The 61502-nt window shown below is 40.1% G+C and overlaps 1 protein-coding gene and 1 long non-coding RNA gene across 3 annotated transcripts; both read left to right on the top strand.

Moving 5' to 3' along the window:
- Positions 1 to 3404: 3404 nt before the first annotated feature.
- On the top strand, positions 3405 to 6083 carry LOC139545981 (uncharacterized). The gene is made up of 3 exons (XR_011669171.1): positions 3405 to 3646; positions 4956 to 5245; positions 5720 to 6083. It is a non-coding gene; the product is annotated as an uncharacterized lncRNA (long non-coding RNA).
- A 1645-nt stretch (positions 6084 to 7728) lies between these two features.
- Positions 7729 to 30282, top strand: LOC139545824 (zinc finger protein 329-like). 2 transcript variants are annotated; one of them, XM_071354043.1, is made up of 5 exons: positions 7729 to 9774; positions 9915 to 10018; positions 14759 to 14861; positions 27665 to 27765; positions 28294 to 30282. In XM_071354043.1, exons 1-5 carry the CDS (start codon positions 9489 to 9491, stop codon positions 28606 to 28608), a joined length of 909 nt encoding a protein of 302 aa, XP_071210144.1. In that variant the 5' UTR covers positions 7729 to 9488; the 3' UTR covers positions 28609 to 30282. The 2 variants fall into 2 exon arrangements, with proteins under 2 accessions (XP_071210144.1, XP_071210143.1); XM_071354042.1 differs by having other exon boundaries at positions 27665 to 30282.
- The last annotated feature ends 31220 nt before the right edge of the window (positions 30283 to 61502 follow it).

Raw genomic sequence — 61502 nt, 5'->3', positions numbered from 1 at the left:
GAATGCAACTACTCACTCCAAACCAAACCGGAAGTGCGTATCGTAGAGGGAGAGGCAATAGAAGTGTTGTTTCTTGTATTATTGTCTTTTGTGTCTTTAGAGGACTGCTTCACCTTAATGTCCCCTTTCCCTTTTCTTCTGTCCTTATTTTGTCCCACTTTGTCCCTTCTTTGTCCCTTCTTCTCTTCTGCCAACTAGACACTCCTTGTTAGCTAGCTAGCTTCTTTCAGGAATGTCCCTAGCAACTGCCTAGCAACAGGTAAACAACTTAGCTAGCTAAGAAAACGGTATAATTTTATGAAAAATTGTTACTTTTTCAAAAGCCTTTCTTCTTTGTTTGCTGCTTGTTTGGTCTCCTATTCAGTTTGCAGTTTTCTTTTGATTTTTTTTTCGATGTACTTTACTCTAAAAAAACATTTAAATTTCAATATTTGTAGGAGCTCATCTTTTCAGCTGCTGCTGCTTAATTAGTAATTAATTACTTAGGATTGCCACATGCATTCATCCTTTTCTCTATGAGAGGGTCATGCTTTGCTATTTCTTCTAAGTTTGTCAAAAAATTACATTTGTTGTGAGAGTCATCAGACTCTTGATTACCTCTCTGCATTATATTTTGAGTGGCAGTTAATAGGAGCACATCTGCAATTGTTTTAATATATGTAAATTTTTCCGGTCTTCATTTATGACATCTAACATCGATGAGTTGCTGTCAATAGCCCTTTTATGCTGATTCCAAGCATGCATAGCATTGATATGATGCTCTGTCTTCAAATGGAGATTAAACCCCGAATCTTTAAACAGCGCCTTTTTTCCAGTTACAAAAACCTGACTGTGATGTGAAGGCAGAGAAAAATGCCTACAGGCGAAACAATAAGTTGAATCTTGAGTTACAGAATATTCAAGCCATGAATTGTCCTTATACCAGGAGCTGTTGAAAGCCCTTTTCCTAGTACCATACTGTTACGAGAATTATGTTCTCAATGTTCATAAACCCAATTTAATGAACTACTCAGTCTGAAACCCAGGATTTGTAAGAAACTGGTTGAATGAAACAGACGGAGGCCCAGCTACGATAGTCAGAAAGTTTATTTACGAGAGCGCTGGTTAGTTGTACAAAACCATTAATTTTATACTAGCTCCTTACGCACATACTCTTGCACACAAACAGAGTTCATACACACATACATTTTCACACAACAGTAGGTATCCTACGCACACACTGTCCTGCTACCCAGCCGACAAAGATTAGGGACCGTGAGAATCACTCCCTGTCCTTTCCCAAATCTCTCAGTGGCCCCTAGCCAAGGTCGGCACCGAATCTTGCTCAGACAGTCTGTGTTTAAGACACTTTAGAGACATATTGCACAGTTTATATTGTTTTACCCTAATTCTGACTAAAACTAAACACCTCATTAATTATACTTTTACTGACTAAACCTAAACAAACCCATCAGATAATAAATGTATGATTCTAATCAATTTCATACAGTTATAAGGTTTCAGTGGGAATTATTTAATCATTATCTTTCAACATTTAAATTAGTTTAACATACTGAGTTCTGGGAAATGTTTTCAAACACTGCTGTACAGGACCCTCTTCTCTGGATCTTGAAATGTCTGAAATACACATTAAATAATGTGTCATATCCCTATTGAAAAGTATAATTAAGGTATAACAAGTATAACAAGATTAGATACTAACAGCTGCTAACTAAAATGTGTAGATTAAAGTATAGGACTGGCCTACCAGTGGGTCCTTTTGGAACAGCATATCTGGTGCTTGATGCAGTTGGAAGGGGCTCGATGAAATCTCCTGGCAGCTCTGGCTCACTGTCTTGCTCAGAGCCAGAGGTCTCTGTGTCATCCCTTGATACATCTATTACATTAAAATAACACAAGAACAATTAGGGTATAATCACAATAAAATTCCACAGCCATCAAAACAAGAACACACTTGAATCAACAACCAACATTTTAAAATCAAATTAAATCAAACGTATTTATATAGCCCTTCTTAGATCAGCTGATATCTCAAAGTGCTGTACAGAAACCCAGCCTAAAACCCCAAAACAGCGGCTAGGAAATACTCCCTAGAAAGGCCAAAACCTAGGAAGAAACCTAGAGAGGAACCAGGCTATGAGGGGTGGCCAGTCCTCTTCTGGCTGTGCCGGATGGAGATTATAACAGAACATGGCCAAGATGTTCAAATGTTCATAATTGACCAGTATGGTCAAATAATAATAATCACAGTAGTTGTCGAGGGTGCAACAAGTCAGCACCTCAGGAGTAAATGTCAGTTGGCTTTTCATAGCCGATCATTGAGAGTATCTCTACAGCTCCTGCTGTCTCTAGAGAGTTGAAAACAGCAGGTCTGGGAAAGGTAGCACGTCCGCTGAACAGGACAGGGTTCCATGGCCGCAGGCAGAACAGTTGAAACTGGAGCAGCAGCACGGCCAGGTGGACTGGGGACAGCAAGGAGTCATCATGCCAGGTAGTCCTGAGGCATGGTCCTAAGGGCTCAGGTCCTCCGAGAGAGAGAAAGACAGAAAGAGAGAAAGCATACTTAAATTCACACAGGACACTGGATAAGACAGGAGAGATACTCCAGATATAACAGACTGACCCTAGCCCCCCGACACAAACTACTGCAGCATAAATACTGGAGGCTGAGACATGAGGCTTAATCTGACAAAATCATCTATTACAAACTGAAGCTAAACTAAAATTCTGAACTGGGCATGTGACTGACTGCCTGGTAGAAGCTCTGACCTGCTGGTGGTAGACTGGGTCCTTCTTTAAAAATAAGTCTATCTTTCCCTTTCTTTTCATGTTTAGTTGGCCCTATGCAAAAATAAGACAGTCTATGGTTATATTTAACCATCCAATTACCCATATTCTAATCCAATCTCAATCTTAATTACAAATCCCCATTATCATAACTGTACCTTACAAATCAACTACCAGCCTTATTACTAGCACAGATGTAAACATAATGTTAGGCTAAATTGGGAACCGATCTCTCTTATCTGATTAACTGTCTGGTAATTGAGCCAAGTTAACTTCGCGCAGTCGATAGCGCGCTGGACTTCGGGCTAGAAGATCGAGGGTTCAAGACCTGCTACCTGCCTGTTTCATTACATTGGTGTCAGAAGTGATCGAACCTTGCATCCACGACAGTGCGTGTACTTGGCCGGTGAGCGCGTTCCTATGAGACGTTGAGTCTAAAGCTAGCGCGAGGACGCGCTCTTTGAATGGAAGGAGTAGTGTAACGACCCTGGGTTTATAATCGCGGATATCGACACTGCCGCTCAAGCATGCTTTTGCGGCACAGTCGATAGCGCGCTGGACTTCGAGCTAGAACAGAAGGTCGAGGGCTCGACCTGCTCCCTGCCTGTTTCATTACACTGTTTCTGTATTACGAGTAGGCTGTATCATCTGTAAGAACTGTGTACAAGCCACCAAGCTCATAAAATATTGGAGCTAACAGTCATTAGTTAAATTACATGTTAACCATATCGATAGCCTAATTGAGGCGCAGTAGAGTTCACCGGCGAATGCAGACACACTGGAAATAATAACTAAAACAACGAAAGAGAAATGGTGGAGGCTCCCAGAATGAAGACAGACATTTTTCGGAATAAACGTGGTGAGTGAAAAACTTAATTACATAGCCCACTCCCTACTCGGTATCTTATTCCGCCGCTATACAATTTTGTATGAGTTGTTTGTTGGGGACCTTATTTAAGTTTTTGGAACAGATTCCTCTTGGAACGTTCCACAAATTATACCCACCCTCTATTGGCTAACGACCCTGGGTTTATAATCGCGGATATCGACACTGCCGCTCAAGCATGCTTTTGCGGCACAGTCGATAGCGCGCTGGACCTGCTGCCCCGCTGTTTCCCCTCTTTGAAATTCAGCGCGCTCAGAGCTACTCTCCTTTACTGTATGGCATGCAGTTGCGCCCCTTGTCTGAATAATCCAGTGCATTTCTATTCGTGGACTCCATGGCCTGGGCCAGTTTGAGTCCATTCTCAAACGTGAGATTAGGCTCTGATAACAAGCATATGTATCCTGTCATCATTAATCCCACACACCAGCCGATCGCGTAGCATTTGCGATAATGTATTCACATAGTTACAGTCCAGTGCTAGTTCTCAACTCAGCCACATATTCCCCCTCTGATTTGGTAGGTTTTCTCATGCGTGAATCAAACTTTAATCGTGGCACTATTTAACTGGGTTTGAGGTTGAAGAGATATTTTAATAGGTCGACTAGATCTATGAATGACTTTTCTCCTGGTTTATCTGGGCCCAACAGGTTTCTCATTAAGCTGTATGTTTGTGCACCGACAACGCGTACAGTATGGATTTCTGTATAACGGCAAGAGTTATTATCTTAGCAGCAAATAAATGTTTCATTATTTTACAGTACTCCTCCCATTCCTGATTTTCTTTGGATCAAATGGTGGTAGCGAGCCTATTGTTGCCAAAGCCATCTTTTCCGATTATCTCTCCCCTCACAGTCAATAATTTGTCCTACCCGTATCCAAGGAATCAATCCTTCAGAATCTTCCACCACTCACTTGAGTCGCACATCCAGCGTCGCACGCTAAACACTCAGTTGAGTTCGTGGAAAACAAATCCAACGCAGACATCCTCGTCGCCAAATATCTAGTATCTCAAGAGGCTTCTTAGATTGATGGTTTAGTGTTTAATAGAGTATTTAATGGTAACTTAGAATAACATACCCTAATGCACCTGGCATAAACTTGCTGAGGCTTTCTCGAGCATGGTTATATGGCAAAGAAAACGGCTACGGATAACGCAAAGCAAACCCCCGTCTTGAGTCAATACTGCCATCTATTGGTAAACATAAATATACCAGGTTACTACACTACAGATGCCTTGTAACTAGATATTTTTTCAAAACGATTGCCTACATTTACCGTGTAGGGCACTGCAAGGTTGGGTGACCAGAGCCATCTGGGACTGCCTCTTGGGGGAATTCAGGCGTGTGAAGTCTTCCTGTGTCCTGCATAACTTCATGAGGATGGACACAAGGTCCAGGAGGGGATATACAGCTCGCTGCCATGTGCCAGAGGAGAAGTCTGCTGCTCTGCAGGATGTTTCAAGGATGGGGTCCAACAACACAGCAAGAGAGGCAATCTGTGTGCAGGAGATCTTTACCTCCTACTTCTTTCTGTACTTGGGTTTCTGTACAGCACTTTGAGATATCAGCTGATGTAAGAAGGGCTATATAAATAAATTTGATTTGATACTACTTCGATGAGGGTGCTGTTCCCTGGCAACACCATAGACTACACTTTGCACAACCAAAGGCTATTTTTTTAAGAGCCACCCACATTGTAATAAGAGTATTCTTCCATTTACTTAGCTATGTCAACTGCATTTATTCAATTTTCAGTTTCTCTCCCTTTGACTTCTACATCTCAGGTGAGGGTTCTGTTTAGGTAAGGATGTGATATCTGTACAAAACAAAACAGGCTATTTTAAGTCCACCCAGGTGTTGACCTTGGTCAGGTCAACAGGAAGTATAGAGATGCTTTACATTGAAATACAGATATATGTAGTCCCAGAATTAATGATCCAAGGTCAGCTTTGCATTTCACCTCCTGATGATTGATGACAGGCAGAATATTTTTTTTAAAAACAAGGCTTAAACATGCTCTCTGTCTCCATCTGTCTCTCGTCTGCAGGTATGTCTTGATGTGAGAGGATGCCAACCCTGAGTCCAGTCATTGCCAACTCACCCGCTATTAAGATAACCTTTGGGCTGACTGGGAGCCCAAGGCTGGTTAGGAGACACCACTAGAGACACCATTATGTAATTATGATGAACAGAGAATATTAGGGTAGCACTGTGATTCATTAATCATATGCTGTCTTCCCTGATCCTCTGTTACCTCTTTCCCATTCTCTTTTACACCTCTCTCGCCACCTCTTTCTTCCTGTTTTTATAATGCACACCAGATGTGCATTGAAGTACAGATTGAACTTGTATTTATAAAATTACAATTATAATACATCTATTATGTATTCATAACACTTGGATAATTAACTTCTTTCAATAAAGCGTTTCACATTCTCTACTGGTTGAAATTAAGTGTCTCATTTGATTAAATGCTACACCTATCCTGTGTTTCTCAGATCGATGCAGATGAAGGAAATTAGATATTGAGACTAACCGGTTTTAGAGTATTTACATGATGCAAAGGAAGTGTAGTGTACTGTTTTTTAAATTATATTTCTGTATATATGAATTACAAATCAGCCTTTAACTAGTTAAATCATGTTTATAGTCTATTGCATAGTTACAATGTGTGCCCATTGATGTCCCAGGATTGGTAAACACTGTTTAAGTGTATATTTGTAATACATATGCACAGACACAGCATCATTCAAAGACTGGAATTTGATACTCCTGGTTTTGGATATGACTGAAAAATACTGCACCTTTATTTGCCAAGGTAGAGTACATGATCAGACAATATATTAAATGTACAGGCTACAATGTGGGGATCTCATGCATGGCAATAACTACATGTATATCCGACTTGTATCCTTGGCACAAAGTTATATTACACTCAATCCATAGGCTTCATTAATGTAATTCAGACCAATTTGAAGTTGATACAGCTGGCTATGATAGCTGAGGTTCATAGCTAGGTTCTGAACTAATATGTATACCAAACGTTTTAGGGTCCATACAAAGATTGGCTACATAGCTAGCTTCACATCCATAGGCATACAGGTATTTTTATCCTCTACTGCACAATAACTGCATTACATGGCAAATATCAGCAAGGCAAGCTTACAAAATTGTACATTCAATTTGTAGTAAACGCTTTAGCTAGCGAAATGTTTTACATCAACTGTTTCACAAGACGACAGCCTGGTATGCTGGTTGTTTCAGGAGTCCCTAAAACATTAAACAAACATAATTACAATTTCATACTCATGTCACAACACCCATAAAGCTAGCCAGCTAACGTTAGCTGGCTAGCTTAGAGCAGTAGAGCATAGAGCAGTAGAGTAGAGACATTTACAGAAGTTGCACACATGGGGAACCATTTCTGTAGCCTAGGATCCAGGAAAAAATGTCCCTTTTCAAAACGCACTTCATGCAATTCTGTAACGGTCTTGAGACGACAGACACTGGGAGACGGGAAGCATGTACATGGTGAGGATTTAATAATAAATAGACATAAACAAAGCAAGAACAGCGTCTGGCCAAGAGAAACAAAAAAAACCCATCAAAGTAGACACGTGAATGAAACTGAGGAAGCGACAGATATAGGGGAGGCAATCAATGACTTTGACACATTTATTTAAATTGATCAGGGGTGCTGCAGTTCCTTAAGAACCCCTTTCGCGGCTTTGATTCTATAAGGAAATAAATGATGAAGTGCAACGCTGGAGAGATTAGAGTTGCAGGCTCATGTCTATCAGAGCAGAGAAGGAGAGAGATCATAGAAAGTGAATCTCATTCTAGTTATGTAAGAGATACTGTCACGCTTATCACACAGCAACGGCTATGCGTTGGTCTCAAACATAGGCTACAATTGTTCCGCGAACCATGAAACGGGCCACCCCAACCCGAATCAACTCTTAGAATATTCACCCCATACAAAACCAATTAGTCGATATAATCGAAATCACGCGATATGAATCAGACAGTGGGGCGCCGCCTGACCCACTAGTTGGTCAGAAGGTTTAAATCAGCGTTTCATAGCGTAATTTTCGAGTAGGCAGTAATGGTCATTTTTATTGTGCTTTAACTGAAATTAGAAGAAGATCTTCTGATGTCCTTTCCCTTCGTCAAAGGTACATAATACATTTTTAAAAAGTGTTTTTACCCCGGGATAGCCCGCTAATATGACCCATAGTAGGGAATAACATTCATTGAGTGCAATTCGATCTACAGTGCATTTACACGACGATATGAAACGTTGATTTGAACCATCTGATCTACTAGTAGGTCAGGCGGCGCCCCACTGTCTGATTCATATTGTTTGATTTCTGATGATAGTTGTCGATTATATCGACGGATTGCAATTGTATCGGGTGGAATATTAGGCCCGGGCTGAAAATAAATTTTTTCACATTGTTTTTTTTTTGGTTGCAGGACAATTAACGAAGAGGCAACTCTAATTAACTTTGATCGTTTTATTCAAATTTTTACATTGCAAAAAGTGACTATTATTGTTCATGTCAGGAGAGGTACCGGATACGGCTAAATAAGTTGCGGAACAAAACAGTTCAAAATGGAGAGGTTCCGGTTCAAATTAAGCCCTGTTATTGAAACTTGTCTACTATTACGTGGGGGACTTTTATTTTTTAAATTCGCAATTTCGTGTCCCGGATGTACTTTTTTGTTTTGCTGACGAGTCGCTGATCGAGGTGTCTCGTTGGATATAGAGACCGTGTGGTTTTAGGGATAACATTCCAGGAATGATAGGAGCACGTAGTTTGAATCGAATAATAGACAGAAAGAAGGAGCAAAGCCTATCGATTTTACTGTCGTTTGATGAAGTGGTTCTCCAAACGTATGTAAAACCTGGATATGGGATATATGCAGTGAGACCGCACTCACAGAAGCCGCTACAGTGTTACAATTGTAAAAAGTTTGGATACTTGGCAAGTGTTTGTCGAAGGAATAAATATGTAGTAGTTGAAGAGTCAGATTAAACATGTTGTAATTGTGATGGGAATCATGTTCCAGAGTTCTCGGAGTGCCCTGTAATGATGAAGGAGGTCGCAGTAACTAGGATCAGGGTCATCCAGCAGATATTATATGTAGAGGCAGTGAAAATAGCTGGAGTGCGTAGAGAGTAGATGGTAGTGGATGTCCCACAGTCTGCAGTGAATGCCATGCAGGAGAAGGATCCCCAAACACTAATAGTGAAGATGAAATGTGTTGCGTTTGTAGCGCAAGTGATACATTTCAGAAGTCAAACTAACGAAATCTAAGAAGCTAGACATCATTGTGAAGGCGGCAAATAGATTTATGGATCTCCAGGACTTTACAGATAAAATGTTACAGGGAATACTGAATGAAGAGGTTCCCCCTCCCATGTTCCTGAGCCTGTGTAGGGATCTGAATATTTAAACCGACTGGAGTAGTTTTTTGTTTGAAATTCAGGGTAGTAGCGTGAATTTGGTTAGTGTTTTTGGTAATAAGTATGAATTTGTAAATCCAAAACATAATTTTCTTTGGGGGGTATTTTTTTTTACTACCCCGTACAGTAGGTGGCGCAATACACATGTGTGTAGTCGGCCAATAAACCTCGAAGAAGATGCTGATCAAGAAGCTAGTATGAATAAGCAAGACCTAGCAAGAATAATGCCGCCACTGTTTACATTTTAGTGATGCTACACTAAATGCACATGCTTCTATACTTATACATAAAAAAAATTGTACAGTTCATCCATTAACTTATTCGGAGGGAATTTTTGTTTCCGAAAATGGCAAATTCCTTTGCCCTTCACACTCAACTAGCCTCCATCATGGAGGTTTTGGCCAACGCGGCCGTGGTTGAAATCTGCGAGCTTGTTGACAATGGCTATGCGGTCCTGCATTCCGAGATATCTCGAGGGCAGAAGGAGAATGAAGCTTTGAGGAGGAAACTACGGCTGATGGACCTGAAAGTGTCTCGTGCAAGTACTCTGAGAGCGGGAATGGGAAGCTCCATCCTCGCGCACAGCTGCTCTCGAGCTCACCATGACATGGAATCGAAAAGAACATCAAGCTGTAAGATTTGGTCGTGCCATTAGAGCACGTACTAGCAACATTTATTAGTTACAACATCATTTTATAAACGAAACCACTTTATCAAGACAGCGTTAATACGTGTGTGGATGCAAACCATTTCTCATGTTTACTCATTTTAGGCGATATTCAATGTCTGAGAGCAGTTGATTCCCAGTTGGTCACCAGCCTTTTTAGGGAGGGAAAGTCTTCAGGTGACACTGGACAGACTACCACACAGAGAAAGGTAAGCTTTACTTGTGCATGTGTTCCCCATTTCCCACAATATTTCAGTGCTTATCAACACAGCCAGGTCTGGAAGCAAAAATAACCTAGTAAGCAGTGCAAACCCGTTTTGGTGATTTCTGGTATATCATCAAAATAAATAAATCACAGCACGTTGTTTTTGACTCATTCAGCAATTATTACCTGGTTAAATACAATACTATTGGAAATACATTTTGAAAGTTACATTTAAATGCCTAAAAATTAAGTTGAAAATTATGCTGTAGCTGCTTGCTGTTGACATTTTGAAAAATAGCCCAATGTCAAAACACAATTTGTGTCCAAGTCAATAAACCAATATGCAGAAACAGTTTGATATATACACATTGACTATTTTTAAGAAAGCACCTTGTAAAAACTGCATAAATACCTAAACCCCTGTTGTTTTGACAATTGGCAATAAATCAGTCATTCATTTATTGCCACTTGAAACTACCAAAACTAAAAACCACATGGAAACTGGATGACGTTTTAAATCACTGGTTAAATGATAACCTGCAGAACACAGTAAGCTACATTTTGGAATGTTACATTTGGATACAGGGGTGACGAAAACAGAAAGAGAAACACAACACTGCTTTGTCAATTCCTTTGAAATCAATTGTGCGAGAGGGAGAGATGAGGCTGCACTTCTTGTTAACTTAACACAGCTCAAAAACCATCTGGGAATAATGTGTACATCACTTTTTAGAGGATAATCACATTTTTATGTGTTTCATTTTGATTCAAGTAGGTCGCCAACGCGGTATCACACTTTTTTTGTTAATCATTTCCATTGATTTCATGCTGAAATCAATAGAACAGACGTTTGGGGTGTAGCGCTCTTTAACAGTGTTCAAAGGCCACACAGAAACTTGGAATAACCAATACATCAGGGATAAAAAAAAATGTTTACATTTCATCTATATTTAACCAGGTAGGCCAGTTGAGAACAAGTTCTCATTTACAACTGCGACCTGGCCAAGATAAAGCAAAGCAGTGTAACAAAAACAACAACACAGAGTTACACATGGAATAAACAAACGTACAGTCAATAACACAATAGAAAAATATGTATACAGAGTGTGCAAATTAAGGAGGTAAGGCAATAAATAGGCCATAGTTGCGAAGTAATTACAATTTAGCAATAAACTATGCTGAACTAAAATATAAACACAACATGCAACATTTCAAAGATTTTACTGAGTTACAGTTCATATGAGAATCAGTCAATTTAAATAAATTCCTTAGGCCCTAATTTGGGGATTTCACATGACTGAGAATACAGATATGCATCTGTTGGTCACAGATACCTTTAAAAAAATGGACCTCAGGATCTTGTTACGGTATTTCTGTGCATTCAAATTGCCATCGATAAAATGCAATTGTGTTCGTTGTCCGTAGCTTATGCCTTCCCATACCATAACCCCACCCCCACCATCCCGTTATCACTCTGTTCACAATGTTGACATCAGCAAACCCTTCTTACGCACAACGCCATACACGTGGTCTGCGGTTTTGAGGCTGCCAAATTCTCTAAAACTATGTTGGAGGCTGCTTATGGCAGAGAATTTAATGTTAAAGTATCTGGCAACAGCTCTGGGGGACATTCCTGCAGTCAGCATGCCAAGTGCATGCTCCCTCAACTTCAGACATTGTTGTGTGACAACTGCACATTTTAGAGTGGCTGTTTATAGTCCCCAGAACAAGGTGCACCTGTGTAATGATCATGCTGTTGAAATCAGCTTCTTGATATGCCACACCTGTCAGGTGGATGGATTTTCTTGGCAAAGGAGAAATGCTCACTAACAGGGATGTAAACTAATTTGTGTACAACATTTGAGAGAAATAAGCTTTTTGTGCGTATGGAACATTTCTGGAATCTTTTATTTCAGCTCATGAAACATGGGACCAACACTTTACATGTTGCGTTTATATTTTTGTATAGTGTAGAAACAACCACAGGCCGATTCTTTTATTGAGCCGATGGTCAGGGGCCCGGAACATAATTACAAATAATTTGTAGAATGCAAATTGACCGCAAGAAGCCCGAACGGATATCACATTTGACAAAAATATAATCAGTTCAAACCTTGCTTACATCCTAAGTATACGATCACATACACTGAGTGGACAAAACATTAGGAACAACTTCCTAGCAGGAACAAACCACTTCTTTAAGTTAACTTCAACGAATCACGACACGCCATAAGATATCAAGTGATAATGGTTGGCTGCTATTTAAGTGATAGTTGGACTGTCAAATCCGTGTATTGGCTAGTGACTTTAATAGCGAGACCTCCCAAAATGTTCCCTGCCATTTGAGTCCTAAAATTAACTCTGAATACTAAAGGCCTCAGTCTGCATGCTTACCATCCGAAACAGTTCAGACATTTTTATGTTTTGGTTTGTTTTGTTTTTTGGCAAGAGTTATTTCGGCTGTTCGTGCACACAACCTTTTTTTCGAGGCAAGACAAATTTCAGTAGCTGAAGTCTACGCCCCTTCCTCGGTCATTGGTCAACAGTAGGGAGTCTTCAATGAATTGTCAAGATGGACAGACTACTATTGCTGCTTTTTTTGTCATTTTTCAAGTGGTCTTTTTAAGGGAGTATGCGAACACACTCGCTTGTAGGTGCCAGCTGAACAGAAGGATGCAGAAGCCTTAACTCCTGCACTCCCCAGTATGTGTGACAAAATCAACGGTACAAAACCAAATATATTGATCTGTTGTAGCCCTTTAAACTCGTACGCAGGTTGAAAATGGCAGATTTGGGCATTGATGAACGCCTAAATTGGAACGCAGGGGTTGTACTGTAACATGCCATACATGACATCAGAGCTCTGGGTCTGCACTTCACAGCGCTGCATGGGTTTTGACTGACCGCTGCACCTCACGGGACGAGAAGTTGCCCCCGTCCCGCCCGCTAATTGGGCAACATTTTCACATGTTTTGTTGTCTGAGTGAAGGAAATTCTGTAAATTAAGAGGACTAAGTATTTTGAAAGATGAGATGTTGAGGATTATAATAAATACCGCTTGGATGACAAACAAGCCAAACACCCGTAATTTGAAATGTGCATTTCCATATCATGAAACGTATCATGTACATCAAACATAGTGATCATAAACATTGACAATGTACATGATACGTTTCATGATATGGAAATGCGAAATGCACAAGATGAAATGGCGTCATACCCTTAGTTGTTCTGAACAGAATGAGCCTATGTTTGACTGTTAGGAGAATTTGCTGCTGCACAGGCACCTGAATGCACTCATGACTCCTTTCTAGTCTCACAAATTATGATAGGCTTTCACAATGCAATTCAGCAAAAACTAAAACTGTGATCCATATTTTATAACTTAGCTAGTCATGTTTGCTAGTCATGTTTGCAATAGAACAGAATTTAAATGATGCCCACTTTACCCAGATTGTGATTTATAATGGACTGTTTTTGGATTGCGTAAACAACAGTAATTGTGTTGGCAGGGATGCAGGGTTATGTTCCAAAAAAAACAACTACAATTGTGCTAGCTCTAGTACCTCAACGGCACAGCTAGGAGTACTTCAAAAAGCTTATAGTTGAAGACTCTGAGTCATAAAAGTGCATTGAAATTACTTTGGAGCTGTGCACACTTTGGAGAGGTGTGTGGCCACTTGGAGACACCAGTTTAGTCCTCTCACTCAAACCCTTGTCATTTTTTTATCTTATGTTGCACCTACCCCACATTTTCCAGGAATATTCTTAGCATGTTACTGAATGTATCCAGAGTATTTTCAGAATTTCTCCACAAATGCACTGAAAAGTACAGTAAATGTAAAATTCACAAAATCAACAGTGTAATGTTTGGATTCAGTCTTGTCAGGTGAACTGTTATGTCCTCACCTTTGTGATCAAAACTGTTCCCTGTCAGTTGTTACCATGGTTATGCATATACTTTTCATATTTCTTCTGTAAGAAACATTTTAATTTAGCCCTATTAAGGGTTAAGCAACCGATCTTATGTCATCGTGTCAATTTTTATTCTAAAATTACCAATCTGAGGTAAAAGGATGTGTAATTCCACTAAGTTGTATTGGGTGAAAATGCAAGCTTGTGTAAGGTAGTAACTAACACGAACTGACCACATTAGGGAAATTAGCACAATGTAAAAAATATCATATGGCAAAATAATTCAACATGCCAATTTAAGATGAAACTACTATTGCAACAATGACACATTTCTTAATTATTTAGAGAGTAAAAACGCTCCGGGCGCTCCCAAGATTAGAGCATTCATTGTGTCTGTGCAGCAACCTGAACGTTTCACGTCCCTACCTATAGCCCACCCATGCTAGTGGTCATCTTGCATTCAAGCGGTGCTGTTTTACCTGTTTACTGTGTTGTTAGTGTTCTTAAGTTATATCTCTTTCAGTTTTCTTTGACTGACATGTGAATAGAGTACATTTTCTCAGTTAGGGGATTATTCCCAGTTACAGTGCATTCAGAAAGTAGTCATACCCCTTGACTTATTCCACAATAAATTAGCAAACATTTCTAAAAACATGTTTTCACTTTGTCGTTATTGGTGTGTAGATGGGTGAGAGAAATCTATTTAATCCATTTTGAATACAGGCTGTAACAAAACTAAATGTGGAATAAGTCAAGGGTTATGAATACTTTCTGAAGGCACTGGATATCTGGTATCCCAACTGATTTTACACTACATTGTGTCCAACAGCCTGCAGCATTCAATGATATAAAGCCCAAATCACCTACCATCAAAGAGGAGAGGCGGGAAGAAGCCTGGGAGAATCATGACCAACAAGAGCGACAGAGCACCGGTAAGTAAATGGGAGACCAACTAAATCAAGTCTTTTCCTTATGCCTTTTGGGAAAAAGTGTTGTATTACGCACATCTCATTAGGTTGTGGGCTGTACCATTTTGCCTTTTCCCATGAATATACCAAGCTTTTATATATGTAAAAAAAAATAAAAAAAATGCTGTCATGTAAAATGATTGTAATAATGTTGGACTGTGTACTGATACAATGATTACATTTGATTTCATTATAAATGCTTCAGATTTCATGCCAATATTTAGGCTTTCATATAGACTAGATTTACAGTGCATTCGGAAAGTTTTTTCCCTTTTCAATCTACACACTACCACATAATGACAAAGCAAAAACACGTTTTAAATGTTTTTAGCAAATGGATTAAAAATAAAAAACGGAAATATCATATTTACATAAGTATTCAGCCTAGAGGTCCACCGATTAATCGGAATGGCCGATTTTAATTCGGGCCAATTTCAAGTTTTCATAACAATCGGTAATCGGCATTTTTGGACACCGATCATGGCCTATTACATTGCACTCCACGAGCAGACTGCGTGGCAGGCTGACTACCTGTTATGCGAGTGCAGCAAGGAGCCATGGTAAGGTGCTAGCTAGCATTAAACGTGCATATTTAGTTAATATTGCCTGCTAACATGAATTTCTTTTAACTAGGGAAAATGTGTCACTTCTCTTGCGTTCTGTGCAACAGAGTCAGGGTATATGCAGCAGTTTGGGCCGCCTGGCTCATTCCGAACTATGTGAAGACTATTTCTTCCTAACAAAGACATCCAACTTCGCCAAACGGGGGATGATTTAACAAAGCGCATTTTCTCAAAAAGCACAATCATTGCACGAATGTACCTAAGCATAAACATCAATGCCTTTCTTAAATCAATACACAGAAGTATATTTTTTTAACCCTGCATATTTTGTGAAAAGAAATCCAGGTTAGCAGGCAATATTAAACTAGGGAAATTGTGTCACTTCTCTTGCGTTCATTGCACGCAGAGTCAGGGTATATGCAACAGTTTGGGCCGCCTGGCTCGTTGCAAACTAATTTGTCCGAATTTTACGTAATTATTACATAACATTAAAGGTTGTGCAATGTAACAGGAATATTTACACTTATGGATGCCACCCGTTAGATAAAATACGGAACGGTTCCGTATTTCACTGAAAGAATAAATGTTTTGTTATCGAGATGATAGTTTCTGGATTTGGCCATATTAATGACCTAAGGCTCGTATATATGTGTGTTATGTTAGACTTAATTATATGATTTGATAGAGCAGTCTGACTGAGCGGTGGTAGGCAGCAGCAGTCTCGTAAGCATTCATTCAAACAGCACTTTCGTGCGTTTGCCAGCAGCTCTTCGCTGTGCTTCAAGCATTGAGCTGTTTATGACTTCAAGCCTATCAACTCCCGAGATTAGGCTGGTGTTACCGATGTGAAATGGCTAGCTAGTTAGCGGGGTGTGCGCTAATAGCGTTTCAATCGGTGACGTCACTCGCTCTGAGACCTTGAAGTAGTTGTTCCCCTTGCTCTGCAAGGGCCGCGGCTTTTGTGGAGCGATGGGTAACGATGCTTCGAGGGTAGCTGTTGTCGATGTGTTCCTGGTTCGAGCCCAGGTAGGGGCGAGTAGAGGGACGGAAGCTATACTGTTACACTGGCAATATTAAAGTGCTAATAAGAACATCCAATAGTCAAAGGCATATGAAATATAAAATGGTATAGAGAGAAATAGTCCTATAATTCCTATAATAACTACAACCTATAACTTCTTACCTGGGAATATTGAAGACTCATGTTAAGGAACCACCAGCTTTCATATGTTTTAATGTTCTGAGCAAGGAACTTAAATCAAATCAAATTTATTTATATAGCCCTTCTTACATCAGCTGATATCTCAAAGTGCTGTACAGAAACCCAGCCTAAAACCCCAAACAGCAAGCAATGCAGGTGTAGAAGCACGGTGGCTAGGAAAAACTCCCTAGAAAGGCCAAAACCTAGGAAGAAACCTAGAGAGGAACCAGGCTATGAGGGGTGGCCAGTCCTCTTCTGGCTGTGCCGGATGGAGATTATAACAGAACATGGCCAAGATGTTCAAATGTTCATAAATAACCAGCATGGTCAAATAATAATAATCACAGTAGTTGTCGAGAGTGCAGCAAGTCAGCACCTCAGGAGTTAATGTCAGTTGGCTTTTCATAGCCGATCATTAAGAGTATCTCTACCACTCCTGCGGTCTCTAGAGAGTTGAAAACAGCAGGTCTGGGACAGGTAGCACGTCAGGTGAACAGGTCAGGGTTCCATAGCCGCAGGCAGAACAGTTGAAACTGGAGCAGCAGCACGGCCAGGTGGACTGGGGACAGCAAGGAGTCATCATGCCAGGTAGTCCTGAGGCATGGTCCTAGGGCTCAGGTCCTCCGAGAGAGAAAGAAAGAGAGAATTAGAGAGAGCATACTTAAATTCACACAGGACACCGGATAAGACAGGAGAAGTACTCCAGATATAACAAACTGACCCTAGCCCCCCAACACAAACTACTGCAGCATAAATACTGGAGGCTGAGACAGGAGGGGTCAGGAGACACTGTGGCCCCATCCAATGATACCCCGGACAGGGCCAAACAGGAAGGATATAACCCCACCCACTTTGCCAAAGCACAGCCCCCACACCACTGGAGGGATAACTTCAACCACCAACTTACCATCCTGAGACAAGGCCGAGTATAGCCCACAAGATCTCCGCCACGGCACAACCCAAGGGGGGGCGCCAACCCAGACAGGAAGATCACGTCAGTGACTCAACCCACTCAAGTGACGCACCCCTCCTAGGGACGGCATGAAAGAGCACCAGTAAGCCAGTGACTCAGCCCCTGTAATAGGGTTAGAGGCAGAGAATACCAGTGGAGAAAGGGGAACCGGCCAGGCAGAGACAGCAAGGGCGGTTCGTTGCTCCAGAGCCTTTCCGTTCACCTTCACACTCCTGGGCCAGACTACACTCAATCATATGACCCACTGAAGAGATGAGTCTTCAGTAAAGACTTAAAAGTTGAGACAGAGTCTGCGTCTCTCACATGGGTAGGCAGACCATTCCATAAAAATGGAGATCTATAGGAGAAATCCCTGCCTCCAGCTGTTTGCTTAGAAATTCTAGGGACAATTAGGAGGCCTGCGTCTTGTGACCGTAGCGTACGTGTAGGTATGTATGGCATTACCAAATAGGAAAGATGGGTAGGAGCAAGCCCATGTAATGATTTGTAGGTTAGCAGTAAAACCTTGAAATCAGCCCTTGCCTTAACAGGAAGCCAGTGTAGGGAGGCTAGCACTGGAGTAATATGATCACATTTTTTGGTTCTAGTCAGGATTCTAGCAGCCGTATTTAGCACTAACTGAAGTTTATTTAGTGCTTTATCCGGGTAGCCGGAAAGTAGAGCATTGCAGTAGTCTAACCTAGAAGTAACAAAAGCATGGATTAATTTTTCTGCTACATTTTTGGACAGAAAGTTTCTGATTTTTGCAATGTTACGTAGATGGAAAAAAGCTGTCCTTGAAACAGTCTTGATATGTTCGTCAAAAGAGAGATCAGGGTCCAGAGTAACGCCGAGGTCCTTCACAGTTTTATTTGAGACGACTTTACAACCATCAAGATTAATTGTCAGATTCAACAGAAGATCTCTTTGTTTCTTGGGACCTAGAACAAGCATCTCTGTTTTGTCCGAGTTTAAAAGTAGAACGTTTTCAGCCATCCACTTCCTTATGTCTGAAACACAGTCTCGGTCTGACGCCATTAAAAGGTTATTTACCACCTTCACAAGTGCACACTCAGTGCTATGATGGGGTCTAAAACCAGACTGAAGCATTTCGTATACATTGTTTGTCTTCAGGAAGGCAGTGAGTTTCTGCGCAACAGCTTTTTCAAATTTTTTTGAGAGGAATGGAAGATTCGATTATAGGCCGATTTTTAGTTTTTTAGATTTTCTGGGTCAAGGTTTGGCTTTTTCAAGAGAGGCTTTATTACTGCCACTTAGTGAGTTTGGTACACATCCGGTGGATAGAGAGACGTTTATTATGTTCAACATAGGAGGGCCAAGCACAGGAAGCAGCTCTTTCAGTAGTTTAGTTTGGAATAGGGTCCTGTATGCAGCTTGAAGGTTTAGAGGCCATGATTATTTTCATCATTGTTTCAAGAGATATAGTACTAAAACACTTGAGTGTCTCTCTTGATCCTAGGTCCTGGCAGAGTTGTGCAGACTCAGCACAGCTGAGCTTTGGAGGAATACGCAGATTTAAAGAGGAGTCCGTAATTTGCTTTCTAATGATCATGATCTTTTCCTCAAAGAAGTTCATGAATTTATTACTGCTGAAGTGAAAGCCATCCTCACTTGGGGAATGCTGCTTTTTAGTTAGCTTTGCGACAGTATCAAAAATAAATTTCGGAATGTTCTTATAGTCCATCCTATTTTTCCAACTTAATTGTGATCGAGCAGCAGTGAGGGCTCTTCGATACTGCACGCTACTGTCTTTCCAAGCTAGTCGGAAGACTTCCAGTTTGGTGTGGCGCCATTTCCGTTCCAATTTTCTGGAATCTTGCTTCAGAGCTCGGGTGTTTTCTGTATACCAGGGAGCTAGTTTCTTATGACAAATGTTTTTAGTTTTTAGGGGTGCAACTGCATCTAGGGTATTGCGCAAGGTTAAATTGAGTTCCTCAGTTAGGTGGTTAACTGATTTTTGTCCTCTGACGTCCTTGGGTAGGCAGAGGGAGTCTGGAAGTCTTAAACGGTAGCTTTTTTACATGGCACATTACATTGCACTTTTACTTTCTTCAACACTTTGTTTTTGCATTATTTAAACCAAATTGAACATGTTTCATTATTTATTTGAGGCTAAATTGATTTTGTTGATGTATTATATTAAGGTAAAATAAGTGTTCATTCAGTATTGTTGTAATTGTCATTATTACAAATAAACAAATAAAAATGATCGGCCGACTGAATCGGTATCGGCTTTTTTTGGTCCTCCAATAATCGGTATCGGTTTCAGCGTTGAAAAATCATAATCGGTCGACCTCTAATTCAGACCCTTTACTCAGTACTTTGTTGAAGCACCTTTGGCAGCGATTACAGCCTTGAGTGTTCTTGAGTATGACGTTTGGGGAGTTTCTCCCATTCTTCTCTTCAGATCCTCTCAAGCTCTGTCAGGTTGGATGGGGAGCATCGCTACACAGCTATTTTCCGGTCTCCAGATATGTTAGATCGGGATCAAGTCCAGGCTCTGGCTGGGCCACTCAAGTACAATCAGAGACTTGTCTCGAAACCACTCCTATGTTGTCTTGGCTGTGTGCTTAGGGTCGTTGTCCTGTTGGAAGGTGAACCTTCGCCCCAGTCTGAGATCCTGAGCGCTCTGTAATTTGTTCCGTTCATCTTTCCCTCGATCCTGACTAGTTTTTCGGTCCCTGCCTCCAAAAAACATCCCCACAGCATAATGCCGCCACCACCATGCTTCTGCGTAGGGATAGTGCCAGGTTTCCTCCAGATGTGACGCTTGGCATTCAGGCCAAAGAGTTCAGTCTTGGTTTAATCAGACCAGAGAATCTTGTTTCCTTTAGATGCCTTTTGGCGGCCAGCTCTAGGAAGAGTCTTGGTGGTTCCAAACTTCTTCCCTTGAAGAATGATGGAGGCCATTCTTAGGAACCTTCAATGCTGCAGACATTTTTTGGTACCCTTTCCCAGCTCTACAGAAAACCCTTTCCTAGATCTGTGTCTCGACACAATCCTGTCTAGGAGCTCTACAGACAATTCCTTCGACCTCATGGCTTGCTTTTTGCTTTGACATGCACTGTCAACTGTGGGACCTTATATAGACAGGTGTGTGCCTTTCCAAATCATGTCCAATCAATTGAATTTACCACAGGTCGACTCCAAGTTGTAGAAACATCTCAAGGATGGTCAATGGCGACAATGTACCTGAGCTCAATTTCGAGTCTCATAGCAAAGGGTATGAATACCTATGTACAGTGGGGCAAAAAAGTATTTAGTGAGCCACCAATTGTGCAAGTTCTCCCACTTAAAAAGATGAGAGAGGCCTGTAATTTTCATCATAGGTACACTTCAACTATGACAGACAAAATGAAGAAAAAAAAAATCCACAAAATCACATTGTAGGATTTTTAATACATTTATTTGCAAATTATGGTGGAAAATAAGTATTTGGTCAATAACAAAAGTTTATCTCAATACTTTGTTATATACCCTTTGTTGGCAATGACAGAGGTCAAACGTTTTCTGTAGTCTTCACAAGGTTTTCACACACTGTTGCTGGTATTTTGGCCCATTCCTCCATGCAGATCTCCTCTAGAGCAGTGATGTTTTGGGGCTTTTGCTGGGCAACACGGACTTTCAACTCCCTCCAAAGATTTTCTATGGGGTTGAGATCTGGAGACTGGCTAGGCCACTCCAGGACCTTGAAATGCTTCTTACAAAGCCACTCCTTCGTTGCCCGGGCGGTGTGTTTGGGATCATTGTCATGCTGAAAGACCCAGCCACGTTTCATCTTCAATGCCCTTGCTGATGGAAGGAGGTTTTCACTCAATCTCACGATACATGGCCCCATTCATTCTTTCCTTTACACGGATCAGTCGTCCTGGTCCCTTTGCAGAAAAACAGCCCCAAAGCATGATGTTTCCACCCCCATGCTTCACAGTAGGTATGGTGTTCTTAGGATGCAACTCAGCATTCTTTGTCCTCCAAACACGACAAGTTGAGTTTTTACCAAAAAGTTCTATTTTGGTTTCATCTGACCATATGACATTCTACCAATCTTTTTCTGGATCATCCAAATGCTCTCTAGCAAACTTCAGACGGGCCTGGACATGTACTGGCTTAAGCAGGGGGACACGTCTGGCACTGCAGGATTTGAGTCCCTGGCGGCGTAGTGTGTTACTGATAGGCTTTGTTACTTTGGTCCCAGCTCTCTGCAGGTCATTCACTAGGTCCCCCCGTGTGGTTCTGGGATTTTTGCTCACCGTTCTTGTGATCATTTTGACCCCACGGGGTGAGATCTTGCGTGGAGCCCCGGATCGAGGGAGATTATCAGTGGTCTTGTATGTCTTCCATTTCCTAATAATTGCTCCCACAGTTGATTTCTTCAAACCAAGCTGCTTACCTATTGCAGATTCAGTCTTCCCAGCCTGGTGCAGGTCTGCAATTTTGTTTCTGGTGTCCTTTGACAGCTCTTTGGTCTTGGCCATAGTGGAGTTTGGAGTGTGACTGTTTGAGGTTGTGGACAGGTGTCTTTTATACTGATAACAAGTTCAAACAGGTGCCATTAATACAGGTAACGAGTGGAGGACAGAGGAGCCTCTTAATAAATACGAAGTTACAGGTCTGTGAGAGCCAGAAATCTTGCTTGTTTGTAGGTGACCAAATACTAATTTTCCACCATAATTTGCAAATTAATTAATTAAAAATCCTACGATGTGATTTTCTGGATTTGTTTTTCTCATTTTGTCTGTCATAGTTGAAGTGTAACTATGATGAAAATGACCGGCCTCTCATCTTTTTAAGTGGGAGAACTTGCACAATTGGTGGCTGACTAAATACTTTTTTGCCCCACTGTAAATAAGCTACAGTTGAAGTCGGAAGTTTCCATACACCTTAGCCAAATACATTTAAACTCAGTTTTTCACAATTCCTGACATTTAATCAGAGTAAACATTCCCTTTCTTAGGTCAGTTTATATCACTTTATTTTAAGAATGTGAAATGTCAGAATGATAGTAGTGATTTATTTCAGCTTTTATTTCTTTTATCACATTCCCAGTGGTTCAGAAGTTTACATACACTCAATTAGTATTTGGTAGCATTGCCTTTAAATTGTTAACTTGGGTCAAACGTTTCGGGTTGCCTTCCACAAGCTTCCCATAATAAGTTGGGTGAATTTTGGCCCATTCCTCCTAACAGAGCTGGTGTAACTGAGTAACGCTTTTTCAGTACTGCCCACAAATTGTCTATAGGATTGAGGTCAGGGCTTTGTGATGGCCCCTCCAATACCTTGATTTTGTTGTCCTTAAGCCTTTCTGCCGCAACTTTGGAAGTATGCTTGGGGTCATTGTCCATTTGGAAGAACCATTTGCGAACAAGCTTAACTTCCTTACTGATGTCTTGAGGTGTTGCTTCAATATATCCACATTATTTTCCTTCCTCATGGTGCCATCTATTTTGTGAACTGCACCAGACCCTCCTGCAGCAAAGAACCCCTACAACATGATGCTGCCACCCCCGTGCTTCACGGTTGGGATGGTGTTCTTCGGCTTCAGGGCTCTACGGTGTGAGTATTTCACTCGCATTTGCCCCTAAAAATAGATATGTGCGAACCGGAAAAAGTATTTACGAGCACAGTGTGCGATTTAAAGATTACAACTTACCTTAATCTATTTTTCCCCCGCTGCTAATTGTTTAAAAACTGTAAGTCCCATATTCCACAAGCGGCATGCGCCAACCACAGTAGTTTCCTGTAATGTACAGTCAGAGAGAGAAAGGTGAACACTGGAAAATAGTATCGTATAGGCTGTAAGTTAATGTGCAGACATCGCTAAAAATGAAACCATTTAAATTTTATTTTATGCGAAAAAGAGACTAGGAGAAAGAGGAATCCGGCAATGAATATTCGCAAGTTTCAACTAAGGAAGCCTCTTCACAAGGTTTACCTGAGGCGTCTAATGTTGACATGGCGGCTAACGTTAGGGATGCTGAGAACAACGTTAGCAAAGCAACCGGGACCCCCGCTGTCACTTACACATCCACTGTAGCCGGTGGAGGGATAACATATAGATTCAATGCGAATTGGCCCCATGGCTAGAGTTCGAAAACAACGTCATGTTCTGCAAATATTGTAGAGGGCAGAAACAGGCGGGCAACACGTCCTTCGTGTCAGGAAACCCGCATCTGAAAAGAGAGAGCGTAGCGAAACATCTCGCGGCGGTATATCCAGTGCAAAGATCTGTACCTGTTGAGACAGGAGAAACCATCAGGCACAGTGTCAGCAGCCTTGAGGCAGCAAGTGCTGCTGCCTGAGGAGGAGAAGAGGAGGCAGCTGAAAATAAAGATAAACACCGCATACTTCACTGCGAAAGAACAAGAACCTTTCGTCAAATTTGGGCCGCTTATCAGACTCCACCACAAAAACGGAGTTGACATTAATTCCACATACGACAATGATGTAAGATGTGCGGAGATGATCGGTCAAATTGCTGACATAATGAGAGAGCCTGTCAGCGAAGCTGAAAGCCGCGATGTATCTTGCGGTTCTAATAGACGGAGACTGATATATCCAACACCGAATGCGAGATTGTCTGCGTACGCTTGTTGGAGGATGGGAAGCCAGTCAATCTCTTGGTCGGACAACAGACCCTTGAGCACTCTCATGCCATTGGTGAGTTGTTCCTCTTCATAGGCTTTGTTCTTGTGTAAAGTTTAATCATTATTCATAATGGAGATAATTTAGTTTGTCAGAAATACTTTTGTATGATTGTTTTTTTGTGTTGTCATTCGAGGTGTTTTGGATGCTACCAAGGCCACATTTTGTGCTGTTTGCCCAGAGGAAGATGGAGGGTCATGGATGAAGAAGTGCATCTCCTTCGGGGCAGATCGTGCCTCCGTGAACATGGGCCACCGTGGGGGAGTGATTGCCCACCTGCAGAGAGAGGTGGGGGGCATATAATCCCAATTCACTGTATGCCACATAGGTTTGTAACTAATAACTAATCATCTCTGTGCTGGAATGGTAAATACCACAGAATTATTGTTTTCTGTTTTCTGAATTGTTTGGAAGATTATTTTCTGACTTTTACAGACTACAGCTGGCAATACTGACCATTCAGAAGAAAGAGCCAAAGGTGTCTGTCGTACGATCTTCTGAATCTGATATGGAAGACGTATCACTTCAGCGGAAAATGCAAACGAGAGTTCTATGTTCTCGGGCAAGAGCTCGGTGTGGATATTTGCACACTGTCTAGCGTCAAGGGAACTTGCTGGATCCCCCATGTCCACAGAGCCCTCAAAATGTTCCTACGGCATGGACAAGACAAGGACCTTGCCACTGACGAAGGCCAGTGCACCGTTGTTCGGCAGCACATAGAGCATCTGGCCGTAGCATCAACAACAGCTGAAGTTCAAGGGTGGTCAAAGGTCAGTTTTACACAGGAAATGTAGTACCACACTAGTTGTAAAAAATTGTTTCAAGACTCAAATGAACTTTCAGAATCAAGTAAATGAGGGGTGACAGTTTATTTACTCACAGATAAAGCGGGAAATGGAGGATGCACTCTTTTGTGTATTCTGCTATTTTCTTTCAGACATGTTTGAGGAGCTATCCTCACTTAGCCCTGCAAAGGAATGACCTGATCCTCCCCCAAGCCTCATCAGAGTTGAGGAAGACAATGACCAGACTGGAAGCACTAAAGCTTAGGGCAAAGGCAGGAGGCATGCTGGAGAAGATCCAGACCATGCTTGCTCAGCAGCAGGGTGATGAGAGGAGATTCCAGGTGTGTTTGAATGAGAGCTTGTTAGGATGTAAGAGAAATCGATTTCATTGTGTGTTGGTGTGTGTTATTTCTGTTAAAGGGAATAACACTGAAGGGGAATCTGAAAGGCTTCACGGACCTCCAGCTGAATCCCCAGCTGAAGCAGCACATGGAGGTGGCCATCAACATCGGCGTGGATGATCTCAAAGCCAGGTTTGGTGGTTTGCTGAAGGATGAGGTTGTCCAGACCCCCAGTGGAGTCTTTCAGAGTGCTAAACCCTGACACATGGCCAGAAGACCAGGCCAGCCTCCTCACCTTTGGCGATGATGGTGTGGCATACCTGATGAGGCATTTCAAGGAGCCTCTAGAGAGGTAAGAATTTATTTGACACAGCATTGCCATATGAGACAATGTTATGTTTGCATATTTGCAAACTCACTTGCTCTGTTCAATCCTGTAGATCGGGGTGGAACATGGTTGGAATACAGGATGAGTGGCAGAGGCTGAAAATCCTGGTCAGCCACAATTTCAAGGACAAGTCCTACAGTGGCCTGTGGGAGACCATGTTGACAAAGGACCCCTACAGGCACTGTTATAAGGTAGAGTAACAGTGGTTATGTATGGTATCCTATGGTTGGTTTTGATAAGTTAATGGTAAGAGTTTAAATGAAATTGAAAGATATAATCTTTTCCCTAGAACATACTGGAGTTGGTGCAGCTTATGCTGGTGCTGCCCATTTCAGCTGCCCAGTGTGAGCTAGGCTTCTCTGCGCAGAAGCGGATTAAGAATTCGACAAGAAGCTGCCTTGGGGTCTCCACCACCGAAGACCTGATTAGGATCAGCCTGGAGGGGTCTTCTGTCAAGGAGTTTGATCCCACTCCTGCCGCGGACCGCTGGCTGACCTCTAAGCGTGCCAGACGGCCAACATACAAAAGCAGCTGGACAACTGATATCCTTTGCGTCAAGTAGGCATGGGTCAATGTGTGATTTTGGTGGTATGTGCTGTTCCACAGATGTGTGTCCCTTAGTACACGCTCACACACACAGTATAAATATGTATGTAATAAATTGTTTGTTAATAAACTCTGTTACATTTCTCACTGTGCTCCTACATTTTTTTCATTTAGGAGCGCATGTACTCCTTAGAAAAAAAGTTAGCGTAGAGCCCTGGGCTTGCAAGCCTCCCCCTTTTTCCTCCAAACATTATGGGTCATTATGGCCAAACAGTTTGTTTTTGTTTCGTCAGACCAGAGGACATTTCTCCAGTTGCAAACCGTAGTCTGGCTTTTTTATGGCGGTTTTGGAGCAGTGGCTTCTTCCTTGCTGAGCGGCCTTTCAGGTTATGTCAATATAGGACTCGTTTTACTGTGGATATAGATACTTTTGTATCTGTTTCCTCCAGCATCTTCACAAGGTCCTTTGCTGCTGTTCTGGGATTGATTTGCACTTTTCGCACCAAAGTACGTTCATCTCTAGGAGACAGAACGTGTCTCCTACCTGAGCAGTATGATGGCTGCGTGGTCCCATGGTGTTTATACTTGCATACTATTGTTTGTACAGATTAACAGATTTTTCTGAGGTCTTGGCTGATTTCTTTTGATTTTCCCATGATGTCAAGTAAAGAGGCACTGAGTTTGAAGGTAGGCCTTGAAATACATCCACAGGTACACCTCAATTGACTCAAATGATGTCAATTAGCTTATCAGAAGCTTCTAAAGCCAGGAAGTCATTTTCTGGAATGTTCCTAGCTGTTTAAAGGCACAGTCAACTTAGGGTATGTAAACTTCTGACCCTCTGGAATTGTGATAAAGTGAATTATAAGTGAAAAAATCTGTCTGTGAACAATTGTTGGAGAAATGACTTGTGTCATGCACAAAGTAGATGTCCTAAACGACTTGCCAAAACTATAGTTAGTTAACAAGAAATGTGTGGAGTGGTTGAAAAACGAGTTTTAATGACTCCAACCTAAGTGTATGTAAACTTCCGACTTCAACTGTATTTCTGTTAGAAATGTTTGCTATTTTATATATTTCTTTTAAACAAACTTGTTTTCGCTTTGTCGTTGTGGGTTATTCGGTGTAGACTGGTGAGGAAAACATTTATTTAATCAATTTTAGAATAAGGCTGTAACAATGTGGGAAAAGTTAAGGGGTCTGAATACTTTCTGAATGCACTGTATAGCAATACATTTATCTGAAATTGCTCATACCCTTTGACTGATTTGTGATACTTTCATGATGATTATCCATTTCATATTCACACACTGTTATTTATTTTGCAGAAGCTTTAGATCATGCTGATGGAGGGGAAATGCTTTCCAGCATCAACACAGAGGCTACTCAACCAATCAGTAAACAGGAGAACGACAGATCTTATATGTGGGTGAGTGGTGAAACCGACAACTGCATCCTCTTGCCAGAATCAATTAAAAACCTGAGTGTGAACAAAATATCTCAAAACCCACAATTGGGAAATGGTGATGGAATACCTGACAATGTTGGCTTTGATTGTATGCTGTTTGAGCCCCCCAGACAACTTGGGACCTTTAGCACACAGGGTCATGGGACTGATCTTCCTGACTGCTCTTACTCTCGTGTGGATGTGGTACCTATTCACTCTGGTTCAGAGAATGGTCTTCCCTATGTGATGAACAAGCTGAGTCGCTCCATAACTGAGCACAAACAACCTGTAGGTTACAGAGACAAAAGACGGATGGCGTCATTGCCCTCAGATGAGCCTCACATGACTATACGAAAAGGCATGGAGACTGGATCCAATGCTTTGTTGATGAAGGATGGTTGGGTCACCCATGACCGTCATAATAACAACGCTGCAAGTTACACCACTGATGGCACAGCAGGTAAGCTGTTCATTTGTAGTTTATGTGGTAAGACTTTGGCTTGTCTGCAGACCCTCAAGACACACCTGAGGGTTCACACCGGGGAGAAGCCATTCAGCTGCATGCAGTGTGGGAAGTGCTTCTCCGATTCCAGCAACTTCAAGCGACACCAGAGCGTTCACACGGGGGAGAGACGCTACGGCTGCAGCCACTGCGGCAAGCGCTTTGCCCAGTCAGGCTCACTCAAAGACCACCTGAAGGTACACACAGGATGCAAGCAGTTCAGATGCTCACAGTGTGGAAAGACTTTCATATCGGCCAATCACCTCAAGAGACACACTATTGTCCACAATGGAGAAAGACTTTTACCAACAACTTTTCAATGAATGAAAGCATGCCGAAACATGCTTTACCCCAGCTTGAACAAAAAAGGAATCTGGTGCTCGACTGAGGGACTAGATAATCCAAAAAGTATTCCATACACTTTTTAATTTGTTTTTTTGTAAGGGTTTTTCTTTATTTGTACTATTTTCTGCATTTATAGAATAAATTTCTATACAATAGTTCTATACAATAGTTTCCAGCTACAATAGTGATTTACAACATTAACAATGTTTACACTGTATTTCTGATCAATTTGATGTCATTTTAATGGACAAAAAAGTTGCTTTATTTTCAAAAACAAGGACATTTATAAGTGACCCCAAACTTTTGAACTTTGTGTGTGTGTGTATATAAGTGGTTTTTGGATGCGTTTGTGGTGTTGTCAAACAAATAACTATTTCATGGTGGGAATTTTGTAAAAATACTGTTTTTGTTGTTGATTTGACAGTAATATGAGTGGTGTGTAGTCATGATTTAACAGGGTTCCTAAAGAGCCAGTCATATTGAGTGAATGGATGATACACATGCTCAGTGATTCTCTACTCCTAGTACAGAAATACTGTTCAGTGGTTTGAAAACTGAATACAGATGACATGGGTCATTCATGTTGCTACACATTTTTTATTTAAAAGAAAATACCTTTCATGGTCACATACACTCACATTATAAATGACCGTCCATAGATCCTAAAAATGCACTGCAAATATTGAATCTTGAAAAGGTCACATATTTGGACCACTATAAAAAATACATTACATTTCCTATTCAAAGAATAATATAGTTGTACAAGCCAATTTGGTTTAATTAACTATTTTCAAATCTGTTAGGTATTATTTAAGATTTTATTTGACAATGCTTGCGATATAGCTCATTAAATGTTAAAGAATATAAAAACATACAGTACAACAGACATTGATTATTTTCAATTACATTTATTTTTTATAACGCATTAAAATCAAACCCTAAGGAGTGAGTGCAAAAGACAAACATGCATACAACAAGTACTGTACCACACATTTTCCACATTTAGAAACTAGTTGAGTGTATTGGTTGAGCAATTTTAATATTATGATTGAAATAATGTACACGTCAAACTGGTTTATGTAAAGGTACTGGAAGAGTGGTCTTATAAAGTACATTCAGTATATGGGTCATTCTACGAAAATGGTGGCTTTCCTGTATTATTCACCAGGAAAAAGTGAGATAATGACACAATGTTTTGTTTTAATTGAGTGTTTTATTATTAATAAAACATATGTAAGACAGTTATATTGCAAACAATTGTTGTTATGTATTGTAGAGCACAATCAGTGCAATGAAATTGGCTTGTCCCTCGGGTCAGGAGTCATGGTTTAGTGACATATTTTGAGTGTCACGCCCTGACCTTAGAGATCCTTTTTATGTCTCTATTTTGGTTTGGTCAGGGCGTGAGTTGGGGTGGGTATTCTATGTTGTGTATTTCTTTGTGTTTGGCCGGGTGTGGTTCTCAATCAGAGGCAGCTGTCTATCGTTGTCTCTGATTGAGAACCATAATTAGGTAGCCTTTTTTCCCACCTGTCTTTGTGGGAAGTTGACTTTGTTTAGGGCACATAGCCTTTGAGCTTCACGGTTTGTTTTTGTAGTGTTAATTCTTTTGTTCGGCGTCATTTTGATTTAATAAAGAAAATTCACGCTCACCACGCTGCACCTTGGTCCTCTCCTTTCAACAGCCGTGACATTAAAAAATATAAAAGTTTTTTATTTTTATTAAAAAAAATACCTCTTTAAATGTCATAATACAAAGGAAAGTATTATAGTTATTTAGTGGACTACTTAAACTAAAATATCAAATAAATATTACAAATAATTTACCAGTAATAGCTGTCTCTCAATTTCATGTCACTGGTGTTAAAATGTATAAAAACCACCACTTTGAAAAAAAAATGCAACATCCTTGCCAAATTCTTCCTGGGTCAAAGATTCATTGGAGACGGGACTATTTTGAAAACTCTCTTCAATTTGATGATTAACTTGGTAATTTCATGCGAGGACTTAAGATGTGTCACTGGTGTTACACGGAACCCAAACCGGCTGCGCGCGTGCGCCATCGTGCATACATTTATTTTGTCCCCCCATACCAAACGCGATCATGACACGCAGGTTAAAATATCAAAACAAACATGTATTGCAATTTAACTAGCTAGCTTGCACTTGCTAGCTAATTTGTCCTATTTAGCTAGCTTGCTGTTGCTAGCTAATTTGTCCTGGGAGATAAACATTGAGTTGTTATTTTACCTTAAATGCACAAGGTCCTCTACTCCGACAATTAATCCACACATAAAACAGTCAACCGAATCGTTTCTAGTCATCTCTCCTCCGTCCAGGCTTTTTGTTCTTTGAATTTATAAGGTGATTGGCCTCTAAACTTTCATAGTATTACCACGACGACCGACAACACTGTTAGTCTTTCAATCACCCACGTGGGTATAACCCACGTGCCATCTCCTCATTGGTATCTGCTTCTATAAACCAACGAGGAGATGGCAGGACTTGCACCGCGATCTGCGTCACAAATAGAACTGAATTATATTTTAGTCCTTGGCAACGCAGACGCTCGTGAGCAGTGTGTAATTGAATAATATAGATTTCTACATTTATTTTACAACGCTAGCGCATGTGACGCGAGCGGGGTAGTCAGAGTATTATACAGTTTATAGTAAGGGGAAAGGAAATTGGATTACATTTATTGATAAAATTGCATGATTGTGATTTATTTACAATTTAAGAAGTGTGGTTTGAGTTACAGTGGCTGCTATCTTAGATATGCCATCTTGTCTGCAGATTTGTCACTGGTGTTACGGTTTTTGCTGGTAACACCAGTGACATGACGATAACGCCAGTGACAATAACACCACAAACTTGTTTCTCAATGTAATGTTTTATAAAACCCTCAACAATCCATCTACACTTCAGTGAGAACTTCACTTACAAGTATGCTTCTGAGATGCAATCCGTTCACTTCGGGGGTCACACAAGTAAATGATGCTCCACACTGGTGTCCTCTATGTGAGAGAGGAGTCCCCCCCCCATCTCTTTCTGCACCATCTCACCAAGCAGAAGGCATGATCCAGCAGCCATATGGGCTCACCTGGACCCCATCCATGATAATGATAATGACATAAAACACCAGTACCCTGCCGTGCAACACCTTCATTTCTTCAGTGATGGCCCTGCCACACAATATAAACAGAAGGGCAACATGGTTTGCATGGTTTGCACAGAATCTTACAAGAAGGGCTTCCAGGGAACTACGTGAAACTTTTTTGATGCCATTCACGGAAAAGGTGCTCCGGATGGGGTGGGGGTGGGGGTTCATTAGAGGTCAGCCGACCTCTTGGTCCGCGACAGGTGAGACATAACGGATGCAATGTCTTTCTACCAGGAGTTGAAGGGACTCTGGCAGTCAAATACAGTTGCATTATGTCAGCGAGGAAGAGGTGGAAACAAAGGCACAGAAGATGTCTGAGGTATCTCTGGTTACCTTAAAGGGCACCAGGTTGTAAGTATCACACCTGGCATCCTGAAATATAGAGACATATGTTGTCTCTGCCAAGCAGCGGCAGGCGTGTGGAATTGCCCATGTTATGGTCTCCCAAGAAGTCACCCTTCCGACAATGACGGCTAATGGCCGTGATCTCTCACCTCTACATCAACCAGATGTCATTGATCTGGATACCTCAGCTCCATTTTCTCCAGATGTCATCGAGTCTCACCACAGTGGACAGTGGTGTATCGTGAACTAAGACAAACAACCAAACCCTGGCATTATACTGGAGGTTGAAGAACATAATGTTGAAGTAAAGTGCATGCACAGGAATGGTGTCAACAAGTTCTACTGGCCAAGCCCAAGAGATAATATCAACTGGTATGGGGATGACCAGATTGTTTGTTTGTCTGATGCCAGAGCCGCTGCCAGTGAACAAAAGATCCGTTCAAATTTGCCACAGTATCTGGAAGTACTTGGAGGAGCACCTGACTGTGAAATTGGCAGATGTGAACTGGCTACAGGTAAAGAAGCCGTTAGTAGCTAGAAAGCAATGGAGATTGGCTCAGAGATGATAAGAGATGGACGTGACACAGTAACATGGCAAAGACAAACATATCTGAAGTAAAAGTGAAGAACAATACAGGAAAGATTCCATGAACATGTTTTACTGCATACACAATGTTCGTATCAGTGTGGTTAGTAAAACCGTTTTAGTTTATGTTCAATGTTTCTAATGTTCTAGTGGACATGTTTTATATGTTGTATGACAATGTAATTATGAAAGACATTTTAGTCAATAGGCTTCATCTTTTGGTCTTAATCTTTGACCAATAACCCTAATTTTATTGTTCATATTAACCCATCTTATGAAATCTGAAATAGTTTGTAATTAAAAAATATTATACAATTTGTTTGAAATAATCTTATGTTGTCATTGGTTTCACATTGTGTCACTGGTATTACTGTATGGCATATTGGTGTTCTGGCATCAGAGCTGTCCAATTTAATAGAATATGGTTTTGGTATCTGCCTAACTGTTGCTACATTCATTAGTTAACATTGTAAGGATATTGTCATTAAATTTTGATGACTCAACCTCAATTATTTCTAATGTTACAACAACAAAAAACAACAGTATAAATGGAAAAATGTCAGACAACTTTACACATGCATGTTTAAAGTAAATTATTACTAATCCAAACAATTTCTTAGTATTATCATTAACCTTTTCTGTCTTTGATTATATATGCAAATTAAAGACTGAAATTACATTCTAGGAAGCCTGAATTGTCATTAAATATAGGCAAAAAGGCCTCACAAGCATTTTTTATGTAATGTAGTAAAAATATAAAACTATGTTAAGCTGTCATTTATGTTGTTTTATAATGTCAAGGGGTTAACTATTATCTGACTAAGTTTTGATTAAAAAAAAGAAATAGAATTTGTAAAAGTTGGCTGTTCAAAAAGCCACCAGTATGTCATACAATTGTAATACAAATCAAGAATATACAAAGAAATGATAACTGCCATGTTTTCTACATATAGTATGTACATTGTAAACAAAGCAATAAACTAGCAATAAATTATGTCTCCTGGCAACACTACCAATTTTTCATATTCATTTTTGCTCATTGATTGCGGATTTAACACATCTTATTTTATTCTGGTCAGAGAATTGTTTCATTTTAAGATAAACATTCAGATTTGGCATTTGCCGTGAATAAATACAGCAAAACTTCTCAAATCACTTTCTTCTGGACAAACAGTACATATAAGGAGACAATCAAATACACCTTTTCTACAGCACCAATAACATCAATTTATAGAAAATGACAGAGTTGAGTTGTACAGTATTTAACAACTAAAGCACAATTAACCTCTATTTTCTTTAGATTCTAAAAAGCTTGGTGTAGTTTGAGGCCCAAACATGACACTAATATTTCAACTTTATAAAGTAAGAACTTTATAAATCTATACAGTACATATTCAATTTATTCAGCTACCCGCTGTGCCTTGTTCCTTTTAATGGAAAACACATTTTCCTTCTGGGTTGATAAAAAAACATAAATATTCATAACCTTCAATGTCATTACATATTGTGCTGTTTTTTTTTTTGTCAAATAGGAGGGGGTGATTCACGTTTTATTATTTTCCTCTGTTATTTTGAGTATAATCTCAATTCACATATTCCATCATTTCTATCCACTTAAGTGTTTATGGTTAACCACAAGAGGCAGCTAATAGTTATGAAAATGTGTGCATTCGGAAAATATTCAGACTGCTTTCATTTCTCCACATTTTGTTACGTTACAACCTTATTCAAAAATAGATTAAATCAATACAAATCCTCATCAAGCTATATACAATACCCCATAATGACAAAGCGAAAACAGATTTTTTGAAATTTTTGCAAATGTATTATAAATAAAGATACCTTATTTATTGTAAATAGCCCACCCAACTTCCTCATCCCCATATTGTTATTTATTTTTTTGCTCCTTTGAACCCCAGTATCTCTACTTGCACATGCATCTTCTGCACATCTATCACTCCAGTGTTTAATTGCTAAATTGTAATTATTTCGCCACTATGGCCTATTTATTGCCTTACCTCCTTAATCTTACTACATTTGCACACACTGTATATAGACTTTTCTATTGTGTTATTGACTGTACGTTTGTTTATCCCATGTGTAACTCTGTGTTGTTTGTGTCGCACTGCTTTGCTCTATCTTGGACAGGTCGCAGTTGTAAATGAGAACTTGTTCTCAACTGGCCTACCTGGTTAAATAAAGGTGAAATAAAATACATTTACATGAGTATTTAGACTCGAAATTGAGCTCAGGTGCATCCTGTTCCCATTGATCATCCTTGATTCTATAACTTGATTGGAGTCCACCTGTGGTAAATTCAATTGATTGGACATGATTTGGAAAGGCACACACCTGTCTATATACGTTTTAATTTTATTTAACCTTTATTTAACTAGGCAAGTCAGTTAAGAACAAATTCTTATTTACAATGACAACCCACTGTTCCCCGGTAGGCCAACTGCCTTGTTCAGAGGCAGAACGACAGATTTTTACCTTGTCAGCTCGGGAACTCAATCCAGCAACCTTTCGGTTACTGGCCCAACGCTCTAACCACTAGTCTACTTGCCGCCCCCAAACCAAGTTCCCACAGTTAACAGTGCATGTCAGAGCAAAAACCAAGCCACGAGGTCGAAGGAATTGTCCGTAGAGCTCCGAGACAGGATTGTGTCGAGGTACAGATCTGGGGAAGGGTTCCAAAAATGTCTGCTGCTTTGAAGGTCCCCAAGAACACAGTGGCCTCAATCATTTTTCAATGGAAGAAGTTTGGAATCACCAATACTCTTCCTAGAGTTGGCTGCCCGGCCAAACTGAACAATCGGGGGAGAAGGTCATTGGTCAGGGAGGTGACCAAGAACCTGATGGTCACTCTGACAGAGCTCCAGAGTTCCTCTGTGGAGATGAGAGAACCTTCCAGAAGGACAACCATCTCTGCAGCACTCCACCAATCAGGACTTTATTGTAGAGTGGCCAGACTGAAGACACTTCTAAGTAAAAGGCACATGACAGCCCACTTGGAGTTTGAAAAAAAGCACCTAAAGGAGGAACAAGTTTCTCTGGTCTGATGAAACCAAGATTGAACACTTTGGCCTGAATGCCAGCATCACATCTGGAGAACCTTGCACCATCCCTCTGTTGAAGCATGGTTTTGGCAGCATCATACTGTGGGGATGTTTTTCAGCAGCAGACTAGTCGGGAAAGATGAACGGAGCAAAGTACAGAGAGATCCTTGATGAAAACCTTCCAACAGGACCACGACTTTAAGCACACAGCCAACACAACACAGGAGTGGCTTTGGGACAAGTCTCTGAATGTCCTTGCGTGGCCCAGCCTCAGGAGAGACCTGAAAAAAGCTGTGCAGCGACGCTCCCCATCCAACCTGACAGAGCTTGAGAGGATCTGCAGAGAAGAATGGGAGAAACTCCCCAAATACAGGTGTGCCAAGCTTGTAGCATCATACCCAAGAAGATTCAGCTTTAATCGCTGCCAAAGGTGTTTCAACTGAGTAATGGGTCTAAATTCTTATGTAAAAATTTCTGGGTTTTATTTTTACAAAATTTGCAAACATTTCTACAAACCATTTTTTTCATTCATCATTATGCGGTAGGTATTATGTATATATTGACAAAATGTGGAAAAAATCAAGGGGTCTGAATACTTCCCGAATGCACTGTACCTTCTTCCCATATCACTAGCTTTAAGCACCAGCTGTCACTGCAGCTCACAGATTACTGCACCTGTACATAGCCCATCTATAATTTAGCCCAAACAACTACCTCTTTCCCTACTGTATTTATTTATTTTGCTCCTTTGCAACCCATTATTTCTATCTCTACTTTGCACATTCTTCCACTGCAAATCAACCATTCCAGTGTTTTACTTGCTATATTGTATTTACTTCGCCACCATGGCCTTTTTTTGCCTTCAACTCCCTTATCTCACCTCACTTGCTCACATTGTATATAGACTTATTTTTCTACTGTATGTTTGTTTTACTCCATGTGTAACTCTGTGTTGTTGTATGTGTTGAACTGCTTTGCTTTATCTTGGCCAGGTCGCAATTGTAAATGAGAACTTGTTCTCAACTTGCCTACCTGGTTAAATAAAGGTGAAATAAAATATAAAATAAATAAAGAAAATATTCCTCCCAAGAAAAATGAACACTGAATACAATTCATTGTCCAGAGTGTTTTCATTTCAGTACTACCATGATCGTATAGATGTCCAAACACAGTGCTGACACTTCTATTTCAGCAGCATTTCGTCTGTCAAAGACACTTTCCTGTATTTTAACAATACCTTATTGTGCTTAAGGATTCAGCAGTCTTCCACTTCTACTGATATGTAGCCCTGTTTTGTTTAGTAGGCACAGCATGCTTTTAGCTAAGCTAAAGAAGGCACTTAGCATGTATTTCTTCAGGAAAAATGGCACTTTATCATTCTGTAGTTAAAATTAACTTCCAGTTAGTTCAGGTATAATAACAAATTAATGTTGTCCATTTGGTTATATACAGATTAAAGTTGCAGCTGTCATTTTGGTGAGAAAAAATAGCGGTGATCAGTGAGCAAAATAACAAACATTTTAATAGACTAGAAGGTATATGCTATACAATTTACAAAGACCTTGAGTGTATTGTAGTCAGTGGTGAAAAAAGTACTCAATTGTCATACTTAAGTAAAGATACCTTAATAGAAAATGACAAGTTAAAGTGAGTCACCCAGTAAAATACTACTTGAGTAAAAGTATTTGGTTTTAAATATACTTATGTATCAAAAGTAAATGGAATTGATACAATTTACTTAAGTATCAAAAGTAAAAGTATAAATAATTTCAAGGTCCTTATATTAAGCAAACCAAAAGGCACAATTTTATTTTATTTTTTATTGACAGATTGCCAAGGGCTGTCACGAACGTCGTAATCCTCCTCGTCTGAGGAGGAGCAAGGATCGGACCAAAGCGCAGCGTGGTTTGAATACATACAGTGGGGCAAAAAAGTATTTAGTCAGCCACCAATTGTGCAAGTTCTCCCACTTAAAAAGATGAGAGAGGCCTGTAATTTTCATCACAGGTACACTTCAACTATGACAGACAAAATGATGGAAAAAAATCCAGAAAATCACATTGTAGGAATTTTAATGAATTTATTTGCAAATTATGGTGGAAAATAAGTATTTGGTCACCTACAAACAAGCAAGATTTCTGGCTCTCACAGACCTGTAACTTCTTCTTTAAGAGGCTCCTCTGTCCTCCACTCGTTACCTGTATTAATGGCACCTGTTTGAACTTGTTATCAGTATAAAAGACACCTGTCCACAACCTCAAACAGTCACACTCCAAACTCCACTATGGCCAAGACCAAAGAGCTGTCAAAGGACACCAGAAACAAAATTGTAGACCTGCACCAGGCTGGGAAGACTGAATCTGCAATAGGTAAGCAGCTTGGTTTGAAGAAATCAACTGTGGGAGCAATTATTAGGAAATGGAAGACATACAAGACCACTGATAATCTCCCTCGATCTGGGGCTCCACGCAAGATCTCACCCCGTGGGGTCAAAATGATCACAAGAACGGTGAGCAAAAATCCCAGAACCACACGGGGGGACCTAGTGAATGACCTGCAGAGAGCTGGGACCAAAGTAACAAAGCCTACCATCAGTAACACACTACGCCGCCAGGGACTCAAATCCTGCAGTGCCAGACGTGTCCCCCTGCTTAAGCCAGTACATGTCCAGGCCCGTCTGAAGTTTGCTAGAGAGCATTTGGATGATCCAGAAGAAGATTGGGAGAATGTCATATGGTCAGATGAAACCAAAATATAACTTTTTGGTAAAAACTCAACTCGTCGTGTTTGGAGGACAAAGAATGCTGAGTTGCATCCAAAGAACACCATACCTACTGTGAAGCATGGGGTTGGAAACATCATGCTTTGGGGCTGTTTTTCTGCAAAGGGACCAGGATGACTGATCCGTGTAAAGGAAAGAATGAATGGGGCCATGTATTGTGAGATTTTGAGTGAAAACCTCCTTCCATCAGCAAGGGCATTGAAGATAAAACGTGGCTGGGTCTTTCAGCATGACAATGATCCCAAACACACCGCCCGGGCAACGAAGGAGTGGCTTTGTAAGAAGCATTTCAAGGTCCTGGAGTGGCCTAGCCAGTCTCCAGATCTCAACCCCATAGGAAATCTTTGGAGGGAGTTGAAAGTCCGTGTTGCCCAGCAACAGCCCCAAAACATCACTGCTCTAGAGGAGATCTGCATGGAGGAATGGGCCAAAATACCAGCAACAGTGTGTGAAAACCTTGTGAAGACTTACAGAAAACGTTTGACCTCTGTCATTGCCAACAAAGGGTATATAACAAAGTATTGAGATAAACTTTTGTTATTGACCAAATACTTATTTTCCACCATAATTTGCAAATAAATTCATTAAAAATCCTACAATGTGATTTTCTGGATTTTTTCCCTCATTTTGTTTGTCATAGTTGAAGTGTACCTATGCTGACAATTACAGGCCTCTCTCATCTTTTTAAGTGGGAGAACTTGCACAATTGGTGGCTGACTAAATACTTTTTTGCCCCACTGTACTTGAATTTATTTAACGAAGACGAAACGAAGAACACTTGACAAACTAACAAAACAACAAACGAACGAACGTGAAGCTATACTACGACAAGTGCAGACACAGGCAACTTACGTAATGACATAGACAATAACCCACAACCCAAAACAGACTACCTAAATATGGTTCCCAATCAGAGACAACACAAAACACCTGCCTCTGATTGAGAACCATGTCAGGCCAAACTAGAAAACCCCACATAGGAACAGACAACATAGAACTGCCCACCCCAACTCACGCCCTGACCATGCTAACTAAAGACAAAACAAAGGTCAGAACGTGACAAGGGCACACCAACACTCAGACATAATTTACAAGCGAAGCATTTGTGTTTAGTGAGTCCTCCAGATCAGAGGCAGTAGGGATGACCAGGGATGTTTTCTTGATAAGTGTGCGAATTGGACAATTTTCCTGTCAAAATGTAACAATTACTTTTGGGTGTCAGGGGAAAATGTATGGAGTAAAAAGTACAATATTTTCTTTAGGAATATAGTAAAGTGGAAGTTCCCCAAACTATAAATAGTAAAGTACAGTTCCAGTAGTACTTTTAAAGTATTTTTACTTAAGTACTTTACACCATGGATTGTACTAAACGACAGTTACATTTTCTCCTAACGCACATCTTTGAGGTTTCAAATGAAATTGTTCTTGATTTTACTCTATTTCTTCCATTGATCTTTGCTCTTTTGCATAACATATATCACCCTATACCTATGGACAGTAAGCTTCTTTACCAATCAGGACCTGAATATGATTCCACGTCACATAATAATTTAACACGTTCATTAATTTTGTAGGTAGTTATTACACATTGATTACACTCTCACTCGTATTTCATATGTCACAACGATTTTTTTTATTTCAGTATCCTAACAAGCACCTTTGGAGGGAAGGCAGTATCACATCACCAAGGAGCAGCTTGAGTTCCTCGTAGATTGTCACATGACCATCAGACAAATGGTAGATGTTCTCAATGTGTTGCACTCTGTGGTCAAGCGGCGCATGAGGTAAGTTATCGTAATTGAATAAAGCAATTGTAACACAAGGGAGATCTCTACATCCTCTCTACATTTGATCACATTCCTGATTGATGTATCTTTTTGTGTTATTTTTGTATTTCGTAATTTTCAGCTTTTCAGGTCCTACTCACTGTTGTCAGACGCTCAGCTGGATGAGAGGATCAAAGAGCTGATATCAATAAAAACAGAATGGCGTCACTATAAGAGAAAAAAAGTTTTTGTAAGACAAACGTAATCATGTTTTTTAGGTGGAGGATTGTTATCAATGGTGCTGTGGATGGTTACAGCAGACTTGTTGTGTTTCTGGCCTCTGGAGTGCGAGATCTTGATATGTTTGCCAGTCAGTGGAACCACCATGGGCTGAGGACTGAACAACGACAGTCACCTCTACAGTTGTTCGTCTCGGGTTCCCTGGCAATGCAGAGGGCCAATCTGACAGCAGTAAGGGATTTGTTCGCCCCAAATTTAACCACCATCAGCTCTCAAGCCACCACCTCAGCTCCTCCAACCACCACCTCAGCTCCTCCAACCACCACCTCAGCTCCTCCAACCAACACCTCAGCTCCCCCAACCACTGGCGCTGCAGCTCTTTATTGGTCGGAATGGGTGATTGTGCCACAAATCCAGTTCACCATCAGCAACACACAGATGGAACTGTTGCAGACAATAATTCCATTGGAAGGCCCCAGAGGCAGCCTGGGAGTTGACAATCTACAGAGGGTTATGGCAGTTATATCTTCAGCGCCACTCGTTCCTGCTCCAACCTGACTTACTACACCCCTGATACCCCCCTACTGGGATGAGGGATTGGACACTATATCTTCAGCGCCTCTCGTTCCTTTGAATCAGTTCATTTTTATAATACTATTATACATTTTATAATACTAACATACCCCTCTTTCACACACTGTATGATTTGGTCTCTAGAAAGGTACGATAGACATCTTCAACTCTAAACAGATGGGGACCAGAGTTTAGACACAGATGGCCTTAACAAAAGTTAAGTACTTCCCCATTCCAGTACAATTTTGTTTGGTCATATTTGGAGAGAGTCAGGTACTGTTAAGATATACGGCCTATGGTTATTGTATTTTTCTCTATGGCGCTTTAGCACAACATTCCATCTGCTGACACTATTAGTCTTCCACTCAGTACAACACGACCCAGGAGAGGCCTACTGCAAGCGCTGGATTGGAGCCTTCAGAGCGTGCCTGCTGTGGGAGGACAACTGGATATTATTCAAACAGAACTTACATTTTTGTATTGCCTAATCGGGACTTTTATAAATTGTTAAAATAAATAATTGTGTAAATAATTAAAATATAAAATAATAACTCCCTATAGATAATAACTCCCTATAGTTAAAAAAATAAACTATGAAGATAGTGGTTCGCCCCCGTTACATTTGATATAATTGTGATTAACACCAACCTATTACAGTTAGTAACATAACATTGTTGACACATTGTGACAGCTCAAATTATGTGGTTGAAGATGGACTAGTGCAGGCCTCTCAATCTTGTTCCTGGAGAGTTACTGTCTTGTAGGTTCACTCCGACCCTAATCTAGTGCACCTGATTTTAATAATTACCTGCTTAATAAGTTAAGGAGGTTAGTTACAACTGAGGTTGGATTGAAAACCTACAGGAGGGTAGCTCTCCAGGAACAGGGTTGGAGAGCCTAGGACTAATGGATCTAGTTCTTAAGTCAATGCATTTGAAATTCAATAAGTCACTACAAAGGTGCAGTTCCCAGAAGTGGAGCTGTCACTTAATGCAGTGGATGGGAAGCCTTATTTCATGTAGTTCTAATTAAATGATAATGGCTGAAGTCAATTTGTTCTTAATGTAGGACATCAAATTATTAGATTTGGATGAGTTGACTGCAATATGGCAGCAGTACTTCAGTCAATATCAGCAAAGGATATTGGTTATTAGTAAAGTGTTTCTAAATTAACTAAACCTTAACACCAAGACAAGCAATATGGATTGTATAATTGAATTTTAATGATCATTAAGTGAACAATAACAGCCAATATGGAAATACAGTGCATTTGGAAAGTATTCAGACCCCTTGACTTTTTCCACATTTTGTTACGTTAGAGCCTTATTCTAAAATGTATTAAATAAATAAAAATGTAGCGTCAAACCCAAGAAGACTATGGTGTAATTGCTGCCAACGATGCTTCAGCAAAGAACTGAGTAAAGGGTCATAAATGTAATATTTCCTTTTTTTTATACATTTGTCAACCCATGAGCCCACACTTTGTGAGGACTGGACACTAGACAATGTATTAAACTCATGTTCCGAATTTTGATATGCTTTGACATTTTCTTCAAAAGCCACACTGAAAACACTAGAGGTTTATATACATAGAGATGTCATTATCAATATAAATGTGGTGAATGCCATTGTCAGTCCCCTGAAAAATAATGAAATAGTTTACGTTAGCAGGTATTCTATACAGGAGAGCATATTTAAGGGTGCTTTTATCCCAGACTTAATTCATAATGAATGAGGTTTGCAAATGTTTATACTGTTTACTTTCCTAAATTGTACTGACATTTTTATGCTGGTTATTTTAAAGGGATAATGCAACGTTTGGCAATTAAGCCCTTTTTTTATTCTTACCCAGAGTCAGATGAACTCATGGACACCATTTTTATGTCTCTGCATTGTAACAATTTTGATTTGACTCTTGAGTTTAGTTTTAGTTAGACACAACCTATCTGTCACCCCCATCAGAGACATTTTTGATTTCTCCTTTTTGTTAGTCGGTCTCATCTGTCAGTCAAGTCTACACCAATACAAAGGACTCATGTAAAAGTCAGTATTGTGAAATACACTTTTCATAAAACCTTAAACATTGAAATAACTGCAACATTTGAATCTTTTGTGTTTGTATTATTATTATCACACAAAGGTCCCAACATAATAATAATAATATGTTCACTGAGGAAAGTCCTGTACCTCTGGCCTAAAAATAGTATGGCCCAGTAAATATTTCAAGTGAACCTGGGACCTCATAACACATTTGTCCATTCATAAATAGTGTCCCATTCACAAACTCGACACCATAAAGGTTCCCGTTCACACAACAATAAAAATAATTAGGATTACAATATACAGTGCATTCGGAAAGTATTCAGATCCCTTGACTTTTTTCACGTTACAGCCTTATTATAAAATTGATTGAATAGTTTTTTTCCTGTCATCAATCTACACACAATAACCTAAAATGACAAAGCAAAAAAATTTAAAGAAATGTTTTCAAATTTATTACAAATAAAAAATGCATATCACATGTACAGTTGAAGTCGGAAGTTTACATACACTTTGGTTGGAGTCATTAAAACTCGTTTTTCAACCACTCCACAAATTTCTTGTTAACAAACTATAGTTTTGGCAAGTCGGTTAGAACATCTAGTTCGGTTAGGACGTAATTTTTCCACCAATTGTTTGTAGACAGATTATTTCACTTATTATTCACTGTATCACAATTCCAGTGGGTCAGAAGTTTACATACACTAAGTTGACTGTGCCTTTAAACAGCTTGGAAAATTCCAGAAAATGATGTTATGGCTTTGAAAGCTTCTGATAGGCTAATTGACATCATTTGAGTCAATTGTAAGTGTACCTGTGGATGTATTTCAAGGCCTACCTTCAAACTCAGGTGCGAAAAGTGCAAATCAATCCCAGAACAACAGCAAAGGACCTTGTGAAGATGCTGGAGGAAACAGCTACAAAAGTATCTATATCCACAGTAAAATGAGTCCTATATCGACATAACCTGAAAGGAAGAAGCCAGTGCTACAAAACCACCATAAAAAAGCCAGACTACAGTTTGCAACTGCACATGGGGACAAAGATTGTACTTTTTGGAGAAATGTCCTCTGGTCTGATGAAACAAAAATAGAGAACTGTTTGGCCATAATGACCATTGTTATGTTTGGAGGAAAAGGGGGAGGTTTGCAAGCCAAAGAATACCATCCCAACCGTGAAGCATGGTGGTGGCAGCTTCATGTTGTTGGGGTGCTTTGCTGCAGGAGGGACTGGTGCACTTCACAAAATAGATGGCATCATGAGGCAGGAAATTTATGTGGATATATTGAAGCAACATCTCAAGACATCAGTCAGGAAGTTAAAGCTTGGCCGCAAATGGGTCTTCCAAATGGACAATGACCCAAAGCACACTTCCAAAGTTGTGTCAAAATGGCTTAAGGACAACAAAGTCAAGGTATTGGAGTGGCCATCACAAAGCCCTGACCTCAATCCTATAGAACATTTGTGGGCAGTACTGAAAAAACATGTGCAAGCAAGGAGACCTACAAACCTGACTCAGTTACACCAGCTCTGTCAGGAGGAATGGGCCAAAATTCCCCCAACTTATTGTGGGAAGCTTGCGGAAGGCTACCTGAAACGTTTGACCCTAGTTTAAAAATGTAAAGGCAATCCTACCAAATACTGAAATAAATTATTCTCTCTACTATTATTCTGACATTTCACATTCTTAAAATAAAGTGGTGATCCTAACTGACCTAAGACAGGACATTTTTACTCTGACTAAATGTCAGGAATTGTGAAAAACTGAGTTTAAATGTATTTGGCTAAGGTGTTTGTAAACTTCCGACTTCAACTGTACATAGGTATTCAGACCATTTACTCAGTACTTTGTTGAACATTTGGCAACGATTACAGCCTCGAATCCTCTTGGGTATGAGGCTACACGTTTGGCACACCTGTATTTGGGGAGTTTCTCCCATTCTTCTCTGCAGATCCTCAAGCTCTGTCAGGTTGGATGGGGACCGTCGCTGCACAGCTATTTTCAGGTCAAGTCCGGACTCTGGCTGGGCCACTCAAGGACATTCAGAGACTTGTCCCGAAGCCACTCCTGTGTTATCTTGGCTGTGTGCTTAGGGTTGTTGTCCTGTTGGAAGGTGAACCTTCGCCCCAGTCTGAGGTCCTGAGTGCTCTGAAACAGGTTTTCATCAAGGATCTCTCTGTACTGTGCTCCATTCATCTTTCCCTCGATCCTGACTAATCTCCCAGTACCTGCTGCTGAAAAACATCCCCCACAGCATGATGCTGCCACCACCATGCTTCACCGTAGGGCTGGTGCCAGGTTTCCTCCAGACGTGACGCTTGGCATTCAGGCTAAAGAGTTTAATCTTAGTTTCATCTGACCAGAGAATCTTGTTTCTCATGGTCTGAGAGTCCTTTAGGTGCCTTTTGGCAAACTCCAAGCGAGCTGTCATGACTTTTACTGAGGAGTGGCTTCCGTCTGGCCATTCTACCATAAAGGCCTAATTATTGGAGTGCTGCAGAGATGGTTGTCCTTCTGGAAGGTTCTCCCATCTCCATAGAGGAGCTCTGTCAGAGTGACCATTGAGTTGTTTGTCACCTCCCTGACCAAAGCCCTTCTCCTCCGATTGCTCAGTTTGGCCAGGCAGCCAGCTCTAGGAAGAGTCTTGGTGGTTACAAACTTCTTCCATTTGAGAATGATGGAGGCCACTTGGGGACCTTAAATGCTGCAGAAATGTTTTGGTACCCTTTTTTGTGTTTTTTTGAAATGTTTGTGTACCCTGTGCCTCGACACAATCCTGTCTCGGAGCTCTATGGACAATTCCTTCGACCCCATGGCTTGGGTTTTGCCCTGGCACTGTCAACTGTGGGACCTTATATAGACAGGTGTGGGCCTTTCCAAATCATGTCCAATCAATTGAATTTACCACAGGTGGATGATAGCTATTTAATGGGGAATTTAAGTGGAAGCGCAGCATTGGGAGGGGACTCACTGAGACGGTTCAGACATAATTTGGTGCCGTCACACAAAAGTAAACCATTGCCATGTAAGGCACATGTTGGTCTGGGAAACTGAGAAAAGTCTTCTCACTTTCATCTTCAAAGATATTGAGGACTTTGCGGATCTCACTCTCCTCAGCTGAGGGATAAAAGGCCTTAAAGCGTGAGGCTTCTGGTTCTGGGAATCCGAGAAAAGTCTCCTCATCACGTTTCTCTTCAAAGATTTTCAGGACCTGGTGGCGCTCAATCTCCTCCAATTCCTCAGCTGACAGGTAACAGGCCTTAAGGCGTGAGACATGGACAAGGCGCATATCTTCATCATCTTCTCCACAATCCTAAATGGTCCTTGCCATTTAGAAGAGAGCTTGGCCGAGAATAATTTTTCCGCTTTTGAGTACGGATGGGAGCTGACATGCAACTGCATGTTTATTCTTGTCGTAGTTCTTCTTCTGCTTGAGACAGGCCTTGATCAGATTCTTTGAGACGAGAGCTCTCAAGTTGTGCAGATGGACTATGTGGTCATAGCATGCAGAGTAACCATATCCAACGAACCTCGGAGGGGACAACTTAGGTTCATCTCTGCAGGGGTGACTCCAGTGGACTCTTGCACAGCAGAATTCAGGGCAAAACTAAACTCGCGAAGGTGCTTGTCCCCAGTGTTTTTTCTAGGTCCCTACATAGGAAGCAACCATAGTCTTTAAGGTTTAATTCACTCTCTTATTGAGGTTGGTCTGTGGGTGATGGCAGGTGGTTAACTTCTGTTTCAGGTTTCATCTTTGGCAGGTCCCCTCAAAGAGATCAGAAACAAATTGGGAACCTCGGTCAGACAGAATGTGATCAGGCACTCACCAGCGAGTCAGGATTTTTATTTTTATTTTTATTTTACCAGGTAAGTTGACTGAGAACACGTTCTCATTTGCAGCAACGACCTGGGGAATAGTTACAGGGGAGAGGAGGGGGATGAATGAGCCAATTATAAACTGGGGATTATTAGGTGACCAAGATGGTTTGAGGGCCAGATTGGGAATTTAGCCAGGACACCGGGGTTAACACCCCTACTCTTACGATAAGTGCCATGGGATCTTTAATGACCTCAGAGAGTCAGGACACCCGTTTAACGTCCCATCCGAAAGACAGCACCCTACACAGGGCAGTGTCCCCAATCACTGCCCTGGGGCATTGGGATATTTTTTTAGACCAGAGGAAAGAGTGCCTCCTACTGGCCCTCCAACACCACTTCCAGCAGCATCTGGTCTCCCATCCAGGGACTGACCAGGACCGACCCTGCTTAGCTTCAGAAGCAAGCCAACAGTGGTATGCAGGGTGGTATGCTGCTAGGATCTCTTTAGTGAGGATGTTAGAGACTGTCCTCGCTGTGGCCTGTTGAAGTGCTCCACCCACTTGGAATAGTAATCGACAAAAACAAGCAAGTACACATTCTCATTCGAGCTTCTAGGAAATGGACCCATCAAACCCACTCCTAACATTTCCCAAGTTTGGGTAACCACTGTTTGCTGCAATTTTTCAACAGTCTTCTGGCCTTCTGGTTTGTACATTTGACAAACCTGACCATTTCGGATGTGTGACTTTTAGGGTTGCAAAGGGGATGGAAACTTTCTGTGAAATTTTCCGGACTTCTTCCATGGTAATTTGGCTTAAATTCATCATAAAAGTTAGCTTATAACAGTGAACCTTTTTTTGTGGGATACACATAAGGCATTTCTAGGTCTTGTGGCATACTTTGGTTAACTTTTTAGGGATAAGGGGCAGCATTTTCACTTTGGATGAATAGCGTGCCCAGAGTGAACTGCCTCCTACTCTGTCCCAGATGCTAATATATGCATATTATTATTAGTATTATAGTATTATAGTATTAATAGTATTATTACTATTGGATATAAAACACTCTGAAGTTTCTAAAACTGTTTGAATGATGTCTGTGAGTATAACAGAACTCATATGACAGGCAAAAACCGGAGAAAAAATCCAAACAGGAAGTGAGAATTCTGAGGCTCGTCGATTTTCAGCTCATCACTTATTGAAATCCCAGTGGGATATGGATCTGTTTGCACTTCCTACTCCTTCCACTAGATGTCAACAGTCTGTAGAACGTTGAATGAAGCTTCTACTGTGATGTTGAGCCGGATGGGAGCTGTTTGAGTCAGTGGTCTGGCAGGTCCTGGTCACGCGCATTCCACATGATATCGATGTGCGTTCCATTACTTCTATGGACACAAAGGAATTCTCCGGTTGGAACGTTATTGAATATTTATGATAACAACATCCTAAAGATTGAATCTATAGTTAGTTTGACAAGGTTATTCGACCTGTAATATAACTTTTTGAAGTTTTCGTCCGAAGTTTGCCTGGACTTGCACGAGCGTTTTGGATATGCGTACTAACAAAAGTAGCTACCTGGACATAAATAATGGACATTATCGAACAAAACAACAATTTATTGTGGAACTAGGATTCCTGGGAGTGCATTCTGATGAAGATCATCAAAGGTAAGGGAATATTTATCATGTAATTTCGTATTTCTGTTGACTCCAACATGGCGGAGAAATGTTGTTTCTATCTGAGCGCCGTCTCAGATTATTGCAAGGTTTGCTTTTTCCGTAAAGTTTTTTTGAAATCTGACACAGCGGTTGCATTAACAAGTGTATCTTTAATTCCATATAAAACATGTATCTTTCATTAACGTTTATGATGAGTATTTCTGTTATTTGATGTGGCTCTCTGCAATTTCTCCGGATAATTGGAGGCAATTCTGAACATGGCGCCAATGTAAACTGAAATTTTGGGATATAAATATGCACGTTATCAAACAAAACAAACATGTATTGTGTAACATGATGTCCTATGAGTGTCATCTGATGAAGATCATCAAAGGTTAGTGATTAATTGTACTGGGTCTGAAGTTCAAATGTATGCAGATGATACAGTGATATATGTGCATGCAAAGAGCAAACAACAAGCTGCACAAGAACTCACTACTGTAATGGTCCAGGTTACAAAGTGGCTCAGTGACTCGTGTTTGCATCTCAATGTGAAAAAAACTGTTTGCATGTTCTTCACAAAGAGGGCAACAGATGCTACTGAGCCAGATGTCTAGGTGGTATCCAGGTGGTATCCAATTTTAAGTACCTTGGCATCATACTTGATTCCAACCTCTCTTTTAAAAAGCATGTGAAAAGGTAATTCAAATAACCAAATTCAACCTAGCTAATTTCCGATTTATTTTTGTTTGATTAATTGTTTGACTACAGAGGTAGCAAAACTGTACTTCAAATCTATGATACTCCCCCACTTAACATACTGCTTGACTAGTTGGGCCCAAGCTTGCTGTACAACATTAAAACCTATTCAGTCTGTCTACAAACAGGCTCTCAAAGTGCTTGATAGGAAGCCCAATAGCCATCATCACTGTTACATCCTCAGAAAGCATGAGCTCCTGAGTTGGGAAAATCTTGTGCAATACACCGACGCATGTCTTGTATTCAAGATCCTAAATGGCTTGGCTCCCCCTCCACTCAGTATTTTTGTTAAACAGAAAACCCAAACATATGGCAGCAGATCTACAAGGTCTGCCATGAGAGGTGACTGTATGGTTCCCCTAAGGAAAAGCACCTTTAGTAAATCTTCATTCTCTGTGAGAGCTTCCCATGTCTGGAATACACTGCCATCAGACACACATAACTGCACCACATATCACACTTTCACAAAATGCTTGAAGACATGGCTAAAGGTCAATCAGATTTGTGAACATGGTCCCGAGCTGTGTGTTGCCGCTTTCCATGTCTGTTGTCTGTAACTTGTGAGGTGTGGAAACACTTTGTTGCTTTTATGAATTTTGTCTTGCTGCTTTTTGTTCTATGTTGCTCTGTCTGTATGCTACGTCTTGCTTGTCCTATGTTGCTCTGTCTGTATGCTATGTCTTGCTTGTCCTATGTTGCTATGTCTTGCTTGTTCTATGTTGCTATTGTCTATATTGTAATTGTTTTTAATAACCTGCCCAGGGACTGCGGTTGAAAATTAGCCGGCTGGCTAAAACCGGCACTTTTACTGAAACGTTGATTAATGTGCACTGTCCCTGTAAAAATTAAAATAAACTCAAACTCAAACTCTAGGAGACAGAACACGTCTCCTTCCTGAGTGGTTTGACGGCTGCGTGGTCCCATGCTGTTTATACTTGCGTACTATTGTTTGTACAGATGAACGTGGTACCTTCAGGCGTTTGGAAATTGCTCCCATGGATGAACCAGACTTGTGGAGGTCTACAATTTTTTTCTGAGGTTTTGGCTGATTTCTTTTGATCTTCCCATGATGTCAAGCAAAGAGGCACTGAGTTTGAAGGTAGGCCTTGAAATACATCAACAGGTATACCTCCAATTGTCAATTAACCTACCAGAAGCTTCTAAAGCCATGACATAATTTTCTGGAATTTTCCATGCTGTTTAAATGCACAGTCAACTTATTGTATGTAATCTTCTGGAATTGTGATACTGTGAATTATAAGTGAAATAATCTGTCTGTAAACAATTGTTGGGAAAATGACTTGTGTCATGCACAAAGTAGATGTCCTAACCGACTTGCCAAAACTATAGCTTGTTAACAAGAAATTAGTGGAGTGGTTGAAAAACGAGTTTTAATGACTCCAACCTATAAGTGATTGTAAACTTCCGACTTCAACTGTAATTGACAGAGTGAAAAGAAGGAAGCCTGCCTGTACAGAAAAAAAATATTCAAAAACATGCATCCTGTTTGCAATAAGGCACTAAAGTAAAACTGCAGAAAAATTGTCAAAGAAATGTACTTTATGTCCTGAATACAAAGCATTATGTTTGGGGCATATCCAACACAACACATCACTGAGTAACACTTCATACTTTCAAGCATGGCGGTAGCTGCATTATGTTATCGGTATGCTTGTCATTGGCAGGGATTAGGGAGTTCTTTATGATAAATATAAACGGAATAGAGCTAAGCACAGAAAAATCCTAGAGGAAAACCTGGTTCAGTCTGCTTTCCAACAGACACTGAGAGACAAATTCATCTTTCAGCAGTACAATAACCTAAAACACAAAGCCAAATATACACTGGAGTTTCTTACCAAGACGACATTGAATGTTCCTGGTTACAGTTTTGACTTAAATTGGCTTGAAAATCTATGGCAAGCCTTGAAAATGGCTGTCTAGCAATGATCAACAACCAAATTGACAGAGCTTAAAGAATTGTTTTAAGAATAATGTGAACATTTTGTACTATCCAGGTGTGCAAAGCTCTTAGACCCAGAAAGCTGTAATTTCTGCCAAATGTGATTCTAAAATGTATTGACTCAGGGGAGTTTAGGTTCTAAGTTATGGTACAAATCCAGACTGCATAACTGGATTACACCCAGCAGCTGCATAACACAACATACATGTCACACAAGCACATATGTGACTTGTTTAGGAAAACTAGGCGTATGTTGCACTTTAGTACTTCACAGGAGAGGCATTTGAACATGAACTTTTTTCCAGAAATGCCTTCTGGAACATGTGAACTTTCATGTGCCTTGTGGGAATAACAGTAGCACCACCAGTGAGTAGGTAAGTGTGTGTGGCTAGTTGGTACTGGACTAACCTTTAAAGATGATGGTGCATGGGAAAGGATGGAAGCGGAATGCTAGAGGTCCAGTTCAAAAAAGGGTTACAAAGATAATAACGAATAAATGTAACATTTAGGATCCTGTGATATAAGAATGACAAAATAAACCGTAATTAGTTAGAAAAGAGAACGAATAAACTCATACAAGCCATCACCCCACCAACAGCCTGAGCTCAAATGACCAGCTATATAAATCCACGGAGCCCTACCCAGCTTGGAGCCCTACCCAGCTTAACCATTACTGCAGTTAAGTTGAGGGTAGGTTACACAACTGGATGTTCAGATAAAAAAATGTTTATTTTTTATTTATCCGTTATTTTACCAGGTAAGTTGACTGAGAACACGTTCTCATTTACAGCAATGACCTGGGGAATAGTTACAGGGGAGAGGATGGGGGATGAATGAGCCAATTGTAAGCTGGGGATGATTGGGTAGCCATGATGGTTTGAGGGCCAGATTGGGAATTTAGAATACTTTTAAAATATGATCACAATAGGTTTTATACTTTAGTTTTACACAACATCAAGGTCATAAAAATAGCGCTCAATCGATGATTCAATAGAGATGTCAGGCCCTGATCTGTTTCACCTGTCTTTGTGATTGTCTCCACCCACCTCCAGGTGTCACCCTTTTTCCCCATTAGTCCCTGGGTATTTATACTGCAGACTCGGTCATCTGAGCAATCTGATTAGCCAGCGGTGGCATAATGCACTTGATTTCCTCTCCTGGCCCACCGGGAAGGCAGATGTTGTACCTTCAGACACATGAAATGGCAACAGTTTGCCTACCCGGCGCCCAGGGCTGCTGATTTGGCTGCACCTACCACCAACAGCCTGAGACGAATAAAAAAAATTAGGAAGACAAGGCTTTATCGTTGGGTTTTTTACAGAAATGTTTGGTGATCGAATAGAAATGCTTTGGAGATCGACAAGTTGATTGCGATCGACCGGTTGGTGATCACTGCCTTACGTAGGTCTAGGGTACTAATACCAAGGAGTTCGTTGCGGTCATCTAACCTCAGGGGACAATGGGTACCAAAATGAGACTGGCAGTTAACTTTTCTGAAGTCCATACAGTATCTGATTGTACCATCCTTCTTGGGGACAAGAACTACAGGGTTGCTCCACTCGCTGTTTGAACTTTCAACGACCCCTAGAGACTTCATCACCCCCAGCTCTTTCTTGAGCACTGGGAGCAGCCGTTCTGAAACCCTGTACATTATCTGGTAAACTGGAGTGGGGTCTTTGAGTGGGATCTTGTCCACCTGTGTGTTGTAACCTGGCTTGTCAGAAAACAGGTCAGCAGGAAAGATTGCATCTAACTCCTGCTGCTGTGGAGACAAATGAGATGAGTCTAGATCTTCAACCGTTTGATTAGACTTTGTAGGGAAGAACTTTTCAGATTGGTCTTTGTCTTCCTTTACTGGTCTGACAAACAGTTGCAGACTGACAGGAACATCTCTTAACCTCCATTCTTTTGGGACTTGCAGAGTGTCACACGTCAAAAAGAGAACCAAGTTCTTATTTAGCGCCTGCCTACGCAGACGCTCGCAAGCAGTTTGGATGAAATGATTATTTTGCAACATGTGGTCAGCATGTTACATGAAACTAACTAAATGTCCCCTTTCATCTGTGGATTAATTGTTGGAGTAGAGAACACACGATTTTGTGTGTCTCAAAATGGATCAAAATTCTTCAAAGATCCAGAAAAAAAGGACCTTGTGCATTTCAGACAAAATAACAACCCAATGTTTATATCCCAGGACAAATTAACTAGTACCAGCAAGCTAGCTAAATGGCCATGAATGTATCATGTGTTTTGACCTGTCCCCAAATGAATATAGTTGGTTTAGAGTTCGACATTGATATTTCAACCTGCGTGTCCTAATCGCGTCTGGTGTGGATGGACAAAATCTACATGCGCACGATGGCGCACACGTGTGCCCGGTCTAGTCAGCATGTAACTCCTAACCTTAACCCCTAACCACCCTTTACAATGAAGATCTGTGAAGTTATTTGGATTTTTATGAAGTATCTTTGAAAGACAATGTCCTGAAAAAGGGATGTTTATTTTTTTGCTGAGTTTACTTGTAGATACTGACTGTATTGGACTAGCCACTACAACAAAACACATGACCATATACACAGACAAAACACAGGTGAAACAAAACAACAATCAAAATCACATGTACATTGCTATTAAAGTTAATGCAACATGAAGAACAGGCATTTACAATTACCCACAACCCTCTAGTGAAGACCCCGTTCAACTTATTAAAGAACGATTTAAGGTTTGTAAGAAACATTTCTCAATAATCATTTTCACTAACTGTTAGAAATTTTACCTCTACCACTTCTCTCTCCCGGATCCGGGATCCTCCTCATCAAAAAAGCTGACTAGCATAGCCTAGCCTAACGGGACAGGGATATCATATAATATAATTTTCATGAAATCACAAGTCCAATACAGCAAATGAAAGATAAACATCTTGTGAATCCAGCCATCATTTCCGATTTTTAAAATGTTTTACAGCGAAAACACAATATGTATTTATATTAACTAACCACAATAGCCAAAGACTCAACCGCATATTTTCACCATGTTTCTACCGCATAGGTAGCTATCACAAAACCGACCAAATAGAGATAAAATTAGTCACTAACCAAGAAACAACTTCATCAGATGACAGTCTTATAACATGTTATACAATACATTTATGTTTTGTTCGAAAATGTGCATATTTGAGGTATAAATCATAGTTTTACATTGCAGCTACCATCAAAAATATCACCAAAGCAGCCAGAATAATTACAGAGAGCAACGTGAAATACATAAATACTCATCATAAAACATTTATGAAAAATACATGGTGTACAGCAAATGAAAGATAAACATCTTGTGAATCCAGCCAATATTTCCGATTTTTTAAGTGTTTTACAGTGAAAACACAATATAGAATTATATTAGCTTACCACAATAGCCAAACACACAAACGCATTTATTCACCGCAAAAGATATAAAATTAATCACTAACCTTGAACAAATTCATCAGATGACAGTCTTATAACATCATGTTATAACAATACAATTATGTTTTGTTCGAAAATGTGCATATTTAGAGCTACAAATCCTGATTATACATTGTGAATACGTAGCATCGATTCCCCAGAATCTCCAGAGATATTTTGGACACTCACCTAATCTGACCAAAGAACTCATCATAAACTTTACATAAAAATACTTGTTGTATGGCAAATGAAAGATACACTGGTTCTTAATGCAACCGCTGTGTTAGATTTTTTAAAATAACTTTACCATAACATACAGCTTGCGTTATTGTGAGACAGCACTCACCAAAACGGCGGAGAATAGGACTCAACAATTTACACAGAAATACGAAATAACATCATAAATGTTTTCTTACTTTTGTTGAGCTTCCATCAGAATGTTGTACAAGGAGTCCTTGGTCCAGAATAAATTGTTGTTTGGTTTTAGAATGTCCATTTCTTCTGTCGAATTCGCGCCACAATGCTAGCTAAGGTTACTAACATTCCCACCCTCTTTTGACGCAAAGAACGGAAGACTCCAAAAGTCCCAATAAACGTTGAATAAACTGATGAAACTCGGTTGAAAAAACCTACTTTATGATGTTTTTCTAATATGTATCAAATAAAATCAGAGCCGGAGATATTCGCCGTGTAAACCGAACGCTTTTCAGAAGGCAATGTCGAGGTACTTCTCGCGCCTTGGAAAACTGACAAAATGGCTGACCTGCCACTCCAAAAGCATGCATATCGATAAATATAAGGCAATTGAATAGGCAGGCTCTGAAACAGAGCCCCATTTTCAGAATTTTCACTTCCTGTCTGGAAGTTTGCTGCCAAATGAGTTCTGTTTTACTCACAGATATAATTCAAACAGTTTTAGAAACTTGAGAGTGTTTTCTATCCAATAGTAATAATAATATGCATATTGTATGATCTAGAATAGAGTACGAGGCCGTTTAAATTGGGCACGATTTTTTCCAAAGTGAAAATAGCGCCCCCCTATTGACAAGACAGCTTGCTTGGTCACTCAGGCATGCTGGTGACACATTCCTTACTAAACCTATGATGAACACTGGCCCAATACCTGAAGCCTCAGGGCTCTATTCAAACCTTATCGTGGAAGTTCAGCGTTACAGCGTGATTTCAATTTAAAGTCTATGTCATTTCAGATTTAGATATGATCATTTATCACGAAGTAGCTTGGAAGTAGTGAGCTACTTTTTCAAAGTAACTTTAGTTAATTAAGTAAACTATATTTTTCTTAATGGTAGCTTTAGTGTAGCTTAACTTCTTCCAGTGTGAAGTAATTGGTGGCTTGGTAAACTATATTTTCAGAGTAGCTTCCCCAACACTGTGTATACACATGTATTATCGAACACTGCAAATTCGCCAGTGTTAAATTTAGCACAGTGTTAAATTAACACTGAAAATCTGGACCCATCTGTACACTGGAACACTATTAAATTAACACACTGCTTGGTGTAAAGCCTTGTTTCCCAGAGTGCCTTGCCTTACGAGTGAATTGTAGAGTTACCACCCATGAATGTATTTGTTAGTGACACAGACATTGTTGTTGCATTCATCGATTTTCAGTCATATGGACGTCCTCAGGGAATATGTAATCATAAAAATGTAATTATTTAACACAGTGCAATATGCATTTCATATGGCTTTATTTTGAGGCCCTACACTCTAAACATAACAATTAAGTCTATAAGTGTTGAATTAACTCTCATTGGTGTAAAATAAACCCAGTGTTGCTGTTAATAACCGGAGTTGAACAAAAACCACGCCCATCATTATCATATTTCCCAGCATGCTCTATTGCAGGTTGATTTTAAGAATAGTTTGTGTCATTATCTATGTTTTTGCATGTACATTGATCGATTAATTAATCTTCTGCTTCTCAAATATAAATGACATACATTTTCTAAACTAATCCAATTTGTTACTTGGACTTAATGCACTCATTACTGAAATAGCGTAGGCTACCTTATAACACATTTGGTCCGACATTTACGTGTACACATTTTAAATGGCTTTACAGATTTGATGGTTTTACAGAAAAAGTAATTTTATTCATGGTTGTTTCTATTGTTTTTAACAACATGTACTTTATAACAAATTTAAATGATAACATATTGACTTAGGATCTCAATTGGTGAAGTTCAAGAAATTTAAATTTAATGAATGCACAACCATGTTTCTGTCACTTACAAATTCAGTCATAGGTGGTAATTCTACAATTCACTTGAAAGGCAAGAAACTCTGGGAAATAGGTAAATAAAGCCTTTCACTAAGCAGTGTGTTAATTCAACACTGTTTAGTATCTATACGGGTCCACACTTTCAGTGTTAATTTAACACTGGGGAATTTGCTGTGAAGGTACATTTATTTCCATGTGTAGTTCTGAGTGTAGTATGAAATTCTAATTTAATTGAGTTGACGTTGAGTTTTGAGTGTTGTGTGTGTGTGAAGTGGGCAATTCTATAAAAAAATGAAAACAATAAATTATTTAAATTATGTTGATATCATTGTTTGATCTCTTATTATAGCCTTACATTTTTTACTTTTTAGAAAAAATTATTCATTATGTTTAACATATCCCAAATCTCATCCATACAGATTGGCACTCTGGACCTAGTGATCTACTGGCCTGCGAAAACAGCCACGCCATCGAGAAATGCCTGGAAATGTTGAAGCACAACATCACTCCATTAACCAACTACTACAAGGAGAGGGCACTTATTGTCAGGGTAGGTCCACCCTATTCCCCCCCATACCTTGTAGAGCAGCTTTTTCGTTTGTTCCTGTAACTGCCGGTGAAACTCTCCACGTAATTCTCCTTTGTTGTTACGGAGCGACAAGCAATCTGGTCTCAGAGAAAGACATTTAATATTATAAGTCCTCCAAGACGTATGATAAATTACAGCATCCAATTCATGTGCTATTGTATGACCGTGTAAGCAAATGATACTATACATCCTATTATTCATATGATATTGTTTGACCGTTAATCCATTCAAAATGTAAGCTTACGTAACTTAATATATAAGACTAAATGGAGTGTAAAATTTACACTCAGAATAATACAAATTGCCCTGAGATCACGTTGTGAGCACAGCCTCCATTCAGTGCCCTATTCAAGCTTGTTCAGCCGTTAGGTCGTTATTGGCTTTCAGTGAGCACATGTTTGTTTTGTAAGAGGATTCACTCCACAGGCACTCCTTTTTATGATATGTACTTTATAGGATTTCTTTCACATGAACATTTCACAGAGATTCTTGTGTCATTGGATTACAGCAGTAGTTGGACAGACATAACAATGACATAAACAAGTTGGTTCTGTATCCAACATGATAATAGTAGGGACTCCAATATCCAGCACAGTATCACACAGAAAACAAAACAAACAAAACCATAATGTTACACCAGAACCATTCCTATTAATTAATCGCTGATGTGTTTGACCGCCTCTCATTTTTTGGATCACCTGTTTTTCAGGTTTATGATACGTATATATATATATTTTGGTCCTCGTCAAAATACCTTTTTCTACCAGCCATGCTAATGAAAAGTTAGAGTTTAGCACACTAACTTTTTGTATTTGAATATTTCTAGATTGATGACAATCGCGAAGAAGAAGACACATTCACAGACATAAGTGCCATTGTGAAGGAAAGACTGTTTCCAAAATGGGTGGCAGAGGCAAAGTCATGTACCGACATGAGTTGTTGTGGCAGGGTGCCTGGTGAATCCAGCCATCATGCATGTTGATTGAGCACTCTTCCACTTGGATCAGACTATTGGCCTATGGGCCCTGGTCAAAAAGAGTACACTACACACTAAACAAATGAGGGTTCCTCAAGGGTTCTTTGGGAAGGGTGGTGGTTCTATGTGGAAACATACTGACCCCAAAAAACCTTTGAGCCCTTCAATGGTTCTTTGCAGTTCAAAAATGGTTTATTTCCTTTTTTAGTGATACGTAAAATTTAGGGATGGTGGCTCATTCAAATATTTTGGTTTCCGCAGAGCTCTTTTTGGGCAACCGTGATTGAGTTTCATTCCAGTTTATCTAATCTGTTGTGTTATGCTATTTGATGTTATACTGTATATAAATATGGCCAGTGATGGTGTTTTGTGTCAATTGAGAACAGTTGACTAAATCAGTCAGTGGTTGTCAATTCTCTCCTCAGGGACCCCCAGCCATTCCAGAGCTACAGTGGTTACTCCTTTAATAAAAGTTGCGAGCTTACACCGTGGGACTTAGGGGTATCCAACGTCACGGCTTCATTGCTCCAGACCACCACAAGGGGGAGTTAGTGCACTCATTATGCATCTGAGTCCCAAGGTTTTTATATGACCAATATTATCGAGTGGTTCTAATGACGAATTGGACGCGAGCCATCAGTCCCTGGTGACTTTCTTCAGCAAAGACGGCTGACAAAACATTATGGTAGAAGTCAATATAAGTAATTATAATGTCATAACGAGTCAAGCAAAACATTTACAATTGAGAGGAATATGTTAGTTAATATAGAGACAAATGATTATACATATTTTTTTGTCATAAAGTTAATTTACACTAGCTAGCTGCTAGTGTTATGACATGAGTATGAAATTGTGATTTTTGTTGTTTAATGTTTTAGGGACTCCTGAGAAAACCAGCAAACCAGGCTGTCGTCTTGTGAAACAATGGATGTAATGAATCTAGCTAAAGCATTTACTGCAAATTGAATGTACAGTTGTATAAGCTTGCCTTGCCTATATTTGCCATGCAATGCAGCTGAAGTAGCATAGCTAGCTAACTATTTATTTGCTTGTTGTGTAATGGAGGATAAAAATAACTGTATGCATATGGATGTGTAGCTAGTATGTAGCCAATCTGTGTATGGACCCTAAAACTTTTGGTATGAATATTAGTTCAGAACCTATCTATGAACCTCAGATATCATAGTTGTTGTATCGACTTCAAGTCTGAATGGCATTCATGAAGCCTATGGATTGAGTAGAATATAACAACTTTTTTGTGCCAAGGATGCAAGTCCTATACACATGCACTGTAGTTATTACCACACATGAGATCCCCACATTGTAGCCTGTACATTGAATATATTCACTGATCATGTACTCTTCATTGGCAAATAAAGGTGCAGTTCAGGTATGAATCTCTGGGAGACATTCTTTATCAGTCATATCTAATACCAGGTGTATCAAACTCCGTTCTTTGAATTATCCTGTGTCTGCATGTATGTATTACAACTATACACTTTAACAGTTATACACTTTTACACTCTTGCCCCTGGGACATCAATGATTACACATTGTAACTATGCAATAGATGAGAAACATCATTTAAGTAAAGGCTGATTTGTAATTCATATAAACAGAAAAATATTGTACAGTACACTTCCTATGCATATTTAACCCTTCATCTGCATTAATCTGAGGACACAGGATAGGTGTAGTATTCACATGAGATACTTAATTTCAACCAGTGGAGAATGTGAAACGCATTATTGAAAGTTCATTATCTAGGTATTATAAATATTATAATTGTAATATTATATTATAAATACAAGTTCAATCTGTACTTCAATGCACATATGACATATGATTAATGAATTACAGTGCTATCCTAATATTGTCTCAGTTCATCAGAATTACATAGTATCTCTAGCGAAGTCTCCTAACCAGCCTTGGGCTCCCAGTTGGCCCGAAGGTTATCTTAACTTCTCTAAGGTAGGGGGCAGCATTTTCAAGTTTGGATGAAAAGCATACCCAAATTAAACTGCCAGCTACTCATCCACAGAAGATAAGATATGCATGTCCATTTATTATTAGATTTGGAGAGAAAACACTCTGAAGTTTATAAAACTGTTTGAATCATGTCTGTGAGTATAACAGAACTTATTTAGCAGTCGAAACCCCGAGGGCCAACCATTCAGATTTTTTGTTGTTGAGGTCACTGTCTTTTCAACGAGATTTCATTGGGAAACCAGATTTCTAAGCGACCTGCTTGCAGTTCCCACGGCTTCCACTGGATGTCAACAGTCTAGAGAAATTGGTTGAGGTTATTCCTTTGTGTAATGAAGAAATACGGCAATCTTGAAGTCGAGTCACTCTAGGTATCCCGTTAGATTGAAGCGCATGACTAGAAGGCATGCTACAGTTGGTTTAATCCTGTATTGAACACAGATCATCCCGTCTTCAATTTGATCGATTATTAACGTTAAAAAATACCTAAAGTTGTATTACAAAAGTAGTTAGAATTTTTTTGGTAAAGTTTACAGGTAACCTTTGAGATATTTTGTCGTCACGTTTGAGCAAGTTGGAAGCTGTGTTTTTCTGGATCAAACACGCCAAATAAATGGACATTTTGGATATATATTGACGGAATTAATCGAACAAAAGGACCATTTGTGATGTTTATGGGACATATTGGAGTGCCAACAACAGAAGTTCGTCTAAGGTAAGGCATGAATTATATTTTTATTTCTGCGTTTTTGTGTCGTGCCTGCAATGTTGGAATATGCTTATCTCTCTTTGTTTACAATGGTGCTATCCTCAGAAAATAGCATCGTATGCTTTCGCTGAAAATCCTATTTGAATTCTGACATGTTGGCCCGGATTCACAACCAGT

Source organism: Salvelinus alpinus, chromosome 19, assembly GCF_045679555.1.
Source record: "Salvelinus alpinus chromosome 19, SLU_Salpinus.1, whole genome shotgun sequence".
Lineage (NCBI taxonomy): Eukaryota > Metazoa > Chordata > Actinopteri > Salmoniformes > Salmonidae > Salvelinus > Salvelinus alpinus.
The sequence above is the reverse complement of the archived record's forward strand: the minus strand, read 5'-3'. Positions and strand labels throughout refer to the sequence as shown.

Coding starts and splice junctions, on each gene's coding strand:
- LOC139545824 (XM_071354042.1), top strand. CDS start 9,489: ATGGCAAATTCCTTTGCCCTTCACACTCAACTAGCCTCCATCATGGAG. Junction 10,019..14,758: donor AGACTACCACACAGAGAAAG/GTAAGCTTTACT, acceptor TGTGTCCAACAG/CCTGCAGCATTCAATGATAT. Junction 14,862..27,664: donor ACAAGAGCGACAGAGCACCG/GTAAGTAAATGG, acceptor TTTATTTTGCAG/AAGCTTTAGATCATGCTGAT.